The sequence below is a fragment of the Salvelinus namaycush genome, unplaced genomic scaffold (genome assembly GCF_016432855.1).
Source record: "Salvelinus namaycush isolate Seneca unplaced genomic scaffold, SaNama_1.0 Scaffold526, whole genome shotgun sequence".
NCBI lineage: Eukaryota > Metazoa > Chordata > Actinopteri > Salmoniformes > Salmonidae > Salvelinus > Salvelinus namaycush.
This window is the reverse complement of record NW_024061227.1, coordinates 105,187-168,712: the sequence shown is the minus strand read 5'-3', so window position 1 is coordinate 168,712 and position 63,526 is coordinate 105,187. Positions and strand designations below refer to the sequence as shown.

At 43.9% G+C, this 63,526-nt stretch overlaps 1 protein-coding gene across 1 annotated transcript; it reads left to right on the top strand.

Annotated features, from left to right (window-relative positions):
* Positions 1-13,243: 13,243 nt before the first annotated feature.
* On the top strand, positions 13,244-15,869 carry LOC120041751 (endonuclease domain-containing 1 protein-like). Its single transcript, XM_038986614.1, has 2 exons — positions 13,244-13,763; positions 14,473-15,869. Exons 1-2 carry the CDS (start codon positions 13,428-13,430, stop codon positions 15,190-15,192), a joined length of 1,056 nt encoding a protein of 351 aa, XP_038842542.1. The 5' UTR covers positions 13,244-13,427; the 3' UTR covers positions 15,193-15,869.
* The last annotated feature ends 47,657 nt before the right edge of the window (positions 15,870-63,526 follow it).

The following is a 63,526-nucleotide window of genomic DNA, read 5'->3' as shown; positions in this document are numbered from 1 at the left end:
TCTCCCCCGCGCACGGCCCGACGCCGTCCGCGAATTTTAGAAACGTTGCAGGACGTCTAGTAAGGGACCTTACATTTGCAATGTGGCGTTTCTCACTAACCTAATGGCGAGTGCTAAAATGTTCCCTTAAGGTATGGAAAGGCCTTGGAAAGGCCATAAGTGTAAGCCAACATAATTCATTATTTTACATTAACATGTAATACATGCATTATGAAGAAAATGGTGTAATTTAGGCTCCACGAAATATGAAATGGGTTATGAAGAAAATCGTGTATGGTTGCCTACATGACAAAAAGGCGTTCTGATAACAAGTGCACCAGTATCCAAAGTATTAAGCGAAATCAAGCACAGAAAACAGCATTGGCATTAATAAAACAATATTTCCCATGAATTAAGTCGCAGGTAAATGTGCGTCTTTTCTCAAATTCTGTTCAGCAAGTCTAAAACAGTACATATAGGCATACGACACATTTTAAAACATGGTTAAACAAAGACAACATTTCTGTATATTCATGACGTTGAATTAGCCATTAAGAAGAACAAAAATGAAATATAAATTATCGCGTCTATATGGTTGTTGCAAAGGCTTGTGTCGCCTACTGGTTAAATTCGTGTCTTTTCGCACGAATTAAGTAGCACAGAAATTCGTGTATTTTCAAACGAATTTAACCAGTCCAAACCAGCCCAAAAATGCGCAAAAACGCACGAAATCTGCTGAAATACATTTTGTACATATATGCGCGAATTGAATGTGAGACTGTGTTGCCCTGTCTCATCCTGTTCTACTCTCTCTGTTCCTCCCTGTCTTATCCTGTTCTACTCTCTCTGTTCCTCCCTGTCTCATCCTGTTCTACTCTCTCTGTTCCTCCCTGTCTCATCCTGTTCTACTCTCTCTCTGTTCCTCCCTGTCTCATCCTGTTCTATTCTCTCTCTGTTCCTCCCTGTCTCATCCTGTTCTACTCTCTCTCTGTTCCTCCCTGTCTCATCCTGTTCTACTCTCTCTCTCTGTTCCTCCCTGTCTCATCCTGTTCTACTCTCTCTGTTCCTCCCTGTCTCATCCTGTTCTACTCTCTCTGTTCCTCCCTGTCTCATCCTGTTCTACTCTCTCTGTTCCTCCCTGTCTCATCCTGTTCTACTCTCTCTCTGTTCCTCCCTGTCTCATCCTGTTCTACTCTCTCTCTGTTCCTCCCTGTCTCATCCTGTTCTTGTCATGTTTTGTCTTTGATCTTCATGTCTTGTCCCTGTGCTTCCCTCTGCTGGTCTTATTAGGTTCTTTCCCTCTTTCTCTCTCTCTCTCCTCCTCCCTCTCTCCCTCTCCCGCTCTCTCTCTCTATCGTTCCGTTCCTGCTCCCAGCTGTTTCTCATTCTCCTAACGACCTCATTTACTCTTTCACACCTGTCCCCTATTTTGCCCTCTGATTAGAGTCCCTATTTCTCCCTCTGTTTTCCGCTTCTGTCCTGGTCGGATTCTTGTTTGATGTTTGCTGTTCCTGTGTCCTTGTTCCGCCCTGTCGTGTTCTTTGCCTTCTTCAGATGCTGCGTGTGAGCAGGTGTCTATGTCAGCTACGGCCAGTGCCTTCCTGAAGCGACCTGCAGTCTGTGGTCGCGTCTCCAGTCGTTCCTCTCTATTGACGAGAGGATTTCAGTTCCTGTTTTGGATTGACCATTGATAATATCCAGGAGAATCATTATTTGTTTAATACTGGAATAAAGACTCTGTTACTATTACGTCGCTTTTGGGTCCTCATTCACCAGCATAACAGAAGAATCCGACCAAGATGGACCCAGCGACTATGGATTCTCTCAACACTGCCGTCGGGTTCCAGGGAGCAATGCTCGGCAGACACGAGCAGGAATTGTTTGCTGCTCGTCATGCCGTTGAGACCCTGGCCGCTCAGGTCTCCGATCTCTCTGGACAGTTTCAGAGTCTTCGTCTTGTGCCACCAGCTACTTCCTGGTCTTCCGAGTCTCCGGAACCTAGGGTTAATAACCCACCATGTTACTCTGGGCAGCCCACTGAGTGTCGCTCTTTTCTCACCCAGTGTGATATTGTGTTCTCTCTCCAGCCCAACACGTACTCTAGTGAGAGAGCTCGGATCGCTTACGTCATATCACTCCTTACTGGTCGGGCTCGGGAGTGGGGCACAGCTATCTGGGAGGCAAGGGCTGAGTGTTCTAACGATTATCAGAACTTTAAAGAGGAGATGATACGGGTTTTTGATCGTTCAGTTTTTGGGAAGGAGGCTTCCAGGGCCCTGGCTTCCCTATGTCAAGGTGATCGATCCATAACGGATTACTCTATAGAGTTTCGCACTCTTGCTGCATCCAGTGACTGGAACGAGCCGGCGTTGCTCGCTCGTTTTCTGGAGGGACTCCACGCTGAGGTTAAGGATGAGATTCTCTCCCGGGAGGTTCCTTCCAGCGTGGACTCTTTGATTGCACTCGCCATCCGCATAGAACGACGGGTAGATCTTCGTCACCGAGCTCGTGGAAGAGAGCTCACGTTAACGGTGTTTCCCCTCTCCGCATCTCAACCATCTCCTCCCACCGGCTCAGAGACTGAGCCCATGCAGCTGGGAGGTATTCGCATCTCGACTAAGGAGAGGGAACGGAGAATCACCAACCGCCTTTGCCTCTATTGCGGTTCTGCTGGACATTTTGTCATGTCATGTCCAGTAAAAGCCAGAGCTCATCAGTAAGCGGAGGGCTACTGGTGAGCGCTACTACTCAGGTCTCTCCATCAAGATCCTGTACTACCTTGTCGGTCCATCTACGCTGGACCGGTTCGGCTGCTTCCTGCAGTGCCTTGATAGACTCTGGGGCTGAGGGTTGTTTTATGGACGAAGCATGGGCTCGGAAACATGACATTCCTCTCAGACAGTTAGGGAAGCCCACGCCCATGTTCGCCTTAGATGGTAGTCTTCTCCCCAGTATCAGATGTGAGACACTACCTTTAACCCTCACAGTATCTGGTAACCACAGTGAGACCATTTCCTTTTTGATTTTTCGTTCACCTTTTACACCTGTTGTTTTGGGTCATCCCTGGCTAGTATGTCATAATCCTTCTATTAATTGGTCTAGTAATTCTATCCTATCCTGGAACGTTTCTTGTCATGTGAAGTGTTTAATGTCTGCTATCCCTCCTGTGTCTTCTGTCCCCTCTACTCAGGAGGAACCTGGTGATTTGACAGGAGTGCCGGAGGAATATCATGATCTGCGCACGGTCTTCAGTCGGTCCAGAGCCAGCTCCCTTCCTCCTCACCGGTCGTATGATTGTTGTATCGATCTCCTTCCGGGGACCACTCCCCCTCGGGGTAGACTATACTCTCTGTCGGCTCCCGAACGTAAGGCTCTCGAGGATTATCTGTCTGTTTCTCTCGACGCCGGTACCGTGGTGCCTTCTTCCTCTCCCGCCGGAGCGGGATTTTTCTTTGTTAAGAAGAAGGACGGTACTCTGCGCCCCTGCGTGGATTATCGAGGGCTGAATGACATAACGGTTAAGAATCGTTATCCGCTTCCCCTTATGTCGTCAGCCTTCGAGATTTTGCAGGGAGCCAGGTGCTTTACTAAGTTGGACCTTCGTAACGCTTACCATCTCGTACGCATCAGAGAGGGGGACGAGTGGAAAACGGCGTTTAACACTCCGTTAGGGCATTTTGAATACCGGGTTCTGCCGTTCGGTCTCGCTAATGCTCCAGCTGTCTTTCAGGCATTAGTTAATGATGTACTGAGAGACATGCTGAACATTTTTGTTTTCGTTTACCTTGACGATATCCTGATTTTTTCACCGTCACTCGAGATTCATGTTCAGCACGTTCGACGTGTACTCCAGCGCCTTTTAGAGAATTGTCTCTACGTGAAGGCTGAGAAGTGCGCCTTTCATGTCTCCTCTGTCACATTTCTCGGTTCTGTTATTTCCGCTGAAGGCATTCAGATGGATCCCGCTAAGGTCCAGGCTGTCAGCGATTGGCCCGTCCCTAAGTCACGTGTCGAGTTGCAGCGCTTTCTCGGTTTCGCTAATTTCTATCGGCGTTTCATTCGTAATTTCGGTCAAGTGGCTGTCCCTCTCACAGCTCTGACTTCTGTCAAGACTTGCTTTAAGTGGTCCGGTTCCGCCCAGGGAGCTTTTGATCTCCTCAAGAAGCGTTTTACATCCGCCCCTATCCTTGTTACTCCTGACGTCACTAAACAATTCATTGTCGAGGTTGACGCTTCAGAGGTGGGCGTGGGAGCCATTCTGTCTCAGCGCTTCCACTCTGACGATAAGGTCCATCCTTGCGCTTACTTTTCTCATCGCCTGTCGCCATCGGAGCGCAACTATGATGTGGGTAACCGCGAACTGCTCGCCATCCGCTTAGCCATAGGCGAATGGCGACAGTGGTTGGAGGGGGCGACCGTCCCTTTTGTCGTTTGGACTGACCATAAGAACCTTGAGTACATCCGTTCGGCCAAACGACTTAATGCACGTCAAGCTCGTTGGGCGTTGTTTTTCGCTCGTTTCGAGTTCGTGATTTCCTATCGCCCGGGAAATAAGAACACCAAGCCTGATGCCTTATCCCGTCTCTTTAGTTCTTCTGTGGCTTCTACCGACCCCGAGGGGATTCTCCCTGAAGGGCGTGTTGTCGGGTTGACTGTCTGGGGAATTGAGAGACAGGTAAAGCAAGCACTCACTCACACTGCGTCGCCGCGCGCTTGTCCTAGTAACCTTCTGTTCGTTCCTGTCTCTACTCGTCTGGCTGTTCTTCAGTGGGCTCACTCTGCCAAGTTAGCTGGCCACCCCGGCGTTCGGGGTACGCTTGCTTCTATTCGCCAGCGGTTTTGGTGGCCTACTCAGGAGCGGGACACGCGTCGTTTCGTGGCTGCTTGTTCGGACTGCGCGCAGACTAAGTCAGGTAACTCTCCTCCTGCCGGTCGTCTCAGACCGCTTCCCATTCCTTCTCGACCATGGTCTCACATCGCCTTAGACTTTATTACCGGTCTGCCTTCGTCTGCGGGGAAGACTGTGATTCTTACGGTTATCGATAGGTTCTCTAAGGCGGCACATTTCATTCCCCTCGCTAAGCTTCCTTCCGCTAAAGAGACGGCACAAATCATCATTGAGAATGTGTTCAGAATTCATGGCCTCCCGTTAGACGCCGTTTCAGACAGAGGTCCGCAATTCACGTCACAGTTTTGGAGGGAGTTCTGTCGTTTGATTGGTGCTTCCGTCAGTCTCTCTTCCGGGTTTCATCCCCAGTCTAACGGTCAAGCAGAAAGGGCCAATCAGTCGATTGGTCGCATATTACGCAGCCTTTCGTTTCGAAACCCTGCGTCTTGGGCAGAACAGCTCCCCTGGGCTGAGTACGCTCACAACTCGCTTCCTTCGTCTGCTACCGGGCTATCTCCGTTTCAGAGTAGTCTTGGGTACCAGCCTCCTCTGTTCTCGTCCCAGCTCGCCGAGTCCAGCGTTCCCTCCGCTCAGGCTTTTGTCCAACGTTGTGAGCGCACCTGGAGGAGGGTCAGGTCTGCACTTTGCCGTTACAGGGCGCAGACTGTGAGAGCCGCCAATAAACGTAGGATTAGGAGTCCTAGGTATTGTCGCGGTCAGAAAGTGTGGCTTTCCACTCGTAACCTTCCCCTTACGACAGCTTCTCGCAAGTTGACTCCGCGGTTCATTGGTCCGTTCCGTGTCTCTCAGGTCGTCAATCCTGTCGCTGTGCGACTGCTTCTTCCGCGACATCTTCGTCGCGTCCACCCTGTCTTCCATGTCTCTTGTGTCAAGCCTTTTCTTCGCGCCCCCGTTCGTCTTCCCTCCCCCCCCCCCGTCCTTGTCGAGGGCGCTCCTATTTACAAGGTACGGAAGATCATGGACATGCGTTCTCGGGGACGTGGTCACCAGTACTTAGTGGATTGGGAGGGTTACGGTCCTGAGGAGAGGAGTTGGGTTCCATCTCGGGACGTGCTGGACCGTTCGTTGATTGATGATTTCCTTCGTTGCCGCCAGGGTTCCTCCTCGAGTGCGCCAGGAGGCGCTCGGTGAGTGGGGGGGTACTGTCATGTTTTGTCTTTGATCTTCATGTCTTGTCCCTGTGCTTCCCTCTGCTGGTCTTATTAGGTTCTTTCCCTCTTTCTCTCTCTCTCTCCTCCTCCCTCTCTCCCTCTCCCGCTCTCTCTCTCTATCGTTCCGTTCCTGCTCCCAGCTGTTTCTCATTCTCCTAACGACCTCATTTACTCTTTCACACCTGTCCCCTATTTTGCCCTCTGATTAGAGTCCCTATTTCTCCCTCTGTTTTCCGCTTCTGTCCTGGTCGGATTCTTGTTTGATGTTTGCTGTTCCTGTGTCCTTGTTCCGCCCTGTCGTGTTCTTTGCCTTCTTCAGATGCTGCGTGTGAGCAGGTGTCTATGTCAGCTACGGCCAGTGCCTTCCTGAAGCGACCTGCAGTCTGTGGTCGCGTCTCCAGTCGTTCCTCTCTATTGACGAGAGGATTTCAGTTCCTGTTTTGGATTGACCATTGATAATATCCAGGAGAATCATTATTTGTTTAATACTGGAATAAAGACTCTGTTACTATTACGTCGCTTTTGGGTCCTCATTCACCAGCATAACAGTTCTACTCTCTCTCTCTGTTCCTCCCTGTCTCATCCTGTTCTACTCTCTCTCTCTGTTCCTCCCTGTCTCATCCTGTTCTACTCTCTCTCTCTCTCTGTTCCTCCCTGTCTCATCCTGTTCTACTCTCTCTCTCTGTTCCTCCCTGTCTCATCCTGTTCTACTCTCTCTCTGTTCCTCCCTGTCTCATCCTGTTCTACTCTCTCTCTGTTCCTCCCTGTCTCATCCTGTTCTACTCTCTCTCTGTTCCTCCCTGTCTCATCCTGTTCTACTCTCTCTCTCTGTTCCTCCCTGTCTCATCCTGTTCTACTCTCTCTCTCTGTTCCTCCCTGTCTCATCCTGTTCTACTCTCTCTGTTCCTCCCTGTCTCATCCTGTTCTACTCTCTCTCTGTTCTTCCCTGTCTCATCCTGTTCTACTCTCTCTCTCTGTTCCTCCCTGTCTCATCCTGTTCTACTCTCTCTCTCTGTTCCTCCCTGTCTCATCCTGTTCTACTCTCTCTGTTCCTCCCTGTCTCATCCTGTTCTACTCTCTCTCTCTGTTCCTCCCTGTCTCATCCTGTTCTACTCTCTCTCTCTGTTCCTCCCTGTCTCATCCTGTTCTACTCTCTCTCTGTTCCTCCCTGTCTCATCCTGTTCTACTCTCTCTCTCTGTTCCTCTCTGTCTCATCCTGTTCTACTATCTCTCTGTTCCTCCCTGTCTCATCCTGTTCTACTCTCTCTCTGTTCCTCCCTGTCTCATCCTGTTCTACTCTCTCTGTTCCTCCCTGTCTAATCCTGTTCTACTCTCTCTGTTCCTCCCTGTCTCATCCTGTTCTACTCTCTCTCTCTGTTCCTCCCTGTCTCATCCTGTTCTACTCTCTCTGTTCCTCCATGTCTCATCCTGTTCTACTCTCTCTGTTCCTTCCTGTCTCATCCTGTTCTACTCTCTCTGTTCCTCCATGTCTCATCCTGTTCTACTCTCTCTCTCTGTTCCTCCCTGTCTCATCCTGTTCTACTCTCTCTCTGTTCCTCCCTGTCTCATCCTGTTCTACTCTCTCTCTGTTCCTCCCTGTCTCATCCTGTTCTACTCTCTCTCTCTGTTCCTCCCTGTCTCATCCTGTTCTACTCTCTCTCTGTTCCTCCCTGTCTCATCCTGTTCTACTCTCTCTCTGTTCCTCCCTGTCTCATCCTGTTCTACTCTCTCTCTCTGTTCCTCCCTGTCTCATCCTGTTCTACTCTCTCTCTCTGTTCCTCCCTGTCTCATCCTGTTCTACTCTCTCTCTCTGTTCCTCCCTGTCTCATCCTGTTCTACTATCTCTCTCTGTTCCTCCCTGTCTCATCCTGTTCTACTCTCTCTCTCTGTTCCTCCCTGTCTCATCCTGTTCTACTCTCTCTCTCTGTTCCTCCCTGTCTCATCCTGTTCTACTCTCTCTCTCTGTTCCTCCCTGTCTCATCCTGTTCTACTCTCTCTCTCTGTTCCTCCCTGTCTAATCCTGTTCTAGTCTCTCTATGTTCCTCCCTGTCTCATCCTGTTCTACTCTCTCTGTTCCTCCCTGTCTTATCCTGTTCTACTCTCTCTCTCTGTTCCTCCCTGTCTCATCCTGTTCTACTCTCTCTCTCTGTTCCTCCCTGTCTCATCCTGTTCTACTCTCTCTCTGTTCCTCCCTGTCTCATCCTGTTCTACTCTCTCTGTTCCTCCCTGTCTTATCCTGTTCTACTCTCTCTCTCTGTTCCTCCCTGTCTCATCCTGTTGTACTCTCTCTCTCTGTTCCTCCCTGTCTCATCCTGTTCTACTCTCTCTCTCTGTTCCTCCCTGTCTCATCCTGTTCTACTCTCTCTCTCTGTTCCTCCATGTCTCATCCTGTTCTACTCTCTCTCTGTTCCTCCCTGTCTCATCCTGTTCTACTCTCTCTCTCTGTTCCTCCCTGTCTCATCCTGTTCTACTCTCTCTCTCTGTTCATCCATGTCTCATCCTGTTCTACTCTCTCTCTGTTCCTCCCTGTCTCATCCTGTTCTACTCTCTCTCTCTGTTCCTCCCTGTCTAATCCTGTTCTAGTCTCTCTCTGTTCCTCCCTGTCTCATCCTGTTCTACTCTCTCTGTTCCTCCCTGTCTTATCCTGTTCTACTCTCTCTCTCTGTTCCTCCCTGTCTCATCCTGTTCTACTCTCTCTCTGTTCCTCCCTGTCTCATCCTGTTCTACTCTCTCTGTTCCTCCCTGTCTTATCCTGTTCTACTCTCTCTCTCTGTTCCTCCCTGTCTCATCCTGTTGTACTCTCTCTCTCTGTTCCTCCCTGTCTCATCCTGTTCTACTCTCTCTCTCTGTTCCTCCATGTCTCATCCTGTTCTACTCTCTCTCTGTTCCTCCCTGTCTCATCCTGTTCTACTCTCTCTCTCTGTTCCTCCATGTCTCATCCTGTTCTACTCTCTCTCTGTTCCTCCCTGTCTCATCCTGTTCTACTCTCTCTCTCTGTTCCTCCCTGTCTCATCCTGTTCTACTCTCTCTCTCTGTTCCTCCATGTCTCATCCTGTTCTACTCTCTCTCTGTTCCTCCCTGTCTCATCCTGTTCTACTCTCTCTCTCTGTTCCTCCCTGTCTCATCCTGTTCTACTCTCTCTCTCTGTTCCTCCATGTCTCATCCTGTTCTACTCTCTCTCTCTGTTCCTCCCTGTCTCATCCTGTTCTACTCTCTCTCTCTGTTCCTCCATGTCTCATCCTGTTCTACTCTCTCTCTGTTCCTCCCTGTCTCATCCTGTTCTACTCTCTCTCTCTGTTCCTCCCTGTCTCATCCTGTTCTACTCTCTCTCTCTGTTCCTCCCTGTCTCATCCTGTTCTACTCTCTCTGTTCCTCCCTGTCTAATCCTGTTCTACTCTCTCTGTTCCTCCCTGTCTCATCCTGTTCTACTCTCTCTCTCTGTTCCTCCCTGTCTCATCCTGTTCTACTCTCTCTGTTCCTCCATGTCTCATCCTGTTCTACTCTCTCTGTTCCTTCCTGTCTCATCCTGTTCTACTCTCTCTGTTCCTCCATGTCTCATCCTGTTCTACTCTCTCTCTCTGTTCCTCCCTGTCTCATCCTGTTCTACTCTCTCTCTGTTCCTCCCTGTCTCATCCTGTTCTACTCTCTCTCTCTGTTCCTCCCTGTCTCATCCTGTTCTACTCTCTCTCTGTTCCTCCCTGTCTCATCCTGTTCTACTCTCTCTCTGTTCCTCCCTGTCTCATCCTGTTCTACTCTCTCTCTCTGTTCCTCCCTGTCTCATCCTGTTCTACTCTCTCTCTCTGTTCCTCCCTGTCTCATCCTGTTCTACTCTCTCTCTCTGTTCCTCCCTGTCTCATCCTGTTCTACTATCTCTCTCTGTTCCTCCCTGTCTCATCCTGTTCTACTCTCTCTCTCTGTTCCTCCCTGTCTCATCCTGTTCTACTCTCTCTCTCTGTTCCTCCCTGTCTCATCCTGTTCTACTCTCTCTCTCTGTTCCTCCCTGTCTCATCCTGTTCTACTCTCTCTCTCTGTTCCTCCCTGTCTAATCCTGTTCTAGTCTCTCTATGTTCCTCCCTGTCTCATCCTGTTCTACTCTCTCTGTTCCTCCCTGTCTTATCCTGTTCTACTCTCTCTCTCTGTTCCTCCCTGTCTCATCCTGTTCTACTCTCTCTCTCTGTTCCTCCCTGTCTCATCCTGTTCTACTCTCTCTCTGTTCCTCCCTGTCTCATCCTGTTCTACTCTCTCTGTTCCTCCCTGTCTTATCCTGTTCTACTCTCTCTCTCTGTTCCTCCCTGTCTCATCCTGTTGTACTCTCTCTCTCTGTTCCTCCCTGTCTCATCCTGTTCTACTCTCTCTCTCTGTTCCTCCCTGTCTCATCCTGTTCTACTCTCTCTCTCTGTTCCTCCATGTCTCATCCTGTTCTACTCTCTCTCTGTTCCTCCCTGTCTCATCCTGTTCTACTCTCTCTCTCTGTTCCTCCCTGTCTCATCCTGTTCTACTCTCTCTCTCTGTTCATCCATGTCTCATCCTGTTCTACTCTCTCTCTGTTCCTCCCTGTCTCATCCTGTTCTACTCTCTCTCTCTGTTCCTCCCTGTCTAATCCTGTTCTAGTCTCTCTCTGTTCCTCCCTGTCTCATCCTGTTCTACTCTCTCTGTTCCTCCCTGTCTTATCCTGTTCTACTCTCTCTCTCTGTTCCTCCCTGTCTCATCCTGTTCTACTCTCTCTCTGTTCCTCCCTGTCTCATCCTGTTCTACTCTCTCTGTTCCTCCCTGTCTTATCCTGTTCTACTCTCTCTCTCTGTTCCTCCCTGTCTCATCCTGTTGTACTCTCTCTCTCTGTTCCTCCCTGTCTCATCCTGTTCTACTCTCTCTCTCTGTTCCTCCATGTCTCATCCTGTTCTACTCTCTCTCTGTTCCTCCCTGTCTCATCCTGTTCTACTCTCTCTCTCTGTTCCTCCATGTCTCATCCTGTTCTACTCTCTCTCTGTTCCTCCCTGTCTCATCCTGTTCTACTCTCTCTCTCTGTTCCTCCCTGTCTCATCCTGTTCTACTCTCTCTCTCTGTTCCTCCATGTCTCATCCTGTTCTACTCTCTCTCTGTTCCTCCCTGTCTCATCCTGTTCTACTCTCTCTCTCTGTTCCTCCCTGTCTCATCCTGTTCTACTCTCTCTCTCTGTTCCTCCATGTCTCATCCTGTTCTACTCTCTCTCTCTGTTCCTCCCTGTCTCATCCTGTTCTACTCTCTCTCTCTGTTCCTCCATGTCTCATCCTGTTCTACTCTCTCTCTGTTCCTCCCTGTCTCATCCTGTTCTACTCTCTCTCTCTGTTCCTCCCTGTCTCATCCTGTTCTACTCTCTCTCTCTGTTCCTCCCTGTCTCATCCTGTTCTACTCTCTCTCTCTGTTCCTCCCTGTCTCATCCTGTTCTACTCTCTCTCTCTGTTCCTCCCTGTCTCATCCTGTTCTACTCTCTCTCTCTGTTCCTCCCTGTCTCATCCTGTTCTACTCTCTCTCTGTTCCTCCCTGTCTCATCCTGTTCTACTCTCTCTCTCTGTTCCTCCCTGTCTCATCCTGTTCTACTCTCTCTCTCTGTTCCTCCCTGTCTCTTCCTGTTCTACTCTCTCTCTCTGTTCCTCCCTGTCTCATCCTGTTCTACTCTCTCTCTCTGTTCCTCCCTGTCTCTTCCTGTTCTACTCTCTCTCTCTGTTCCTCCCTGTCTCATCCTGTTCTACTCTCTCTCTGTTCCTCCCTGTCTCATCCTGTTCTACTCTCTCTCTCTGTTCCTCCCTGTCTCATCCTGTTCTACTCTCTCTCTCTGTTCCTCCCTGTCTCATCCTGTTCTACTCTCTCTCTCTGTTCCTCCCTGTCTCATCCTGTTCTACTCTCTCTGTTCCTCCCTGTCTCATCCTGTTCTACTCTCTCTGTTCCTCCCTGTCTCATCCTGTTCTACTCTCTCTGTTCCTCCCTGTCTCATCCTGTTCTACTCTCTCTGTTCCTCCCTGTCTCATCCTGTTCTACTCTCTCTGTTCCTCCCTGTCTAATCCTGTTCTACTCTCTCTCTGTTCCTCCCTGTCTCATCCTGTTCTACTCTCTCTGTTCCTCCCTGTCTCATCCTGTTCTACTCTCTCTCTGTTCCTCCCTGTCTCATCCTGTTCTACTCTCTCTCTGTTCCTCCCTGTCTCATCCTGTTCTACTCTCTCTGTTCCTCCCTGTCTCATCCTGTTCTACTCTCTCTGTTCCTCCCTGTCTCATCCTGTTCTACTCTCTCTGTTCCTCCCTGTCTAATCCTGTTCTACTCTCTCTCTGTTCCTCCCTGTCTAATCCTGTTCTACTCTCTCTCTGTTCCTCCCTGTCTCATCCTGTTCTACTCTCTCTCTGTTCCTCCCTGTCTCATCCTGTTCTACTCTCTCTGTTCCTCCCTGTCTAATCCTGTTCTACTCTCTCTCTGTTCCTCCCTGTCTAATCCTGTTCTACTCTCTCTCTGTTCCTCCCTGTCTCATCCTGTTCTACTCTCTCTGTTCCTCCCTGTCTCATCCTGTTCTACTCTCTCTGTTCCTCCCTGTCTCATCCTGTTCTACTCTCTCTCTCTGTTCCTCCCTGTCTCATCCTGTTCTACTCTCTCTCTCTGTTCCTCCCTGTCTCATCCTGTTCTACTCTCTCTCTCTGTTCCTCCCTGTCTCATCCTGTTCTACTCTCTCTCTCTGTTCCTCCCTGTCTCATCCTGTTCTACTCTCTCTCTCTGTTCCTCCCTGTCTCATCCTGTTCTACTCTCTCTCTGTTCCTCCCTGTCTCATCCTGTTCTACTCTCTCTGTTCCTCCCTGTCTCATCCTGTTCTACTCTCTCTCTCTGTTCCTCCCTGTCTCATCCTTTTCTACTCTCTCTCTCTCTGTTCCTCCCTGTCTCATCCTGTTCTACTCTCTCTCTGTTCCTCCCTGTCTCATCCTGTTCTACTCTCTCTCTGTTCCTCCCTGTCTCATCCTGTTCTACTCTCTCTCTCTCTCTGTTCCTCCCTGTCTCATCCTGTTCTACTCTCTATCTGTCTCATCAGTTTATATGGAATAGGCCTACAGTTCCACCAGCTCCATGGAATCAGAGAGGATTTTATGCAAATCAACCCTTTCTGTCTTGACATCTGAAGGAGGAGTCTCTGAAAACCTATTTAAATCAGTCTGTCCTGACTCAGATCAGCAGTCTCCAGTCTACCAACTGGTCTCTGTTATAACTATTTAAATCAGTCTGTCCTGACTCAGATCAACAGTCTCCAGTCTACCAACTGGTCTCTGAAATAACTATTTAAAGCAGTCTGTCCTGACTCAGCTCAACAGTCTCCAGTCTACCAACTGATCTCTGTAACTTCATCTTTGTCTCTGTGGTGTACAGTCTTCAGGTGATGATGGGGGTATTGAATCATCTCTCTACTCTCCTCCTCCTCTCTCTCCTTCCTCCTGCTCTCTCTCATGTAGTGAAGAGGTTTGATCCAGAGTGCAAGAAGTTCTTCATGGAGGAGACAACTCCAAATCTCCCAGGTATTTTGGTTGATGGGCCAGTCCAGAACCAGGGCCAGAACCAGAACCGCTACAAGCCGATCTGCCAGTTGTTCAACAACATCTACAGGTTTGCAACTCTCTACGATACGACCAACAGGATCCCTGTGTTCTCAGCCTACACCTTCACTGGTCCTCCTACAGACCCCAGACCAAATCAACGCTGGATGATAGAGCCCCAGGTAGGACTCATGTTTGTCATATAACATAACATGTGTATTTGTTTACTGGTATATATCACAGACAGTTATGTTACCTAGTCAGTCCTGGATGATAGAGCCCCAGGTAGGACTAATGTTTGTCATATAACATAACATGTGTATTTGTTTACTGGTATATATCACAGACAGTTATGTTACCTAGTCAGTCCTGGATGATAGAGCCCCAGGTAGGACTAATGTTTGTCATATAACATAACATGTGTATTTGTTTACTGCTATATATCACAGACAGTTATGTTACCTAGTCAGTCCTGGATGATAGAGCCCCAGGTATCACTCATGTTTGTCATATAACATAACATGTGTATTTGTTTACTGGTATATATCACAGACAGTTATGTTACCTAGTCAGTCCTGGATGATAGAGCCCCAGGTAGGACTAATGTTTGTCATATAACATAACATGTGTATTTGTTTACTGGTATATATCACAGACAGTTATGTTACCTAGTCAGTCCTGGATGATGGAGCCCCAGGTAGTTCTAATCTCTATTCATTAAACATGTGTATTTGTTTACTGGTATAGACATACAGTATCTTTGATACAATAAGGCACCTTTGGTTAATCCACACTTTCAGTTTAAGTCTGGATTGGGAAATTGTGACTTTTTTTATGAGTTATTGTCTGAACTTGATAAAGAGTTGTAATGTCTGACTGATGTTTCTGCAGCTTGAAGATATAAATAACCAACGTGACATGAAGGTGGATAATAAAGCTGTCACACACCAGGCTGTGGACACAGACTACAAACTAAACAAGATGAAAATGGACAGAGGTCACCTTTTCCCATGTTCGTACGCACCTGATGATGATACCAAGAGGTCCACTTTCACCCTGACAAACGCCGTTCCCCAGGCAAGATCTTTCAACAGGGGCAGCTGGAAGACAATGGAGTGCAGAGTCAGAAAAGCTCTTCTGAAGGACTGTATTAATAACAACGGGATAAAGGCCTATGTGGTGACTGGAGCAGTTCCCAGCAACAACAACAACAACAACAACAACAAACTGAACGACAGAGTGAACATCCCGTCTCACCTGTGGACAACCTACTGCTGTAAAAACAACCTGGGACAGTTGGTGGCCGGAGCACACTGGGCTGAGAATGTAGCAGAGGAAAAGAACGAGATGAAAACAGTAACACCAATAACCTTGAATCAACTCGAACTGAAGTTGAAGAGCGTCTACGAATTGTCTGAAGTCAAGTTGTTCCCAAAGGGATGTTCAACAAATGTAGAACAGGCAGGGGGAAAGAGGACGGGAGAGCCGATTGGGGAGTTGACAAATAAAAAGCAAAAGAGTGGAGAGGGGAGCATAAAGATGAAGAGAGCAGGGGAGTTAAAGGAATGTGATGAGGAGGATGAGTGTGATTGTGACTGTGATGAAAAGTGATGAGTTTTGTCAAGTGGTAATTCACCCAACTATTGAGTACACATTCCCTAAGTTACAAGGGTTATAAGGGTTTAATGGTTATAAGGGTTAAGTTATAATGGTTATAAGGGTTAAATAATTAGGGTTATTATCCAGCATTATAAGGGTTATAATTGTTATAAGGGTTAAGTAATAAGTGTTATAAGCCATGGTTATAATTAAACAAGTTTAAGGGTTGTGAAGGTTAAAGACAAGCTCTGTTACTTTGGCGACTAAGAAAGTATATTTCAAACCTCCCACTTTGTGCTTGATGTATCAATGTGTCGTTCATACATATAGAAAATCTATGAGCAGAATTACTGTTTCCCTACATTTCACCCCCCCTAGCAATTTGAGTCTTAGCCAATGAGCATCAGCCCCTCACATGTGAGTGAAAACTAGTGTGGTGGCAGAATTAGTGTTGAACTGTTGTAACTTCTCAAGGGACATGTTCTGTGTTGGACTGTCATGCCTTTCATAGAGTCCTGGTGTGTCTGTACCTTAAACACAAGGCCATTGTGTTCTGGAACTGTTGCTGGTATAGATAACTGAAACAGTCTGATGGTATTATCACCTCCCACTATATAAGGGACATGGAACCATTTACTCAGGGGGTTCTTCCCTGTGAAATCACAATCATCTCCTCTGCAGCTGCTTGATTAAAGATTTTTCTATTCAATTAAAAAGTCTCTGCCTTCATCTTTGGATCTAATTTCCTACAACATTTGGTGCCGTGACCCAGATGGACTCAGACATCCCTCTGGCCACAACTTAAAGAAGGTAAGAGACCTTATTAAAACATCTCTGTGAAGGACTGTCTGTTGTCCAGCCGAGCATTAATAGTGAAAGACCTCTTGTCCTCCTCAGCCACAAAATGTTGGTGTTCAATTTGGCAGAACTATTTATTCCCTATAACAAAGAATCTAAACGGTTAACATTAATCAATGGGAGCACAGTGGTGTCTCCAATAGTAGGGATTGGTTTACCTATAATCACCTGAAATATACTGTTGGACCAGTATATTAGGAGGGATTGGTTTACCTATAATCACCTGAAATATACTGTTGGACCAGAATATTAGGAGGGATTGGTTTACCTATAATCACCTGAAATATACTGTTGTACCAGAATATTAGGAGGGATTGGTTTACCTATAATCACCTGAAATATACTGTTGGACCAGTGTATTAGGAGGGATTGGTTTACCTATAATCACCTGAAATATACTGTTGGACCAGTATATTAGGAGGGATTGGTTTACCTATAATCACCTGAAATATACTGTTGGACCAGAATATTAGGAGGGATTGGTTTACCTATAATCACCTGAAATATACTGTTGGACCAGTATATTAGTAGGGATTGGTTTACCTATAATCACCTGAAATATACTGTTGTACCAGAATATTAGGAGGGATTGGTTTACCTATAATCACCTGAAATATACTGTTGGACCAGTATATTAGGAGGGATTGGTTTACCTATAATCACCTGAAATATACTGCTGGACCAGTATATTAGGAGGGATTGGATCGCCTGCAAGTAAGAGTTGGTTAGCTGGTCATTTGAAAGCTGCAGCAACATGAATTGAATAGCCTACAGCAGGATTTAGATAGAATGGAATTGAATAGACTACAGTAGGAATTGGATAGACTACAGCAGGAATTGAATAGCCTACAGCAGGAATTGGATAGCCTACAGCAGGAATTGAATAGCCTACAGCAGGAATTGGATATCCTACAGTAGGAATTGGATAGAATGCAAGTAGGAATTGAAAAGCCTACGTCAGGAATTGTATAGAATGCAAGTAGGAATTGAAAAGCCTACGGCAGGAATTGTATAGAATGCAAGTAGGAATTGAATAGCCTACAGTAGGATTTGTATAGACTACAGTAGGAATTGGATAGAATGCAAGTAGGAATTGAATAGCCTACAGCAGGAATTGTATAGAATGCAAGTAGGAATTGAATAGACTACAGTAGGATTTGTATAGCCTACAGCAGGAATTGGATCTAATTTAAGTAGGAATTGAATAGACTACAGCAGGAATTGGATAGCCTACAGCAGGAATTGAATAGCCTACAGTAGGAATTGGATAGCCTACAGCAGGAATTGGATCTAATGCAAGTAGGAATTGAATAGCCTACAGCAGGAATTGAATAGCCTACAGCAGGAATTGGATAGCCTACAGCAGGAATTGGATAGCCTACAGCAGGAATTGAATAGCCTACAGCAGGAATTGAATAGCCTACAGCAGGAATTGAATAGCCTACAGCAGGAATTGGATAGCCTACAGCAGGAATTGGATAGCCTACAACAGGAATTGAGTAGCCTACAGCAGGAATTGGATAGCCTACAGCAGGAATTGGATAGCCTACAGCAGGAATTGAATAGCCTACAGCAGGAATTGAATAGCCTACAGCAGGAATTGGATAGCCTACAGCAGGAATTGGATAGCCTACAGCAGGAATTGGATAGCCTACAGCAGGAATTGAATAGACTACAGCAGGAATTGGATAGCCTACTGCAGGAATTGAATAGCCTACAGCAGGAATTGAATAGCCTACAGCAGGAATTGAATAGCCTGCAACATGAATTGAATAGCCTACAGCAGGAATTGAATAGCATACAGCAGGAATTGACTAGCCTACAGCAGGAATTGAATAGCCTACTGCAGGAATTCTCAAATGTACCCCCAGGGGTACGCTGAATGCCGTCAGGGGAACGCCAAGTAAAAATGTGATTCACTTTTTTTCCCTTCACATTTTTAAACAGTCCATTTATATTTTCCAACAGGGATATACATTTGGGTGAGTTTTTTTCCCCGCCTGAGTAGCCTGGTTTCACTGCCAAATATAAAATGAAACCATCTCGTGTTCAGCGAAATAACAACACAATGTCCAATTATTATTATTTTATTTATTGAACTGGGCAAGTCGGTTAAGAACAAATTGTTATTTTCAATGACGGCCTACCGGGGAACAGTGGGTTAACTGCCTTGTTCAGGGGCAGAACGACAGAGTTTTTCCTTGTCAGCTCAGGTATTCGATCTAGCAGCCTTTCCTCAGCCACAGTGTATTATATGTGCAAAAGTACCATCTCACAACCTGACGAAACATTTAGAAACAAAACATGCCCCTTCTAAAATAAGCCACAGCAGTATTTTGAGTGAGAATTACGAACAACTTTCAAGTAGCAAGACATTTATGAAAGCAACAGATACCATTCATAAGAAGGGGCTAGAAGCGTCTTATATGGTGAGCTACCGAGTGGCTAGGACAGGCAAGCCCCATACTATTGTGGAGGACTTCATTCTTCCTGTTGCTGTGGATATGACTGGGACAATGCTGGGGAAAAGTCAAAAAATACTAAACAGACAATGCCTTCATCAAACAACACGACGCATCAGTGACATGTCAGAAGATGTTCTGAAACAATGGCTGCTTTGCATACAAGCCAGTGAATGATATGAGTGACAGCTGGATGAGTCAACAGACGTGGCTGGTCTGGCACAGCTCTTGGTATACAGTTGAAGTCGGAAGTTTACATACACTTGGGTTGTTGTCATTAAAACTCGTTTTTCAACCACCTCACAAATGTCTTGTTCACAAACTATAGTTTTGGCAAGTCTGTTAGGACATCTACTTTGGGCATGACACTAGTCATTTTTCCAACAATTGTTTACAGACAGATTATTTCACTTATAACTCACTGTATCACGATTCCAGTGGGTCAGTAGTTTACATACACTAGGTTGACTGTGCCTTTAAACAGCTTGGAGAATTCCAGAAAATGATGTCATGGCTTTAGAAGCTTCTGACAGGCTAATTGACATCATTGAGTCAATTGGAGGTCTACCTGTGGATGTATTTCAAGGCCTACCTTCAAACTCAGTGCCTCTTTGCTTGACATCATGGGAAAATCAAAAGAAATCAGCCAAGACCTCAGAAAAAAATGTAGACCTCGACAAGTCTGGTTCATCCTTGGGAGCAATTTTCAAACGCCTGAAGGTACCACGTTCATCTGTACAAACAATAGTACGCAAGTATGAACACCATGGGACCACGCAGCCGTCATACCGCTCAGGAAAGAGACACGTTCTGTCTCCTAGAGATGAACATACTTTGGTGCGAAAAGTGCAAATCAATCCCAGAACAACAGCAAAGGACCTTGTGAAGATGCTGGAGGAGACAGGTACAAAAGTATCTATATCCACAGTAAAACGAGTCCTATATCGGCATAACCTGAAAGGCCGCTCGGCAAGGAAGAAGCCACTGCTCCTAAACTGCCATAAGAGCCGGGTTGTGACAAAAACTCACACTCATTCTTATGTTTAATAAATGTATTGTATAGTGTGTGTGTGGCAGGCTGACAACGATGGCAAAAAACAACCGTTGAGAGTGCTCTGACCCTGGTGCTAGAGGGGGTACACAGATGACCCTGGTGCTAGAGGGGGTACACAGATGACCCTGGTGCTAGAGGGGGTACACAGATGACTCTGGTGCTAGAGGGGGTACACAGATGACCCTGGTGCTAGAGGGGGTACACAGATGACCCTGGTGCTAGAGGGGGTACACAGATGACCCTGGTGCTAGAGGGGGTACACAGATGACCCTGGTGCTAGAGGGGGTACACAGATGACCCTGGTGCTAGAGGGGGTACACAGATGGAGGTTGAATGTTTGAAGGGGTACGGGACAATAAAAAGTTTGGGAACCACTGCATAGGTCATACAAGCCAACATTCAAGGAGAATTTGATGTAAACAATTGACAAATAAATGTCCACACCTTTTAAATCACAATTACAAAGGTAATTTGTAGTGGATGAATCAGAATTAGTTGGGTAACATAAGTAATTAAGATGTCATATCTGCATAATATTCTTATGTGATATACTTGTTATTAGAATGTATTTCTAATAGACTCTAGTGTTGGCAGTTGCATTTCTTCCCTCAGCTGGGGCTCAGTCATTTGGGGCCCAGAGAGGGGAGAGGTCAGGCTTGTCTTTTACATGTCTCTGGTGCTATGCAGAATATCAGAAAGGGAAGAGGACAGAATGGAACATTGTCTTCATATGTGAATGTATCTGTTAAACCATATGTGAAGGGATGGCGTGATTAAGGGGGAACCAATTACTTGTCTTCACAATGTCTGTGCGCAAGTCACTCCCCTCAGTGAGCTTGTCCAATAGTGGGGTCAAGAGGGGGTTTACTTGAGATGGGAGTATCTAGAGTTGACAATTGAGTTATGCCATTGGATGAGGTAATGGTTCTGTGCTATGAAGTACCAAGAATGAGATTAGAACCTCGTCTTAGGGACCAAACTGAACGATAGTTTATAGCGAATGCTATCTGGCTATGGGATACTCCTCTCTCTTAACCTCTCTAGGGTATGTGAGACGGTAGCGTCTCACCTCATCAACAGCCAGTGAAACTGCAGGGCGCCAAATTCAAAACAACAGAAATCTCATAATTAAAATTCCTCAAACATACATGTATTTTACACCATTTTAAAGATACACTTGTTGTAAATCCAGCCACAGTGTCCGATTTCAAAAAGGCTTTACGACGAAAGCAAACCAAACGATTATGTTAGGTCAGAGCCAAGTCACAAAAAAACACAGCCATTTTTCCAGCCAAAGAGAGGAGTCACAAAAAGCAAAAATAGAGATAAAATGAATCACTAACCTTTGATGATCTTCATCAGATGACACTCAAAGGACTTCATGTTACACAATACATGTATGTTTTGCTCGGTAAAGTTCATATTTATATCCAGAAATCTGAGTTCACATTGGCGCCTTACGTTCAGAAGTCATAAAACATCCAGTGGTTTTGCAGAGAGCCTCATCAATTTACAGGAATACTCATAATAAACATTGCTAAAAGATACAACTGTTATGCATGGAATTTTAGATCCACTTCTCCTTAATGCAACCGCTGTGTCAGATTTCAAAAAAGCTTTATGGAAAAAGCACACCCTGCAATAATCTGAGTACAGCGCTCAGAGACCAACACAACCCAAACAGATATCCGCCATGTGGTGTAGTCAACAGAAGTCAGAAATAACATTATAAATATTCACTTACCTTTGATGATCTTCATCGGAATGCACTCCCAGGAATCCCAGTTCCACAATAAATGTTTGTTTTGTTCGATGAAGTCCATCATTTATGTCCAAATACCTCCTTTTTGTTTGCGCGTTTAGCCCAGTAATCCAAATTGATGACGCGCGATCACTAGGTAAAGACGAAAAGTCAAAAATGTCCGTTACAGTCCGTAGAAACATGTCAAACGATGTATAGAATCAATCTTTAGGATGTTTTTAACATAAATCTTCAACAATGTTCCAACCGGAGAATTCCTTTGTCTTCAGAAATGCAATGGAAAGCAAGCTAACTATCACGTGAACACGCATGGTCAGCTCGTGGCTCTCTGGCAGACCTCTGACTATATCACCTCTCATTTACCCCCACTTCACAGTAGAAGGCTCAAACAAGGTTCTAAAGACTGTTGACATCTAGTGGAAGCCTTAGGAAGTGCAATATGACCCCATTTCCACTGTATCTTGGATAAGCAAAGAGTTGAAAAACTACAAACCTCAGATTTCCCACTTCCTGGTTGGATTTTGTCTCAGGTTTATGCCTGCCATATGAGTTCTGTTATACTGACAGACATCATTCAAAAAGTTTTAGAAACTTCAGAGTGTTTTAGAAACTATCAGAATCTACTAATAATATGCATATCCTAGCATCTGGGCCTGAGTAGCAGGCAGTTTACTATGGGCACGCTTTTCATCCGGACGTGAAAATACTGCCTCCTACCCTAGAGAAGTTAAGTAAAAGTCTTTCTTTGTGAACTGTTCCTAAGATCTGTGGTTCGTCATGTAGGTTGAGAGGGGTGTATCTTGGCTATAAAAGATCTTTGTAATTTTCTGTAGTCACTTTCAATGGTTCATTAGAGATAGCGCATCATTGAAAGTCAAAAGACTATTGCAAAGCTCTTATTATTAAAGATGTAGTTTAAGTATAACTCTGACTGGTGTGTGAAGTTTGTAACTCTCCTCAATTGGTAAAGCAGAAATAAGCCACCACAAATTTTACATGAAGTATAATTATGTGACCTGCTTCAGCTGGTAATTGAAGAAGTAAAAAATGTTTTACTTAAGCGAAGCAGTTACTTTAAATATTATACATGAAGGTAGGGTAGACTGGGGAACAAAGTAACACAGGGTCAGTTGTAACATAAATTAGTCCAATTAGAAACCAGGTAGAAAGCTCTTATTCAATGTGATAATGATTGGTTAGTGTCTCTACATGACCAAGAGGTTTTGTTTAAATCCATTGATGATTTTTAGTTTTATTGAAGAAGAAAAAGGGTTTTGAGTCCCTGAAGTAAATATACTTGCTGCTTCTCTTTTTGTTAAATTATTGACCTGTGGAACATTCACCTACTGGGTCAATTGTAACATTTAATTCCCACCACCTTTGGTTGAATTGTAAATTACTGGTACTTCCTAGGAACATACTTAGTGTGTAATGGTAGGTGAGATACAGTATGTATGTTATTTACATAAAAATATGATTAATCTAACTTAAATAATATTTCCATAATAAACTAAAGTCTAAAAGTGTTAGTTTGTTCCACAGTCTCCTCTACTCTTACTGAGAAAAGGCCTCAACTGAAGAATCTACAGCTGCTGAGTCTGAGGTGTTAAACAGTCCAGTGCTGCTCTGACCACAGTGTTGTTAGGAACCACATTTTCTAACTCTACATACACAGCTTTGTGTCAACTCTTACTGTGACCTACTTCAGTTACTGGAAATAAACTCAGTGTTCAGACCACAGAATACATCAAGTTGTACACATCTTCCTCCATTTCATTCAGTTGGACACATCTTCCTCCGTTTCATTCAGTTGGACACATCTTCCTCCGTTTCATTCAGTTGGACACATCTTCCTCCGTTTCATTCAGTTGGACACATCTTCCTCCGTTTCATTCAGTTGGACACATCTTCCTCCATTTCATTTAGTTGGACACATCTTCCTCTGTTTCATTCAGTTGGACACATCTTCCTCCGTTTCATTCAGTTGGACACATCTTCCTCTGTTTCATTCAGTTGGACACATCTTCCTCCGTTTCATTCAGTTGGACACATCTTCCTCCGTTTCATTCAGTTGGACACATCTTCCTCCGTTTCATTCAGTTGGACACATCTTCCTCTGTTTCATTCAGTTGGACACATCTTCCTCCATTTCATTTAGTTGGACACATCTTCCTCTGTTTCATTCAGTTGGACACATCTTCCTCCGTTTCATTCAGTTGGACACATCTTCCTCCGTTTCATTCAGTTGGACACATCTTCCTTCATGTCATTCAGTTGGACACATCTTCCTCCATTTCATTTAGTTGGACACATCTTCCTCCGTTTCATTCAGTTGGACACATCTTCCTTCATGTCATTCAGTTGGACACATCTTCCTCCGTTTCATTCAGTTGGACACATCTTCCTCCGTTTCATTCAGTTGGACACATCTTCCTCCATTTCATTTAGTTGGACACATCTTCCTCTGTTTCATTCAGTTGGACACATCTTCCTCCGTTTCATTCAGTTGGACACATCTTCCTCCGTTTCATTCAGTTGGACACATCTTCCTCCATTTCATTCAGTTGGACACATCTTCCTCCGTTTCATTCAGTTGGACACATCTTCCTTCATGTCATTCAGTTGGACACATCTTCCTCCGTTTCATTCAGTTGGACACATCTTCCTCCGTTTCATTCAGTTGGACACATCTTCCTCCATTTCATTTAGTTGGACACATCTTCCTCCGTTCCAGTCAGTTGGACACATCTTCCTCCGTTTCATTCAGTTGGACACATCTTCCTCCGTTTCATTCAGTTGTACACATCTTCCTCCGTTTCATTCAGTTGGACACATCTTCCTCCATTTCATTTAGTTGGACACATCTTCCTCTGTTTCATTCAGGTGGACACATCTTCCTCCGTTTCATTCAGTTGGACACATCTTCCTCCGTTTCATTCAGTTGGACACATCTTCCTTCATGTCATTCAGTTGGACACATCTTCCTCCGTTTCATTCAGTTGGACACATCTTCCTCCATTTCATTCAGTTGGACACATCTTCCTCCGTTTCATTCAGTTGGACACATCTTCCTTCATGTCATTCAGTTGGACACATCTTCCTCCGTTTCATTCAGTTGGACACATCTTCCTCCATTTCATTTAGTTGGACACATCTTCCTCCATTTCATTCAGTTGGACACATCTTCCTCCGTTTCATTCAGTTGGACACATCTTCCTCCGTTTCATTCAGTTGGACACATCTTCCTCCATTTCATTTAGTTGGACACATCTTCCTCCATTTCATTCAGTTGGACACATCTTCCTCCGTTTCATTCAGTTGGACACATCTTCCTCCATTTCATTTAGTTGGACACATCTTCCTCCATTTCATTCAGTTGGACACATCTTCCTCCGTTTCATTCAGTTGGACACATCTTCCTCCATTTCATTCAGTTGGACACATCTTCCTCCGTTTCATTCAGTTGGACACATCTTCCTCCATTTCATTCAGTTGGACACATCTTCCTCCATTTCATTTAGTTGGACACATCTTCCTCCGTTTCATTCAGTTGGACACATCTTCCTCCGTTTCATTCAGTTGGACACATCTTCCTCCATTTCATTCAGTTGGACACATCTTCCTCCATTTCATTCAGTTGGACACATCTTCCTCCATTTCATTCAGTTGTACATATATCTGTAATGTAGGTGAGGCCTTTATGAGACATCATACTAAATATTTGGACTTCTTTGAGTTTTTGTGTCAGAGGTGTTAAGCCTCGTGGAATATGAATGAATGTGAACTCAGCATCCGTAACCTTGGTGCTGCTATTACCTGGAAAGTGCAGACAACATTTCACAACATTTTCAACCCTGTGGAAGCACCTGAATTGTGTCTTTGTATTTTGTGTCTCTTTTTTCTTTCTTCTGAAAGACAATCCTCAATGGACCATTTAACTTATTTAATTTTAATTTTATTTCAGTTCATTCATCAAATTCACAAGATCAACCTTTAACTGTTTCTTTGGAAACAAAATGAGTGAAATAACGTTTTAATTGTCAACTGACTACTTCAGTAAGTCTTGTCTGAAACCAGAACGGCCCAAAGGGCAAGAGCCGCTTGTTTCTGTAGCATGAAGCAGCTTGATGTACAAGTACTGGACAGGAAGCTAGTCTGTTAGAAGGCCTTGTACCCCATCATCTCCTTAATGCTGAGTGCCAAGCAGAGACGCATCTGGTCCCATTTTTTACAGTCTTTGGTATGACTCAACCAGGGATCAAACCCCAATCCCCTATCAGGGTGGACATTCTACCCACAAGCCACTAAGTCGGCAAATGACTGCTTGCATGTCAGATAATTATGCCAGACAGGACTCATTTAAACAACCAAGTACATGTTGATCTGGTCAATGTAATAAACAAACTGAAAAGGAAGTTGACTGCTTGCAGGCCAGGTACTCTGTTATCTTCAGACACACCTTCTCCCAGATATCATGACAGAAGAGTTCCTCATTCAGTAAGATAATATTTACTCAGTGACATCCTGAGGCATTGATAGATCATGAGAGAGGAAGAAAAACTCTGTGTACATAGTCACTACATCCGGGTTCAGCATCTAGGAGAACAGAGAGGGTACATTCATTCTGCATTAAACTAACAAGTCAAGGTTCATCTGGGGAATTTGATCATCAGTTGGCCAGACAACCGTCAGGAGAAGGAAGGGCAGGGGGTTAAAAACATTCAAAATGATTTGTCCTCCTAAGATTTAGTTTATGAAATCATGGTCAAACAATGTTTTAAACAAAGTGTTTAAGGTTGACTTTGGGCAAGAACGCAAAAATAACACCTTGAAACTGTACAACTGATCAATGTACCATCATACCCGGTCATTTAATGGATGAATTAGAAGTTCAATTCCTGACTGATCTCTACAGCTTCGATCCAAAAACAAATACCCAAGTCTCCCCATTTCTTTAAAACACTTATTCTAGGAAAAGTCAAAACATGACATTCTCAATGGCAGATTTAGGGCAAATGTTTAATTCAGATGAAGTAAATTAAAATGTCTGTGGTGGTTCTTGTGAAAAGGCCCAGATGTCTGATTTATTTATTTTATTTTACCGTTATTTTACCAGGTAAGTTGACTGAGAACACGTTCTCATTTGCAGCAACGACCTGGGGAATAGTTACAGGGGAGAGGAGGGGGATGAATGAGCCAATTGTAAATTGGGGATTATTAGGTGACCGTGATGGTAGAGGGCCAGATTGGGAATTTAGCCAGGACACCGGGGTTAACACCCCTACTCTTACGATAAGTGCCATGGGATCTTTAATGACCTCAGAGAGTCAGGACACCCGTTTAACGTCCCATCCGAAAGACGGCACCCTACACAGAGCAGTGTCCCCAATCACTGCCCTGGGGCATTGGGATCTTTGTTTAGACCAGAGGAAAGAGTGCCTCCTACTGGCCCTCCAACACCACTTCCAGCAGCACCTGGTCTCCCATCCAGGGACTGACCAGGACCAACCCTGCTTAGCTTCAGAAGCAAGCCAGCAGTGGTATGCAGGGTGGTATGATCTGTATGATCTGATCACCATACAGTCTGATCTGATCACCATACAGTCCCATGGAATAGACCTACAGGAGGGGAGTCAGTCCCATGGAATAGACCTACAGGAGGTGAGTCAGTCCCATGGAATAGACCTACAGGAGGTGAGTCAGTCCCATGGAATAGACCTACAGGAGGTGAGTCAGTCCCATGGAATAGTCCAACAGGAGGTGAGTCAGTCCCATGGAATAGACCTACAGGAGGTGAGTCAGTCCCATGGAATAGACCTACAGGAGGTGAGTCAGTCCCATGGAATAGACCTACAGGAGGTGAGTCAGTCCCATGGAATAGACCTACAGGAGGTGAGTCAGTCCCATGGAATAGACCTACAGGAGGTGAGTCAGTCCCATGGAATAGACCTACAGGAGATGAGTCAGTCCCATGGAATAGGCCTACAGGAGGGGAGTCAGTCCCATAGAATGGAAACTTAAATCCGTTTTACCTAATTTACATCAACATGTTAAATGTGCAACCAGAGGGAAAATAACTCTGGACCACCTTTACTCCACACACAGAGACGCGTACAAAGCTCTCCCTCACCCTCCATTTGGCAAATCTGACCATAATTCTATCCTCCTGATTCCTGTATACAAGCAACAATGAAAGCAGGAAGCACCAGTGACTAGATCAATAAAAAAGTGGTCAGATGAAGCAAATACTAAACTACAGGACTGTTTTGCCATCACACACTGAAATATGTTCCAGGATTCTTCCGATGGCATTGAGGAGAACACCACATCTGTTATTGGCTTCATCAATAAGTGCATCGACGACGTCGTTCCCACAGTGACTGTACGTACGTACATACCCCAACCAGAAACCATGAATTACAGTCAACATCCGCACTGAGCTAAAGGCTAGAGATGCCGCTTTCAAGGAGCGGGACTCTAACCCAGAAGCTTATGAGATATTCCTCCAGTCCCTCCAGCGAACCATCAAACAGGCAAAGCGTCAATACAGGACTAAGATGGAGTCGTACTACACCGGCTCTGACACTTTTCGGATGTGGCAGGGCCTGCAAACCATTACAGACTACAAAGGGAAGCACAGCCGAGAGCTGCCCAGTGACACGAGCCTTCCAGATGAACTAAACTACTATGCTCACTTCGAGGCAAACATGCATGTGAGCATCAGCTGTTCCGGCAGACTGTGTGATCACGCTCTCCGCGGCCGACGTGAGTAAGACCTTTAAACAGGTCAACATTCACAAGGCCGCAGAGACGGATGGATTACCAGGACGTGTACTGCGAGCATGCACTGACCAACTGGCTTCACTGTCATTTTCAATCTCTCCCTGTTTGAGTCTGTAATACCAACATGTTTTAAGCAGACCTCCATAGTCCCTGTGCCCAAGAACACTAAGGTAACCTACCTAAATGACTACCGACCCGTAGCACTCACGTCTGTAGCCATGAAGTGGTTTGACAGGCTGTTTGACAGGCTGGTCATGGCTCACATCAACACCATCAACACCATCATCCCAGAAACCCTAGACCCACTCCAATTTGCATACCGCCCCAACAGATCCACAGATGATTCAGTCTCTATTGCACTCCTCACTGCCCTTTCCCACCTGGACAATAGAAAAACCTACAGTGGCAAGAAAAAATATGTGAACCCTTTGGAATTACCTGGATTTCTGCATAAATTGGTGATAAAATTTGATCTGATCTTCATCTTAGTCACAACAACAGATAAACATAGCGCCCTATGTTTATCTGTTGTTGTGACTACTACTACTGACCTGCTTTAGTAGGCCACTACTGACCTGCTTTAGTAGACTACTGACCTGCTTTAGTAGGCCACTACTGACCTGCTTTAGTAGACTACTGACCTGACCATATTATTCTCCGTCTTAAATTGTATTGTTTATTTACATATTAGGGTACCTGAGGATTGATTAGAAATGTTGATTGACTTGTTGAGATGAAGTTTATTGTTATTATTATCACTTTTGGGATTCCTTTGTATTATTTTGAACGAGGGGAACAGGTGGATTACTGAATCAAGCGCGCCAACTAAACTGACTTTTTTGGGATATAAAGAAGCACTTTATCGAACAAAATGACCATTTGTTAAGTAGCTGGGACCCTTGGGATTGCAAAATCTTCAAAGGTAAGTGTTTTATTTTATCGCTATTTCTGACTTTTGTGACGCCTCTGCTGGTTTGGAAAATGCTTTTAATTGTTTCGTACGTGGGGTGCTGTCCTCAGATAATCGCATGGTATGCTTTCGCCGTAAAGCTTTTTTGAAATCTGACAAAGCGGCTGGATTAACAAGAAGTTAAGCTTTTAAATGATGTAGGACACTTGTATTTTCATGAATGTTTAATATTACAATTTTTGAATTTTGAATTTCGCGCTCTGCAATTTCACCGGATGTTGTCGAGGTGTTCTCAAAGAGGTTTTAACAAGAAATTTGTGGAGTGTTTGAAAAACTAGTTTAATGACTCCAACCTATGTAAACCTCCGACTTCAAATGTATATCGTACTGTACTGACCTGCTTTAGTAGACTACTGATCTGACCTGCTTTAGTAGACTACTGACCTGCTTTAGTAGACTACTGACCTGACCTGCTTTAGTAGACTACTGTACTGACCTGCTTTAGTAGACTACTGTACTGACCTGCTTTAATAGACTACTGACCTGACCTGCTTTAGTAGACTACTGACCTGACCTGCTTTAGTAGACTACTGACCTGACCTGCTTTAGTAGACTACTGACCTGACCTGCTTTAGTAGACTACTGTACTGACCTGCTTTAGTAGACTACTGTCCTGACCTGCTTTAGTAGACTACTGACCTGACCTGCTTTAGTAGACTACTGACCTGACCTGCTTTAGTAGACTACTGACCTGACCTGCTTTAGTAGACTACTGACCTGACCTGCTTTAGTAGACTACTGACCTGCTTTAGTAGACTACTGTACTGACCTGCTTTAGTAGACAGCTGTATTAGTTGTGAACAAACATTGTATACCCTCAAACCATGGTTGAAACTATAATTTCGATATCATGGATTGTAAGTCATTGCATCAGAAGCTCTGTCTATGAATTTGAGAGTGTTTACATTTCCTGCTATAGTTTTACAAATAACACTGATCTCCAATCCAAAGTCAAATCTAGAATTGGCTTCCAATTTCGCAACAAAGCATCCTTCACTCATGCTGCCAAACACCCTCGTAAAACTGACTATTCTACTGATCCTTGACTTCGGCGATGTCATTTATAAAATAGCCTCCAACACTACTCAACAAATTGGATGCAGTCTATCACAGTGCCATCCGTTTTGTCACCAAAGCCCCATACACTACCCACCACTGTGACCTGTACGCTCTTGTTGGCTGGCCCTCGATTCATACTCGTCGCCTTACCAACTGGCTCCAGGTCATCTACAAGTCTCTGCTCGGTAAAGCCCCGCCCTATCTCAGCTCACTGGTCACCATAGCAGCACCCACTCGTAGCACGCGCTCCAGCAGGTATATCTCACTGGTCACCCCCAAAGCCAATTCCTACTTTGGCCGCCTTTCCTTCCAGTTCTCTGCTGCCAATGACTGGAACGAACTGCAAAAATCACTGAAGCTGGAGACTCATATCTCCCTCACTAGCTTTAAGCACCAGCTGTCAGAGCAGCTCACAGATCACTGCACCTGTACATAGCCCATCTGTAAACAGCCCATCTATCTACCTCATCCCCATACTGTATTTATTTATCTTGCTGTTTTTCACCCCAGTATCTCTACTTGCACATTCATCTTCTGCACATCTACCATTCCAGTGTTTAATTGCGATATTGTAATTACTTTTCCACCATGGCCTATTTACTGCCTTACCTCCCTTATCTTACCTCATTTGCACTCACTGTATATAGACTTTTTGTTTTCTTTAATCTACTGTATAATTGACTGTATGTTTTGTTATTTCCATGTGTAACTCTGTTGTATGTGTCGAACTGCTATGCTTTATCTTGGCCAGGTCGCAGTTGTAAATGACAACTTGTTCTCAACTAGCTTACCTGGTTAAATAAAGGTGAAATGAAAAATAATAATAATTTAAAAAATAACACAAAACGAAAGAAGAAACGTATCTGATATAGCCTATAGCCTAGACCTACTCTAAGAAAACTATCTGATATAGAATATAGCCTAGACCTGCTCTAAGAAACGTATCTGATATAGACTATAGCCTAGACCTACTCTAAGAAACGTATCTGATATAGAATATAGCCTAGACCTACTCTAAGAAACGTATCTGATATAGACTATAGCCTAGACCTACTCTAAGAAACGTATCTGATATAGAATATAGCCTAGACCTACTCTAAGAAACGTATCTGATATAGACTATAGCCTAGACCTACTCTAAGAAACGTATCTGATATAGAATATAGCCTAGACCTACTCTAAGAAACGTATCTGATATAGACTATAGCCTAGACCTCCTCTAAGAAACGTATCTGATATAGACTATAGCCTAGACCTACTCTAAGAAACGTATCTGATATAGAATATAGCCTAGACCTACTCTAAGAAACGTATCTGATATAGACTATAGCCTAGACCTACTCTAAGAAACGTATCTGATATAGAATATAGCCTAGACCTACTCTAAGAAACGTATCTGATATAGACTATAGCCTAGACCTCCTCTAAGAAACGTATCTGATATAGACTATAGCCTAGACCTACTCTAAGAAACGTATCTGATATAGACTATAGCCTAGACCTACTCTAAGAAACGTATCTGATATAGACTATAGCCTAGACCTCCTCTAAGAAACGTATCTGATATAGACTATAGCCTAGACCTCCTCTAAGAAACGTATCTCATATAGCCTTTAGCCTGGACCTACTCTAAGAAACGTATCTGATATAGCCTTTAGCCTGGACCTCCTCTAAGAAACGTATCTGATATAGACTATAGCCTAGACCTCCTCTAAGAAACGTATCTGATATAGACTATAGCCTAGACCTCCTCTAAGAAACGTATCTCATATAGCCTTTAGCCTGGACCTACTCTAAGAAACGTATCTGATATAGAATATAGCCTCGACCTCCTCTAAGAAACGTATCTGATATAGACTATAGCCTAGGCCTACTCTAAGAAAAGTATCTGATATAGACTATAGCCTAGACCTCCTCTAAGAAACGTATCTGATATAGAATATAGCCGAGACCTTCTCTAAGAAACGTATCTGATATAGACTATAGCCTAGACCTACTCTAAGAAACGTATCTGATATAGACTATAGCCTAGACCTACTCTAAGAAACGTATCTGATATAGCCTATAGCCTAGACCTACTCTAAGAAACGTATCTGATATAGCCTTTAGCCTAGACCTACTCTAAGAAAAGTATCTGATATAGACTATAGCCTAGACCTACTCTAAGAAACGTATCTGATATAGACGATAGCCTAGACCTACTCTAAGAAACTTATCTGATATAGCCTATAGCCTAGACCTGCTCTAAGAAACGTATCTGATATAGACTATAGCCTAGACCTTCTCTAAGAAACGTATCTGATATAGATAAAGTCTAGACCTCCTCTAAGAAATGTATCTGATATAGACTATAGCCTAGACTTACTCTAAGAAAAGTATCTGATATAGACTATAGCCTAGACCTACTCTAAGAAACGTATCTGATATAGACAATAGCCTAGACCTACTCTAAGAAACTTATCTGATATAGCCTATAGCCTAGACCTGCTCTAAGAAACGTATCTGATATAGACTATAGCCTAGACCTTCTCTAAGAAACGTATCTGATATAGACTATAGCCTAGACCTACTCTAAGAAACGTATCTGATATAGAATATAGCCTAGACCTACTCTAAGAAACGTATCTGATATAGAATATAGCCTTGGCCTACTCTATACCACTATACGCTCAACCATGCATTGAAAACTGCAATCTGTTTTGCCAACAGTGTTTGAGTTGTTATTATTCTAAATTATGGTAATCTACTACTGAATAATTTAGTATTTATCTACATCACTTTAGGAATATTGTGCTATCTTATTTAAATAAGTATGTGCTATCTTATTTAAATAAGTCTGTGCTATCTTATTTAAACAAGTCTGTGCTATCTAATTTAAATAAGTCTGTGCTATCTTATTTAAACAAGTCTGTGCTATCTAATTTAAATAAGTCTGTGCTATCTTATTTAAACAAGTCTGTGCTATCTTATTTAAATAAGTCTGTGCTATCTTATTTAAACAAGTCTGTGCTATCTAATTTAAATAAGTCTGTGCTATCTTATTTAAACAAGTCTGTGCTATCTAATTTAAATAAGTCTGTGCTATCTTATTTAAACAAGTCTGTGCTATCTTATTTAAACAAGTCTGTGCTATCTTATTTAAATAAGTCTGTGCTATCTTATTTAAATAAGTCTGAAAATATGATGATTGATGCATTTATTATAAAGGTGCATTTTTACTGTGAAAATGAGCTTCATCAAACTCACAAGACGCCTATGGGAAGAGAGGGACAGAGAGGGACAGAGAGGGAGAGAGAGGGAGAGAGAGGGACAGAGAGGGAGAGAGAGGGAGAGAGAGGGACAGAGAGGGACAGAGAGGGACAGAGAGGGACAGAGAGGGAGAGAGAGTGACAGAGAGGGACAGAGAGGGAGAGAGAGGGAGAGAGAGGGACAGAGAGGGACAGAGAGGGACAGAGAGGGAGAGAGAGGGAGAGAGAGGGACAGAGAGGGAGAGAGAGGGACAGAGAGGGACAGAGATGGACAGAGAGGGAGAGAGAGGGAGAGAGAGGGACAGAGAGGGACAGAGAGGGAGAGAGAGGGACAGAGAGGGGCAGAGAGGGAGGAGAGGGACAGAGAGGGACAGAGAGGGAGACAGAGAGGGACAGAGAGAGATAGAGAGGGAGGAGATGGACAGAGAGAGACAGAGAGGGGAGACGGACAGAGAGAGAGACAGAGAAGGGAGACGGACAGAGAGAGATAGAGAGGGGAGATGGACAGAGAGAGACAGAGAGGGACAGAGAGGGACAGAGAGGGAGAGAGAGGGACAGAGAGGGAGACAGAGGGACAGAGAGGGACAGAGAGGGACAGAGAGGGACAGAGAGGGAGAGAGAGGGACAGAGAGGGACAGAGAGAGATAGAGAGGGACAGAGAGGGACAGAGAGGGACAGAGAGGGAGAGAGAGGGACAGAGAGGGAGAGAGAGGGACAGAGAGGGACAGAGAGAGACAGAGAGGGACAGAGAGGGACAGAGAGGGAGAGAGAGGGACAGAGAGGGACAGAGAGGGACAGAGAGGGACAGAGAGGGACAGAGAGGGACAGAGAGGGAGAGAGAGGGACAGAGAGGGACAGAGAGGGAGAGAGAGGGACAGAGAGGGAGAGAGAGGGACAGAGAGGGAGAGAGAGGGAGACAGAGAGGGAGACAGAGAGGGAGACAGAGAGGGAGACAGAGAGGGACAGAGAGGGACAGAGAGGGAGAGAGAGGGACAGAGAGGGACAGAGAGGGAGAGAGAGGGACAGAGAGGGACAGAGAGGGACAGAGAGGGAGAGAGAGGGAGACAGAGAGGGAGACAGAGAGGGAGAGAGAGGGACAGAGAGGGAGAGAGAGGGAGAGAGAGGGAGAGAGAGGGACAGAGAGGGACAGAGAGGGACAGAGAGGGACAGAGAGGGACAGAGAGGGAGACAGAGAGGGAGACAGAGAGGGAGAGAGAGGGACAGAGAGGGACAGAGAGGGACAGAGAGGGACAGAGAGGGACAGAGAGGGAGACAGAGAGGGAGAGAGAGGGACAGAGAGGGACAGAGAGGGAGAGAGAGGGACAGAGAGGGACAGAGAGGGAGAGAGAGGGACAGAGAGGGAGAGAGAGGGACAGAGAGGGACAGAGAGGGACAGAGAGGGACAGAGAGGGAGAGACCTGTCTTAACTCAAACTGTCTTTCGTACAGCAAAGCGCGTGTCCAACTACAAACCCCACTACTGAATAGATACATATCACGAGAGCACAGTTGACAGAATCATGCTGACTGGCCCATATATAAATATCCAATGTTTTCTCTCCCTTAATCTCTCCCCTTCCACTGTAAAGTCCACACCTGTTGTATTCGGTGCATGTGACAAATAACATTTGGTTTGATTAGGGGAGAGAAAACAACAGCTGGTGCACGATATCTAAGGAAGTCTCGAGTCATTGCTCGACTGAGGTAGAGTTTCTCATGATAAGCTGTAGACCACATTACCTACTGAGAGAGATTTTATCTATATTCTTTGCAGCTGTTTACATACCACCACAGTCAGAGACTGGAACCAAGATAGGGTTGAATGAGCTGTATTCCGCCATAAGCAAACAAGAACAGGCTCACCCAGAGGCGGCGCTCCTACAGGGAAACTTAAATCCGTTTTACCTAATTTACATCAACATGTTAAATGTGCAACCAGAGGGAAAATAACTCTGGACCACCTTTACTCCACACACAGACGCATACAAAGCTCTCCCTCACCCTCCATTTGACAAATCTGACCATCATTCTATCCTCCTGATTCCTGTCTACAAGCAAAAATGAAAGCAGGAAGCACCAGTGACTAGATCAATAAAAAAGTGGTCAGATGAAGCAAATACTAAACTACAGGACTGTTTTGCCATCACACACTGAAATATGTTCCAGGATTCTTCCGATGGCATTGAGGAGTACACCACATCTGTTATTGGCTTCATCAATAAGTGCATCGACGACGTCGTTCCCACAGTGACTGTACGTACGTACATACCCCAACCAGAAACCATGAATTACAGTCAACATCCGCACTGAGCTAAAGGCTAGAGATGCCGCTTTCAAGGAGCGGGACTCTAACCCAGAAGCTTATGAGATATTCCTCCAGTCCCTCCAGCGAACCATCAAACAGGCAAAGCGTCAATACAGGACTAAGATTGAGTCGTACTACACCGGCTCTGACACTCGTCAGATGTTCAACGGTTGTGGCAGGGCTTGCAAACCATTACAGACTACAAAGGGAAGCACAGCCAAGAGCTGCCCAGTGAAACGAGTCTACCGGACGAGCTAAACTACTTCTATGCTCGCTACGAGGCAAATAACACTGAAACATGCATGAGTGCACCAGCTGTACCAGAAGACTGTGTGATCACGCTCTCCACAGCCGATGTGAGTAAGACCTTTAGACAGGTCAACATTCACAAGGCTGCAGGGCCAGACGGATTACTAGGATGTGTACTGCGAGCATGCAATGACCAACTGGCAAGTGTCTTCACTGACATTTTCAATCTCTCCCTGTTTGAGTCTGTAATACCAACATGTTTTAAGCAGACCACCATAGTGCCTGTGCCCAAGAACACTAAGGTAACCTGCCTAAATGTCTACCGACCAGTAGCACTCACATCTGTAGCCATGAAGTGATTTGAAAGTCTGGTCATGGCTCACATCAACACCATCATCCCAGAAACCCTAGACCCACTCCAATTTGCATACTGCCCCAACAGATCCACAGATGATGCAATCTCTATTGCACTCCACACTGCCCTTTCCCACCTGGACAAAAGGAACACCTATGTGAGAATGCTGTTCATTGACTACAGCTTAGCGTTCAACACCATAGTGCCCTCAAAGCTCATCTATAAGCTAAGGACCCTGGGACTAAACACCTCCCTCTGCAACTGGATCCTGGACTTCCTGATGGGCCGCCCCCAAGTGGTAAGGGTAGGTAACAACACATCCACCATGCTGATCCTCAACACAGGGGCCCCTCAGGGGTGTGTGCTCAGTCCCCTCCTTTACTCCCTGTTCAGGCACGACTCCAACACCATCATTAAATTTGCCGATGACACAACAGTGGAAGGCTTGATCACCGACAACAATGAGACAGCCTATAGGGAGGAGGTCAGAGACCTGACCGTGTGGTGCAACAGAGGGATGTGTGTACGGTCCAGGTTTCCTGCCATCCAGGACCTCTATGCCAGACAGTGTCAGAGGAAGGCCCTACAAATTGTCAGACTCCAGCCACCCCAGTCATAGACTGTTCGTTCTGCTACCGCACGGCAAGCGGTACCGGAGTGCCAAGTCTAGGTCCAAGAGGCTTCTAAACAGCTTCTACCCCCAAGCCATAAGACTTCTGAACATCTAGTCAAATGGCTACCCAGACTATTCCCATTGCGGGGGGCAATGTGGCACCTCCCCTCTCCACACCACTGCCACTCTCTGTTGTCATTTACATGTATGCAGAGTCACTTTAATTAACTCTACCTACAATGTACATACTACCTCACCTAACTGGTGCCCCCGCACATTGACTCTGTACCGGTACCTCGCTGTATATATTCTTATTTTTTACTGCTCCTCTTTTATTACTTGTGACTTTTATCTCTTATTCGTATCCATATTTTTTGAAACTGCATTGTTGGTTAGGGGCTCGTAAGTAAACATTTCACTGTAAGGTGAAACATGTTGTTTTCGGGAGCATGTGACAAAAACATTTTGATTTGATTTGATCATTTATATCAATCATGCAACTGGTTTTAAAAATACATATATGTATAATTTATATATATATAAAACACCACAAATGATTATACCATCTCACCACCAGAGGGTGTTGCAGCAACTCCAGCACCCCTACTTCCCACGGCTGTAGTATCTTCCATAAGAGACATGTAATTTTCTACACTGTGTTGGTGAATCGTTGGTAGGTAGGCTGCTGGCAGGCTTCAGCTGCAGCACAGCAAAGCCAAGTCAGCCCGTACTCATTGTTCTCACAAGGGAAGGGAACTGATAGGCTACAATGACTCTGCTCATGATGTACGTCACAGATGACGTAACAACGTGTACATCGGACACGAATCACCAATACAAAATGTAACAACAGCACAACAAAATCGATAAACAAGTTCCTTCAATATTATTATGCTGGTGTGTGTAGTGAAGCAAGACATTAGAGGAATGGGGTTCTCAGAGTGAAGGAGTGAGAGAGGAATGGGGTTCTCAGAGTGAAGGAGTAGTAGAGAAATGGGGTTCTCAGAGTGAAGGAGTGGTAGAGGAATGGGGTTCTCAGAGTGAAGGAGTGGTAGAGGAATCGGGTTCTCAGAGTGAAGGAGTAGTAGAGGAATGGGGTTCTCAGAGTGAAGGAGTGGTAGAGGAATGGGGTTCTCAGAGTGAAGGAGTGGTAGAGGAATGGGGTTCTCAGAGTGAAGGAATGGTAGAGGAATGGGGTTCTCAGAGTGAAGGAGTGGTAGAGGAATGGGGTTCTCAGAGTGAAGGAGTAGTAGAGGAATGGGGGTCTCAGAGTGAAGGAGTGGTAGAGGAATGGGGTTCTCAGAGTGAAGGAGTAGTAGAGAAATGGGGTTCTCAGAGTGAAGGAGTGGTAGAGGCATGGGGTTCTCAGAGTGAAGGAGTGGTAGAAGAATCGGGTTCTCAGAGTGAAGGAGTAGTAGAGGAATGGGGTTCTCAGAGTGAAGGAGTAGTAGAGGAATGGGGTTCTCAAAGTGAAGGAGTGGTAGAGGAATGGGGTTCTCAGAGTGAAGGAGTGAGAGAGGAATGGGGTTCTCAGAGTGAAGGAGTAGTAGAGAAATGGGGTTCTCAGAGTGAAGGAGTGGTAGAGGAATGGGGTTCTCAGAGTGAAGGAGTGGTAGAGGAATGGGGTTCTCAGAGTGAAGGAGTAGTAGAGGAATGGGGTTCTCAGAGTGAAGGAGTGGTAGAGGAATGGGGTTCTCAGAGTGAAGGAGTAGTAGAGGAATGGGGGTCTCAGAGTGAAGGAGTGGTAGAAGAATGGGGTTCTCAGAGTGAAGGAGTGGTAGAGGAATGGGGTTCTCAGAGTGAAGGAGTAGTAGAGGAATGGGGTTCTCAGAGTGAAGGAGTGGTAGAGGAATGGGGTTCTCAGAGTGAAGGAGTGAGAGAGGAATGGGGTTCTCAGAGTGAAAGAGTGGTAGAGGAATGGGGTTCTCAGAGTGAAGGAGTGGTAGAGGAATGGGGTTCTCAGAGTGAAGGAGTAGTAGAGGAATGGGGTTCTCAGAGTGAAGGAGTGGTAGAGGAATGGGGTTCTCAGAGTGAAGGAGTAGTAGAGGAATGGGGTTCTCAGAGTGAAGGAGTGGTAGAAGAATGGGGTTCTCAGAGTGAAGGAGTGGTAGAGGAATGGGGTTCTCAGAGTGAAGGAGTAGTAGAGGAATGGGGTTCTCAGAGTGAAGGAGTGGTAGAGGAATGGGGTTCTCAGAGTGAAGGAGTGGTAGAGGAATGGGGTTCTCAGAGTGAAGGAGTGGTAGAGGAATGGGGTTCTCAGAGTGAAGGAGTGAGAGAGGAATGGGGTTCTCAGAGTGAAGGAGTAGTAGAGGAAAGGGGGTTCTCAGAGTGAAGGAGTAGTAGAGGAAAGGGGGTTCTCAGAGTGAAGGAGTGGTAGAGGAATGGGGTTCTCAGAGTGAAGGAATGGTAGAGGAATGGGGTTCTCAGAGTGAAGGAGTGGTAGAGGAATGGGGTTCTCAGAGTGAAGGAGTGGTAGAGGAATGGGGTTCTCAGAGTGAAGGAGTAGTAGAGGAATGGGGGTCTCAGAGTGAAGGAGTGGTAGAGGAATGGGGTTCTCAGAGTGAAGGAGTAGTAGAGAAATGGGGTTCTCAGAGTGAAGGAGTGGTAGAAGAATCGGGTTCTCAGAGTGAAGGAGTAGTAGAAGAATCGGGTTCTCAGAGTGAAGGAGTAGTAGAGGAATGGGGTTCTCAGAGTGAAGGAGTAGTAGAGGAATGGGGTTCTCAAAGTGAAGGAGTGGTAGAGGAATGGGGTTCTCAGAGTGAAGGAGTGAGAGAGGAATGGGGTTCTCAGAGTGAAGGAGTAGTAGAGAAATGGGGTTCTCAGAGTGAAGGAGTGGTAGAGGAATGGGGTTCTCAGAGTGAAGGAGTGGTAGAGGAATGGGGTTCTCAGAGTGAAGGAGTAGTAGAGGAATGGGGTTCTCAGAGTGAAGGAGTGGTAGAGGAATGGGGTTCTCAGAGTGAAGGAGTGGTAGAGGAATGGGGTTCTCAGAGTGAAGGAGTAGTAGAGGAATGGGGTTCTCAGAGTGAAGGAGTGGTAGAGGAATGGGGTTCTCAGAGTGAAGGAGTGAGAGAGGAATGGGGTTCTCAGAGTGAAGGAGTGGTAGAGGAATGGGGTTCTCAGAGTGAAGGAGTGGTAGAGGAATGGGGTTCTCAGAGTGAAGGAGTAGTAGAGGAATGGGGTTCTCAGAGTGAAGGAGTGGTAGAGGAATGGGGTTCTCAGAGTGAAGGAGTAGTAGAGGAATGGGGTTCTCAGAGTGAAGGAGTGGTAGAAGAATGGGGTTCTCAGAGTGAAGGAGTGGTAGAGGAATGGGGTTCTCAGAGTGAAGGAGTAGTAGAGGAATGGGGTTCTCAGAGTGAAGGAGTGGTAGAGGAATGGGGTTCTCAGAGTGAAGGAGTGGTAGAGGAATGGGGTTCTCAGAGTGAAGGAGTGGTAGAGGAATGGGGTTCTCAGAGTGAAGGAGTGAGAGAGGAATGGGGTTCTCAGAGTGAAGGAGTAGTAGAGGAAAGGGGGTTCTCAGAGTGAAGGAGTAGTAGAGGAAAGGGGGTTCTCAGAGTGAAGGAGTGGTAGAGGAATGGGGTTCTCAGAGTGAAGGAGTGGTAGAGGAATGGGGTTCTCAGAGTGAAGGAGTGGTAGAGGAATGGGGTTCTCAAAGTGAAGGAGTGGTAGAGGAATGGGGTTCTCAGAGTGAAGGAGTGGTAGAGGAATGGGGTTCTCAGAGTGAAGGAGTGGTAGAGGAATGGGGTTCTCAGAGTGAAGGAGTGGTAGAGGAATGGGGTTCTCAGAGTGAAGGAGTGGTAGAGGAATGGGGTTCTCAGAGTGAAGGAGTGGTAGAGGAATGGGGTTCTCAGAGTGAAGGAGTGAGAGAGGAATGGGGTTCTCAGAGTGAAGGAGTGGTAGAGGAATGGGGTTCTCAGAGTGAAGGAGTGGTAGAGGAATGGGGTTCTCAGAGTGAAGGAGTGGTAGAGGAATGGGGTTCTCAGAGTGAAGGAGTGGTAGAGGAATGGGGTTCTCAGAGTGAAGGAGTGGTAGAGGAATGGGGTTCTCAGAGTGAAGGAGTGGTAGAGGAATGGGGTTCTCAGAGTGAAGGAGTGAGAGAGGAATGGGGTTCTCAGAGTGAAGGAGTGGTAGAGGAATGGGGTTCTCAGAGTGAAGGAGTGGTAGAGGAATGGGGTTCTCAGAGTGAAGGAGTGGTAGAGGAATGGGGTTCTCAGAGGAATGGGGTTCTCAGAGTGAAGGAGTAGTAGAGGAATGGGGTTCTCAGAGTGAAGGAGTGGTAGAGGAATGGGGTTCTCAGAGTGAAGGAGTGGTAGAGGAATGGGGTTCTCAGATTGAAGTAGTGAGAGAGTGATGGAAGTAGGGAGGAGCGTTTCTCTGTCTGGAATAAGTAACCATTCTTAGTGTCTATGTCCTTAATGGCTCCCTATTCCCTATGTAGTGCAGGTATGGCCTAAAGTAGTGTCCTAAGTAGGGTTCAAATAGGCCCTGGTCTAAAGTAGTGCACTACATAGTGTAACTGCCAGTTAGACTTACAGGTTATGTCGTTGTTTTGTGTTTGAATTGTTTACGTGTCTGCTTTCCGGGAAATGATAAGAGAAGCGGAACTACGTAGCTAATAACCGTTGTAACGGGGATCCTTATTGTAGCAACACACTTTTGGAGGGAAGGCAATCCCGCGCTGTGTTAGCTAAGTTTTCATGTCATCGGGTGTAGTTCATAAAGTTTGAAGCGTATATTTTAGGATGGTAACGTTATAATAATTAAGGATGAAGCGTGAATTCATGCCAGGAATAATAAGTGTGAAGCTTGATTTCCTCCCTTCTGTAATAAGCAGCCAATGAGGTATTTTTCCTTTATTCATGTGTTTAATCTAATACTGTTATAGCGCCAGCTAAACTGTTTATGTATGTAAGCACTTCAGAGTTATACCAAGCTAATAAGTCACTCGTAAGATAAGGTTGTAAGAGTGTGCTTAACTGTATTTTCATTTACTTTATAGTTCTCAAGGAAGGTGATAATTCTGACTAAATCTACAGAATAAAGCCGCCAGTTAAAATCAAGGAACGGTTGTGCTCGTGGTTACTGGAGGGAGCTACACATCAGCTGTCAGAGCAGCTTACCGATCACTGTACCTACAGTGGGAATAGAGTTCAAATAGCTCCTGGTCTAAAGTAGTGCACTACATAGGGAATAGAGTTCAAATAGGGCCTGGTCTAAAGTAGTGCACTACATAGGGAATAATGGTCAAATAGGTCCTGGTCTAAAGTAGTGCACTACATAGGGAATAGGGTTCAAATAGGTCCTGGTCTAAAGTAGTGCACTACATAGGGAATAGGGTTCAAACAGGCCCTGGTCTAAAGTAGTGCACTACATAGGGAATAATGGTCAAATAGGTCCTGGTCTAAAGTAGTGCACTACATAGGGAATAGTGGTCAAATAGGACCTGGTCTAAAGTAGTGGACTACATAGGGAATAATGGTCAAATAGGCCCTGGTCTAAAGTAGTGCACTACATAGGGAATAATGGTCAAATAGGCCCTGGTCTAAAGTAGTGCACTACATAGGGAATAATGGTCAAATAGGTCCTGGTCTAAAGTAGTGCACTACATAGGGAATAATGGTCAAATAGGTCCTGGTCTAAAGTAGTGCACTACATAGGGAATAGGGTTTAAATAGGCCCTGGTCTAAAGTAGTGGACTACATAGGGAATAGGGTTCAAATAGGTCCTGGTCTAAAGTAGTGCACTACATAGGGAATAATGGTCAAATAGGCCCTGGTCTAAAGTAGTGCACTACATAGGGAATAATGGTCAAATAGGTCCTGGTCTAAAGTAGTGCACTACATAGGGAATAATGGTCAAATAGGCCCTGGTCTAAAGTAGAGCACTACATAGGGAATAATGGTCAAATAGGTCCTGGTCTAAAGTAGTGCACTACATAGGGAATAGGGTTTAAATAGGCCCTGGTCTAAAGTAGTGGACTACATAGGGAATAGTGTTCAAATAGGACCTGGTCTAAAGTAGTGCACTACATAGGGAATAGGGTTCCATTTGGGATGAAGCAATACATCACTGACCTGGGAGAAAACATGGAGAACCCTGTACTCACCATGTTACCAATCTGTCACCAATCACTTTGCTGATCCATCAGAAACCAATAAATATCTCCAGGTTTGTTGAACAAAGTGATTTTCATTGTAACTGGGGTCATACTCACAGACAGACACACACACATACACACACACACACACACACACACACACACACACACACACACACACTTTCTGCAGTGATTGTCATTATAATGTAATTTATTTATGTATTTATTTTCTGTTGTACAGAGTTGTCTACTGTTGTCTGTCGCCCCCCAGTGGTTCTTTGTTGTAAGAACGAACTTATAGCCGTCCCAAATGGTACCCTATTGTAGTGCACTATAAAGGGAATAGGGGGCCATTAGGGACGTTTCTAACTGTAATTGTTGTTGCACTACGTCCTAATGAATAGCTCTGGTCCAGGGTGTGACGTGCATCTTGATGGTGCTGAACCGTCTTGATGGATATAACACCCTGGACCAGAGCTACCTAACAATACACAGCTGGATAATAAGTCCTGTTATCTGATATTCTGAATAATGTTGTATTTTATACGTTGTTAAACTGATAAAAAAGGAGAAACCCGCACACTGCTCTTGCTAGTATCACTGCTCTTTATTCAGCTTTCCGTATCGGCCTCAAGGCCTTCGTCAGAGCTTTGTGAGTGTTAGTCGTTTGCACCCTTATCTAGACATTGCATCGAATGGAGTTGGAGTCGAAGGGATATAAACATGTGTTACCAAATATAACAATGTGCATTTCATAAGAATTCTAATAAAGTGTGTACATAAAATGTATTAAACACGTCCAGGACCGGACCTGGACGTTCTGCCCCGGACCTGGACGTTCTGCCCCGGAGGTATTTAATCAGAACCAAACACACCAAGCCCTTCCCAGACACAGAGGTATTTAATCAGAACCAAACACACCAAGCCCTTCCCAGACACGGAGGTATTTAATCAGAACCAAACACACCAAGCCCTTCCCAGACACGGAGGTATTTAATCAGAACCAAACACACCAAGCCCTTCCCAGACACGGAGGTATTTAATCAGTACATGCGACAGTATTGTAGTATTTGTCTATACCGACATCTATGGAGGATAATTGTGTCCGTCAAACAGGAAGTCTTACCACTTATTTTTTGGAGGATGAAGAAATAAGCTCCAATTATCTGTGTAATTGTGTGTTTCTGACCGTTAACATGTTGGGTGGACGCGTGTACATATAGGAGGTTCCTGACCAGGCAGAAGGGAGTTTCACTTTAACCGCTGCATCGGAGAGTTACAATGTTGCTGTCACTATGTAACCTACTACCTACAGTAGGAAAACGAGTTTCTGATTAATAACATCACACCTGTTATCACACATGGTACGACCCCATAATTGTTAGAATTACAATAGAAATAACACTTTTATATTACATATTTAACATATATTTTTATATTCCTGTAGAACTGTAAAACACAGTAAGATAAATTGAGCTTTGGAAACAAGCGCCTTTCATAAATTAATCGTTATAAATGCATGGTGGGCCTGGTTATAAATGCATGGTGGGCCTCGTTATAAATGCATGGTGGGCCTCGTTATAAATGCATGGTGGGCCTCGTTATAAATGGGTGGGCCTCGTTATAAATGCATGGTGGGCCTCGTTATAAATGCATGGTGGGCCTCGTTATAAATGCATGGTGGGCCTCGTTATAAATGGGTGGTGGGCCTCGTTATAAATGCATGGTGGGCCTCGTTATAAATGCATGGTGGGCCTCGTTATAAATGCATGGTGGGCCTTGTTATAAATGGGTGGTGGGCCTCGTTATAAATGGGTGGTGGGCCTCGTTATAAATGCATGGTGGGCCTGGGTATAAATGCATAGTGGGCCTCGTTATAAATGCATGGTGGGCCTTGTCATGTATTTATTTCGTAGTGGTCTCTTTCCTCTGCTGTGGTGCTGCATTGCAGTCAGCGATGTTTTCTCTCGGTAGCTGTCCAGGGTCCTGAAATCTCTTTCTTCTTTCCTTGGAATAGACAAGTCTTGGTCTCTCCACTCTCTCCCCGTTCGCCATCCTCCTATTGCAGTTGGCCCCCGAAAACTTTCGTTGCCCCTCATCTCTTGGGAAATTCCCCTCCTTAGGTTAGTCTTAATCACTAACGTTAACAGGTTAGTTAGGCTACTGTCTTAATCACCAACGTTAACAGGTTAGGCTACTGTCTTAATCACTAACGTTAACAGGTTAGGCTACTGTCTTAATCACTAACGTTAACAGGTCAGGTTAGGCTACTGTCTTAATCACTAACGTTAACAGGTTAGTTAGGCTACTGTCTTAATCACTAACGTTAACAGGTCAGGTTAGGCTACTGCCTTAATCACTAACGTTAACAGGTTAGGTTAGGCTACTGTCTTAATCACTAACGTTAACAGGTTAGGTTAGGCTACTGCCTTAATCACTAACGTTAACAGGTTAGGTTAGGCTACTGTCTTAATCACTAACGTTAACAGGTTAGGTTAGGCTACTGCCTTAATCACTAACGTTAACAGGTTAGGTTAGGCTACTGCCTTAATCACTAACGTTAACAGGTTAGGTTAGGCTACTGCCTTAATCACTAACGTTAACAGGTTAGGTTAGGCTACTGCCTTAATCACTAACGTTAACAGGTTAGGTTAGGCTACTGCCTTAATCACTAACGTTAACAGGTTAGGTTAGGCTACTGCCTTAATCACTAACGTTAACAGGTTAGGTTAGGCTACTGTCTTAATCACTAACGTTAACAGGTTAGTTAGGTTACTGTCTTAATCACTAACGTTAACAGGTTAGGTTAGGCTACTGTCTTAATCACTAACGTTAACAGGTTAGGTTAGGCTACTGTCTTAATCACTAACGATAACAGGTTAGGTTAGGCTACTGTCTTAATCACTAACTTAACAGGTTAGGTTAGGCTACTGTCTTAATCACTAACGTTAACAGGTCAGGTTAGGCTACTGTCTTAATCACTAACGTTAACAGGTTAGGCTACTGCCTTAATCACTAACGTTAACAGGTTAGTTAGGCTACTGTCTTAATCACTAACTTAACAGGTTAGTTAGGCTACTGTCTTAATCACTAACGTTAACAGGTTAGGTTAGGCTACTGTCTTAATCACTAACTTAACAGGTTAGGTTAGGCTACTGTCTTAATCACTAACGTTAACAGGTCAGGTTAGGCTACTGTCTTAATCACTAACGTTAACAGGTTAGGCTACTGCCTTAATCACTAACGTTAACAGGTTAGTTAGGCTACTGTCTTAATCACTAACGATAACAGGTTAGGTTAGGCTACTGTCTTAATCACTAACTTAACAGGTTAGGTTAGGCTACTGTCTTAATCACTAACGTTAACAGGTCAGGTTAGGCTACTGTCTTAATCACTAACGTTAACAGGTTAGGCTACTGCCTTAATCACTAACGTTAACAGGTTAGTTAGGCTACTGTCTTAATCACTAACTTAACAGGTTAGTTAGGCTACTGTCTTAATCACTAACGTTAACAGGTTAGGCTACTGTCTTAATCACTAACGTTAACAGGTCAGGTTAGGCTACTGTCTTAATCACTAACGTTAACAGGTTAGGTTAGGCTACTGCCTTGATCACTAACGTTAACAGGTTAGGTTAGGCTACTGTCTTAATCACTAACGTTAACAGGTTAGGTTAGGCTACTGCCTTAATCACTAACGTTAACAGGTTAGGTTAGGCTACTGCCTTAATCACTAACGTTAACAGGTTAGGTTAGGCTACTGCCTTAATCACTAACGTTAACAGGTTAGGTTAGGCTACTGCCTTGATCACTAACGTTAACAGGTTAGGTTAGGCTACTGTCTTAATCACTAACGTTAACAGGTTAGGTTAGGCTACTGCCTTAATCACTAACGTTAACAGGTTAGGTTAGGCTACTGCCTTAATCACTAACGTTAACAGGTTAGGTTAGGCTACTGTCTTAATCACTAACGTTAACAGGTTAGGTTAGGTTACTGTCTTAATCACTAACGTTAACAGGTTAGGTTAGGCTACTGCCTTAATCACTAATCGTCTTCCTCACAAACACTTAAACAAAATACAATAATTTATTTGGCTGATTTATTTATTCATGTTTCACAATTGACCAACCAAGGATAGTGTGAGTGAACTTCGGGAGAAGGGGGAATGGGGTGGGGGAGGGAACTGTAGGAGCACTATGAGCTGGTGGCTGGGGCGCCGCGGGCGGTGTAGTGACCGAACAGGGGCGACGGAGGGCGACAGACAATTGTCAAAATATTGCCTCAAATTCAAGTGCTGCCATAGGCGACGGCCTAATGGGAGGGCTGGCCCTGAACACGTCTGTAAACCCACAATGAGGACATCAAGTAAGTTTTCATAAATCATTGGGTTCCGTTCAAGAAGAAACGTCAGAGTAGTCTGAAGTGGAGGCATTAATTCATGTTGACATTTACAACATAACATGCATGGACATTTCATCATTAAGACCTTTAGGGAATCATGTCTGGAGGGTGAAAATCCCCAAACATTCTCATTAGCTCAGTGTTATATCACCTCCCCTGTCTGATATCTTGACTTTCTCTCTGTCACACAACCTAAAGGTATTAATGTCATGTTGTAGGTCATTACAATGTACTGCGACTGGATAATCCCTGTCGTTACTCCTGATTGCACTTTTATGTTCACTAATTCTCTGAGATAACGAGAGGTTTTACCTCCATAACACAGCCCACATGGACATGTAATCATGTAGATAACATGGGTGGTGTTTACCTACATAACACAACCCACATGGACATTTAATCATGTAGATAACATGGGTGGTGTTTACCTACATAACACAACCCACATGGACATTTAATCATGTAGTAACATGGGTGGTGTTTACCTACATAACACAGCCCACATGGACATTTAATCATGTAGATAACATGGGTGGTGTTTACCTACATAACACAGCCCACATGGACATTTAATCATGTAGATAACATGGGTGGTGTTTACCTACATAACACAGCCCACATGGACATTTAATCATGTAGATAACATGGGTGGTGTTTACCTACATAACACAACCCACATGGACATTTAATCATGTAGATAACATGGGTGGTGTTTACCTACATAACACAACCCACATGGACATTTAATCATGTAGATAACATGGGTGGTGTTTACCTACATAACACAACCCACATGGACATTTAATCATGTAGATAACATGGGTGGTGTTTACCTACATAACACAGCCCACATGGACATTTAATCATGTAGATAACATGGGTGGTGTTTACCTACATAACACAACCCACATGGACATTTAATCATGTAGATAACATGGGTGGTGTTTACCTACATAACACAGCCCACATGGACATTTAATCATGTAGATAACATGGGTGGTGTTTACCTACATAACACAGCCCACATGGACATTTAATCATGTAGATAACATGGGTGGTGTTTACCTACATAACACAGCCCACATGGACATTTAATCATGTAGATAACATGGGTGGTGTTTACCTACATAACACAACCCACATGGACATTTAATCATGTAGATAACATGGGTGGTGTTTACCTACATAACACAGCCCACATGGACATTTAATCATGTAGATAACATGGGTGGTGTTTACCTACATAACACAACCCACATGGACATTTAATCATGTAGATAACATGGGTGGTGTTTACCTCCATAACACAACCCACATGGACATTTAATCATGTAGATAACATGGGTGGTGTTTACCTACATAACACAACCCACATGGACATTTAATCATGTAGATAACATGGGTGGTGTTTACCTACATAACACAGCCCACATGGACATTTAATCATCTAGATAACATGGGTGGTGTTTACCTACATAACACAGCCCACATGGACATTTAATCATGTAGATAACATGGGTGGTGTTTACCTACATAACACAACCCACATGGACATTTAATCATGTAGATAACATGGGTGGTGTTTACCTACATAACACAGCCCACATGGACATTTAATCATGTAGATAACATGGGTGGTGTTTACCTACATAACACAACCCACATGGACATTTAATCATGTAGATAACATGGGTGGTGTTTACCTACATAACACAGCCCACATGGACATTTAATCATGTAGATAACATGGGTGGTGGAGCACGTAATAATGTCATTTATTTGGAACCGTTCTCCTGTATGTGGGTGGCAGAAACATTCACACTTCATCATATTGTTGCACTGGGCTCAGCATCTGCATTTATAGCTACCAATCAGAAGAGGGCGTAAAAGAGCCTGGCTCGTTTTCTTTTGTGGCTGGAAGTTTGGCATGGACCAATTTGTTTCGTAAATTGCGACCTCTCCTATATACAATACGGGGTGGGTTCTTCAATTTACCCGACCTCTCCTATATACAATACGGGGTGGGTTCTTCAATTTACCCGACCTCTCCTATATACAATACGGGGTGGGTTCTTCAATTTACCCGACCTCTCCTATATACAATACGGGTGGGTTCTTCAATTTAAGCTGGCAAAAAAAAAATGGGTCCGATGATATAACATGACAATGGTTCTTGACAGCATCTCCCTCTTTGTGCGAGTTCAAAGTCTATGTGGTGGTGAACATTACAGAGTTCTTTACCTCCAGTGGCTCTTTGTTGTAGCAGTTCATCTGGTGTTTCCCCTAATGCCACATTAAGAGCTTCATCCACACATTGTGGAGAGGAGCCTCTTAGAAACACATTGTGGAGAGGAGCCTCTTAGAAACACATTGTGGAGAGGAGCCTCTTAGAAACACATTGTGGAGAGGAGCCTCTTAGAAACACATTGTGGAGAGGAGCCTCTTAGAAACACATTGTGGAGAGGAGCCTCTTAGAAACACATTGTGGAGAGGAGCCTCTTAGAAACACATTGTGGAGAGGAGCCTCTTAGAAACACATTGTGGAGAGGAGCCTCTTAGAAACACATTGTGGAGAGGAGCCTCTTAGAAACACATTGCACATCTCAGCTGCTGTTTCTACAGAGTCCTCTGTGGAGTGACATATACCACGCAGTCTGAAACACTGGCTTCTTGGAAGTTCTCTGTTTAATGTCTCAGGGTGGAATCTGTCTCCCTGTAATATAGTAATGTCTCAGGGTGGAATCTGTCTCCCTGTAATATAGTATTGTCTCAGGGTGGAATCTGTCTCCCTGTAATAGAGTATTGTCTCAGGGTGGAATCTGTCTCCCTGTAATATAGTATTGTCTCAGGGTGGAATCTGTCTCCCTGTAATAGAGTATTGTCTCAGGGTGGAATCTGTCTCCCTGTAATATAGTATTGTCTCAGGGTGGAATCTGTCTCCCTGTAATAGAGTATTGTCTCAGGGTGGAATCTGTCTCCCTGTAATATAGTATTGTTTCAGGGTGGAATCTGTCTCCCTGTAATACAGTAATGTCTCAGGGTGGAATCTGTCTCCCTGTAATAGAGTATTGTCTCAGTGTGGAATCTGTCTCCCTGTAATATAGTATTGTCTCAGGGTGGAATCTGTCTCCCTGTAATAGAGTATTGTCTCAGGGTGGAATCTGTCTCCATGTAATATAGTATTGTCTCAGGGTGGAATCTGTCTCCCTGTAATAGAGTATTGTCTCAGGGTGGAATCTGTCTCCATGTAATATAGTATTGTCTCAGGGTGGAATCTGTCTCCCTGTAATAGAGTAATGTCTCAGGGTGGAATCTGTCTCCCTGTAATATAGTATTGTCTCAGGGTGGAATCTGTCTCCCTGAAATAGAGTATTGTCTCAGGGTGGAATCTGTCTCCCTGTAATATAGTATTGTCTCAGGGTGGAATCTGTCTCCCTGTAATAGAGTATTGTCTCAGGGTGGAATCTGTCTCCCTGTAATATAGTATTGTCTCAGGGTGGAATCTGTCTCCCTGTAATAGAGTATTGTCTCAGGGTGGAATCTGTCTCCCTGTAACATAGTATTGTCTCTGGGTGGAATCTGTCTCCCTGTAACATAGTATTTCTGTCCGTTTGTTTTCTATACAGAGTTGTAAACAGGGTTCCATGTGATTTCTCAATCCACATATCGAGGTAATGAACACGTCAAGTGGCACATTCAATAGTGAATTTAAGATTGGGGTCAATGTCATTGTGAAATGCCATGAAGTCTGACAGATATTCTCCGTTCCCTCCCCATGTGCAAAAAATGTCCTCAATATATCGATACAACTTCCGGGTTTAATTCTAGAATGGATATTCAGTTTAATTATTAACTAGTGGAACCAAAAGAGATGCTGGTTTTCATTAACTAGTGGAACCAAAAGAGATGCTGGTTTTATTAATTAGTGGAACCAAAAGAGATGTTGGTTTCATTAACTAGTGGAACCAAAAGAGATGCTGGTTTTATTAACTAGTGGAACCAAAAGAGATGCTGGTTTTATTAACTAGTGGAACCAAAAGAGATGCTGGTTTTATTAATTAGTGGAACCAAAAGAGATGCTGGTTTCATTAACTAGTGGAACCAAATGAGATGCTGGTTTTATTAACTAGTGGTATCAAAAGAGATGCTGGTTTTCATTAATCAGTGGAAACAAAATAGATGCTGGTTATATTAACTATTGGAACCAAAAGAGATGCTGGTTTTATTAACTAGTGGAACCAAAAGAGATGCTGGTTTTCATTAACTAGTGGAACCAAAGGAGATGCTGGTTTTCATTAACTAGTGGAACCAAAAGAGATGCTGGTTTTATTAACTAGTGGAACCAAAAGAGATGCTGGTTTTCATTAACTAGTGGAACCAAAAGAGATGCTGGTTTTATTAACTAGTGGAACCAAAAGAGATGCTGGTTTTCATTAACTAGTGGAACCAAAAGAGATGCTGGTTTTATTAACTAGTGGAACCAAACGAGATGCTGGTTTTATTAACTAGTGGAACCAAAAGAGATGCTGGTTTTATTAACTAGTGGAACCAAAAGAGATGCTGGTTTTATTAACTAGTGGAACCAAAAGAGATGCTGGTTTTATTAACTAGTGGAACCAAAATAGAAGTGTTACTGGGTTTCATTGGCCTTCACTGACTCGTAGTATACCGTGTCACAAACTACCCTTGAAGTGTTAACAGTATGAAGGAGTGAGCTAACCTCTGTGGCAAGCAGAGAGACCAGAAGATGTTGACCCGGGTTGCTCCTACAGACAGTGAGTCACGTGTCCGTGACTTGCCATATAAAGCAGGCAGACAGGCATCGAGGCATTCAGTTACTGTTCAGTTGAACATTAGAAGGATCAAAACGAGTTGCCTAAGTGACGTAGAGCGTGGTGTGATTGTCGGTGGCAGGTGCACCGGTTCCAGTATCTCAGAAACGGACGGCTTTTCATGCACGCCAGTGTCTCGGGTTTACCGAGAACGGTGCTACAAACAGAAAACATCAGGTCAGCAGCAGTCCTGTGCTGGAGAACAGCTTGATGAGAGAGGTCCAAGGAGAATGCCAAGAATCGTGCAAGCTAACAGGCGAGCCACAAACAGGCAAATAACCCTGCAGTACAACAGTGGTGTGTAGAACGACATCTTGGAACACACAACTCGTCGGTCTTCGTCACAGATGGGTTTGTAGCAGACGACCAAACCGAGTTCCTATCAGCTTAAAACAAGAAGAAGCTGCTCCAGTGGGACACGATCACCAACACTGGACATTTGAGGAGTGGAAAAACATTGCCTGGTCCGACAAATCCTGGTTCATGTTGCGTCATGCTGATGGCAGAGTCAGGGTTTGGCGTGAGTCCATGGCCCCATCCTGCCTGGTGTCAACTGTACAGGGAATGTCAGGTCCCTTGATACTAATTGAGCAACATTTGAACCCCACACCTTGTAGAATCCAAGTCCCAAATAATTCAGGCTGTTCTGGAGACAAAGGGGGGTCTGGCCCAGTACTAGATGGGTGTACCTAAAAAACTGGCCACTGAGTGTTATTATACAGCAGTAAACAAATACAAATAGGTGTGGTCTCTTTCCCCATCACCACTGAAGGTGTAGGCTGAGAACACAGGGATCCTGTTGGTCGTGTCGTAGAGAGTTGCAAACCTGTAGATGTTGTTGAACAACTGGCAAATCGGCTTGTAGCGTTTCTGGTTCTGGACTTTCCCACCAACCAAAATACCCAGAATATTAAGAGGTAACTTATCCATAAAGAACTTCTCACAATCTGCAACGTCACTGAACTTCACCACTACATGTCTGTGCATCTGTCTGTCTGTCATTCTGTCTGTGTGATTCGGTCTAGATTTAGGTTCCCAAGGAAGGTACTCCTGATAGCGCTCAAACCCGTCTGGATCTTGACACTCTGAACATACGTTCTGCATCATATCTCTTACACCATATATGATATTTTTTGTACTTTGTAAAAGGGTATTTTCTTTTTGTTTGTTGCAAAAACTGCAATACCTGCTTGGAACGAAATACTGCTGTGAAACCTACAGGAGCCGTATCTTAATTTGATCATCCTGTTGTTGTAGGAATTTTCCTGCACAGAATGAAATGCTAATTTGTAATGTATTCCAGGTTAAAAAGGCTTCTAAAGTTTGTATTTTCTTCTTTAAAATGTCATACTTTTTTTGACCAAACTATTTTTTAACAACCCCTACAAAAAATGTCCATTAATTAAAAACAACATAACAATTTCCTGTTGCTGCAGGATAATTTCTGTTGTGTGAAACTGTCTCAAATGAATATATGGCATATCTCTCTCTCTCTGCCTCCCTCTCTCTCTCTCTCTCTCTCTGTCTCTCTCTCTGCCTGCCTCTCTCTCTCTCTCTCTGCCTCCCTCTCTCTCTCTGCCTCCCTCTCTCTCTCTCTCTGCATCCCTCTCTCTCTCTCTCTCTCTCTCTCTGCATCCCTCTCTCTCTCTCTCTCTCTCTGTCTCTCTCTCTGCCTGCCTCTCTCTCTCTCTCTCTCTCTGTCTCCCTCTCTCTCTCTGCCTCCCTCTCTCTCTCTCTGCATCCCTCTCTCTCTCTCTCTCTCTCTCTCTCTCTGCATCCCTCTCTCTCTCTCTCTCTCTCTGTCTCTCTCTCTGCCTGCCTCTCTCTCTCTCTCCCTCTCTCTCTGTCTCCCTCTCTCTCTCTGCCGCCATCTCTCTCTCTCTCTCTCTCTCTCTCTCTCTCCTACTCATCCAATGTCTTTTTTTCTATACACTACTAAAGTGACACATCGTTTTCCTTGTAGTTTTTGTTGTCTTTCTGAATAGTCTTCAATGGGTAAAAACGCATCGCAATGGTCTTCAAGCCAAATAATCCATTAAAGGAATCTAGGCAGAGGTAAATTCATCCAAAAACAAAATATGTATTATATATATATAGATATATCAATCAATCAATCAATTGAAACCTGTCCTGTTCAGAGGACATGGATTGGAGGTTTGATAACTGGAACAAGGCTGCCACAGTAAAGAACAAATTCTTATTTACAATGACGGCCTACCCCGGCCAAACCTGGACGATGCTGGGCCAATTGTGCGCCACCCTATGGGACTCCCAATCATGGCAGGATGTGATGCAGCCTGGATTTTGACCAGCTCCGGGTATGTTTTGAGACATGGTAGCTTCTTGACCAGCTCCAGGTATGTTTAGAGACATGGTAGCTTCTTGACCAGCTACAGGTATGTTTAGAGACATGGTAGCTTCTTGACCAGCTACAGGTATGTTTAGAGACATGGTAGCTTCTTGACCAGCTCCAGGTATGTTTAGAGACATGGTAGCTTCTTGACCAGCTCCAGGTATGTTTGAGACATGGTAGCTTCTTGACCAGCTCCAGGTATGTTTAGAGACATGGTAGCTTCTTGACCAGCTCCCGGTATGTTTAGAGACATGGTAGCTTCTTGACCAGCTCCAGGTATGTTTAGAGACATGGTAGCTTCTTGACCAGCTCCAGGTATGTTTTGAGACATGGTAGCTTCTTGACCAGCTCCAGGTATGTTTAGACATGGTAGCTTCTTGACCAGCTCCAGGTATGTTTAGAGACATGGTAGCTTCTTGACCAGCTCCAGGTATGTTTAGAGACATGGTAGCTTCTTGACCAGCTCCAGGTATGTTTAGAGACATGGTAGCTTCTTGGCCAGCTCCAGGTATGTTTAGAGACATGGTAGCTTCTTGACCAGCTCCAGGTATGTTTAGAGACATGGTAGCTTCTTGACCAGCTCCAGGTATGTTTAGAGACATGGTAGCTTCTTGATCAGCTCCAGGTATGTTTAGAGACATGGTAGCTTCTTGACCAGCTCCAGGTATGTTTAGAGACATGGTAGCTTCTTGACCAGCTCCAGGTATGTTTAGAGACATGGTAGCTTCTTGACCAGCTCCAGGTATGTTTAGAGACATGGTAGCTTCTTGACCAGCTCCAGGTATGTTTAGAGACATGGTAGCTTCTTGACCAGCTCCAGGTATGTTTAGAGACATGGTAGCTTCTTGACCAGCTACAGGTATGTTTAGAGACATGGTCGTTTCTTGACCAGCTCCAGGTATGTTTAGAGACATGGTAGCTTCTTGACCAGCTCCAGGTATGTTTAGAGACATGGTAGCTAGCTGGTATGCTGGACTGGTTGGACACATAGTTAAGGCAAAGTTTGAATGAATAACTGACAACTAAAATAGTACTTTCAATAATTTATATTTTTAGCTCAAATAATGTGGTTTAATGTTGAATTGGAACATTTTGGAGTCACTTGGTTACATTTAAACAGCATGAGAACAAAACACCAGACTCTCACAGGCTTCATTCATTATAGATGTTTATTCCTTCAGATGGGAAGAAGATGGATACATACAGTGATAGAATTACATTCAGAACATATAATAGTATCTCTATGGTAACAGGGATAGAATTACATTCAGAACATATAATAGTATCTCTATGGTAACAGTGATAGAATTACATTCAGAACATATAATAGTATCTCTATGGTAACAGTGATAGAATTACATTCAGAACATATAATAGTATCTCTATGGTAACAGTGATAGAATTACATTCAGAACATATAATAGTATCTCCATGGTAACAGTGATAGAATTACATTCAGAACATATAATAGTATCTCTATGGTAACAGTGATAGAATTACATTCAGAACATATAATAGTATCTCTATGGTAACAGTGATAGAATTACATTCAGAACATATAATAGTATCTCTATGGTAACAGTGATAGAATTACATTCAGAACATATAATAGTATCTCTATGGTAACAGTGATAGAATTACATTCAGAACATATAATAGTATCTCCATGGTAACAGTGATAGAATTACATTCAGAACATATAATAGTATCACTATGGTAACAGTCATAAGGAAGTCACAACCTGACAAACTGTAGGCCAGGGTTGGGGTTAATTCCATTTCAATTCCAAATGTTCCTCATTGAAAAGCATTGCAGAGAAATGGATTTCCAGTGTACTTCTAGAACTGACTGGAATTGAAATAGAATTGATCTCAACCCTGCTGGAAGCCTAATTATTAACATTAACAAGAGTAATGGCAGCACATCATCAAGGAATTAAACTGTATTTTATTTATGAAAACAGAATTCTGTTCCCTTACATAGTTTTTATATTTGATATAAACAGAGAAGAGTATAGACTATAGATATATATAGACATATAAGAGATGGGTAGAGAGGGAAGAGAAGAGTATAGAATATAGATATATATAGACATAGAAGAGATGGACAGAGGGAAGAGAAGAGACTATAGATATATATAGACATAGAAGAGATGGGTAGAGAGGGAAGAGAAGAGTATAGAATATAGATATATATAGACATAGAAGAGATGGACAGAGGGAAGAGAAGAGACTATAGATATATATAGACATAGAAGAGATGGACAGAGAGGGGAGAGAAGAGTAGAGACTATAGATATATATAGACATAGAAGAGATGGACAGAGAGGGGAGAGAAGAGTAGAGACTATAGATATATATAGACATAGAAGAGATGGACAGAGAGGGAAGAGAAGAGTATAGAATATAGATACAGTGGGGAGAACAAGTATTTGATACACTGCCGATTTTGCAGGTTTTCCTACTTACAAAGCATGTAGAGGTCTGTAATTTTTTATCATAGGTACACTTCAACTGTGAGAGACGGAATCTAAAACAAAAATCCAGAAAATCACATTGTATGATTTTAAAATAATTAATTTGCATTTTATTGCATGACATAAGTATTTGATCACCTACCAACCAGTAAGAATTCCGGCTCTCACAGACCTGTTAGTTTTTCTTTAAGAAGCCCTCCTGTTCTCCACTCATTACCTGTATTAACTGCACCTGTTTGAACTCGTTACCTGTATAAAAGACACCTGTCCACACACTCAATCAAACAGATTCCAACCTCTCCACAATGGCCAAGACCAGAGAGCTGTGTAAGGACATCAGGGATAAAATTGTAGACCTGCACAAGGCTGGGATGGGCTACAGGACAATAGGCAAGCAGCTTGGTGAGAAGGAAACAACTGTTGGCGCAATTATTAGAAAATGGAAGAAGTTCAAGATGACGGTCAATCACCCTCGGTCTGGGGCTCCATGCAAGATTTCACCTCGTGGGGCATCAATGATCATGAGGAAGGTGAGGGATCAGCCCAGAACTACACGGCAGGACCTGGTCAATGACCTGAAGAGAGCTGGGACCACAGTCTCAAAGAAAACCATTAGTAACACACTACGCCGTCATGGATTAAAATCCTGCAGCGCACGCAAGGTCCCCCTGCTTAAGCCAGTGCATGTCCAGGCCTGTCTGAAGTTTGCCAATGACCATCTGGATGATCCAGAGGAGGAATGGGAGAAGGTCATGTGGTCTGATGATGACAAAAATAGAGCTTTTTGGTCTAACTCCACTCGCCGTGTTTGGAGGAAGAAGAAGTATGAGTACAACCCCAAGAACACCATCCCAACCGTGAAGCATGGAGGTGGAAACATCATTCTTTGGGGATGCTTTTCTGCAAAGGGGACAGGACGACTGCACCGTATTGAGGGGAGGATGGATGGGGCCATGTATCGCGAGATCTTGGCCAACAACCTCCTTCCCTCAGTAAGAGCATTGAAGATGGGTCGTGGCTGGGTCTTCCAGCATGACAACGACACGAAACACACAGCCATGGCAACTAAGGAGTGGCTCCGTAAGAAGCATCTCAAGGTCCTGGAGTGGCCTAGCCAGTCTCCAGACCTGAACCCAATAGAAAATCTTTGGAGGGAGCTGAAAGTCCGTATTGCCCAGCGACAGCCCCGAAACCTGAAGGATCTGGAGAAGATCTGTAGGGAGGAGTGGGCCAAAATCCCTGCTGCAGTGTGTGCAAACCTAGTCAAGAACTACAGGAAACGTATGATCTCTGTAATTGCAAACAAAGGTTTCTGTACCAAATATTAAGTTCTGCTTTTCTGATGTATCAAATACTTATGTCATGCAATAAAATGCAAATTAATTACTTAAAAATCATACAATGTGATTTTCTGGATTTTTGTTTTAGATTCCGTCTCTCATAGTTGAAGTGTACCTATGATAAAAATTACAGACCTCTACATGCTTTGTAAGTAGGAAAACCTGCAAAATCGGCAGTGTATCAAATACTTGTTCTCCCCACTGTATATATAGACATAGAAGAGATGGACAGAGAGGGGAGAGAAGAGTAGAGACTATAGATATATATAGACATAGAAGAGATGGACAGAGAGGGGAGAGAAGAGTAGAGACTATAGATATATATAGACATAGAAGAGATGGACAGAGAGGGAAGAGAAGAGTATAGAATATAGATATATATAGACATAGAAGAGATGGGTAGAGAGGGGAGAGAAGAGTATAGAATATAGATATATATAGACATAGAAGAGATGGGTAGAGAGGGGAGAGAAGAGTATAGACTATAGATATATATAGACATAGAAGAGATGGGTAGAGAGGGGAGAGAAGAGTATAGACTATAGATATATATAGACATAGAAGAGATGGGTAGAGAGGGGAGAGAAGAGTATAGACTATAGATATATATATAGACATAGAAGAGAAAAGTATTACAATTGAGAGTGTACATATGTTGACATGTAACCCTCATTACCATTACAACCCTCATTACCATTACAACCCTCATTACCATTATAACCCTCATTACCATTATAACCCTCATTACCATTACAACCCTCATTACCATTATAACCCTCATTACCATTATAACCCTCATTATCATTACATCCCCCATTACCATTACAACCCCCATTACCATTGTAACCCTCATTACCATTATAACCCTCATTACCATTATAACCCTGATAATAATTAGTCTAACAGTAATGATAGTTTGTTGATATGGTGTGAGCATCTGTACCCAGATCATCCAAAGATCCTTCCAGAACTATTTCTCATGGAATTGTAAAGATTCCTCACTACGGAAGGAATTCTTCCAACTGGGTTAGGGGGAAGTGGTAGGTTTAGGACCTCTTGGACAATCTTCTGGGAACACCTTGACAGGACCATCTTTACCTTTGTAATATCTGTTCAACATGATTTTGAGTGCTCCCAAGGTTTGTTGATCCAATGCCCCTGTCCCCTTCTTGTTCTCCCCCCAGTATGCTCCGGCCATCCACTTCTTGTTCTTCTTGTACTTCTTGTTTTCACAGCAGTAGGCTGTCCACATGAGATACGGGATGTTCACTCGGTTGTTCAGTTTGGTTTTGTTGTTGTTGGGAACTGCTCCAGTCACCACATAGGCTTTTATCTGGTCGTTAGCATCCTTACAGTTAAGCTTCAGAGTTCCTCTGACATTTCCCTCCATTGTCTTCCAGCTGCCATCGTTGAAGGACACCACCTGGGGAACGATGTTGGTCAGGGTAAAGGTGGACTTCTGAGTATCAAGGTCATGAGCATGTGAACTTGGGAAGAGGTGACCTCTGTTCACCCCTCTATATTTTGAGTTTTTATAGTCCTTTTGCTCAGCCTGGTGTTTGTAACTGCCTCCCTCTTGTATCTGCATTTCAGTGCGGTTTACCCCTTCGAGCTGCAGGAAACAATCATTCATTCACAAGTTTTCTGTACAATAAACCCCCTTTTCTGTACAATAAAGCCTCTCTTTTTTTGGGGGGTTTCACAATCAAGACAATCAAGTCTCTATACCCTCCATAGTGGTAGTTCTATATTCTGTAACATAACTGTCTGTGATATATACCAGTAAACAAATACACATGTTATGTTATATGACAAAACATTAGTCCTACCCCAGGCTCGATCATCCAGCGATCTATTGGTCGACCCGTTGTATTACCAGTGAAGGTGTAGGCTGAGAACACAGGGATCCGGTTGAATGTGTCGTAGAGAGTTGCAAACCTGTAGAAGTTTTTGTACTTCTGGCAGATCGGCTTGTAGGGGCCATCGTCCTTGAATATCCCACCAACCAAAATACCTGGGAGATTTGGAGTTGTCCCCTTCAGGAAGAAACTCTTGCACTGTGGAACATCACTGAACTTCTTCACTACATGAGAGAGAGCAGGAGGAAGGAGAGAGAGAAGGAGGAGAGTAGAGAGATGAATCAATATCCCCATCATCACCTGAAGACTGTACACCACAGAGACAAAGATGAAGTTACAGAGACCAGTTGGTAGACTGGAGACTGTTGATCTGAGTCAGGACAGACTGATTTAAATAGTTATAACAGAGACCAGTTGGTAGACTGGAGACTGTTGATCTGAGTCAGGACAGACTGCTTTAAATAGTTATTTCAGAGACCAGTTGGTAGACTGGAGACTGTTGATCTGAGTCAGGACAGACTGCTTTAAATAGTTATTACAGAGACCAGTTGGTAGACTGGAGACTGTTGAGCTGAGTCAGGACAGGCTGATTTAAATAGTTATTACAGAGACCAGTTGGTAGACTGGAGACTGTTGAGCTGAGTCAGGACAGACTGCTTTAAATAGTTATAACAGAGACCAGTTGGTAGACTGAAGACTGTTGATCTGAGTCAGGACAGACTGCTTTAAATAGGTTTTCAGAGACTCCTCCTTCATGTGTCAAGACAGAAAGGGTTGATTTGCATAAACTCCTCTGTATGTTTCCATGGAAACTGCTGTAACAAACAACATGTGACTCACCTGTAGTTTCTAACATGTATGGACCCAGAACTTAATCACACAAGATTATAGTTCTGGGTGAATGAGATTAGACTGCTCTAAATAGTGACTGCATCCACACTTTGGTTCTGGTAGAACAACGTTTTAGGATAAAAACATGACTTTACTCAGCATAGAGTCTGTCAGAAGATACACATCACACTATTACAACAGTGGGACTGTTCTGGAATTACGGTTGCTGAGTTCACATTCATTAATATCCCACAAGGCTTAGCGACTCAGCAACTCAAAGAAGTAAACTTGCATTTCCCTTGACCAACAAGTCAACATATTTACTATGATGTCTCAAAGGCCTCACATACATTACAGATATGATTACAACTGAATGAAACGGAGGAAGATGTGTCCAACTGAATGAAACGGAGGAAGATGTGTCCAACTGAATGAAATGGAGGAAGATGTGTCCAACTGAATGAAACGGAGGAAGATGTGTACAACTGAATGAAACGGAGGAAGATGTGTCCAACTGAATGAAACGGAGGAAGACGTGTCCAACTGAATGAAACGGAGGAAGACGTGTCCAACTGAATGAAACGGAGGAAGACGTGTCCAACTGAATGAAACGGAGGAAGACGTGTCCAACTGAATGAAACGGAGGAAGAGGTGTCCAACTGAATGAAACGGAGGAAGAGGTGTCCAACTGAATGAAACGGAGGAAGACGTGTCCAACTGAATGAAACGGAGGAAGACGTGTCCAACTGAATGAAACGGAGGAAGATGTGTCCAACTGAATGAAACGGAGGAAGATGTGTCCAACTGAATGAAACGGAGGAAGATGTGTCCAACTGAATGAAACGGAGGAAGATGTGTCCAACTGAATGAAACGGAGGATGTTTCATTAATTAATTAATAAAGTAATGGATGTTTCATTTACTGGTGTTGTTGGAGTACCTTGTGTACAACTTGGTGTATTCTGTGGTCTGAACACTGAGTTTATTTCCAGTAACTAAAGTAGGTCACAGTAAGAGTTGACACAAGGCTGTGTATGTAGAGTTAGAAAATGTGGTTCCTAACAACACTGTGGTCAGAGCAGCACTGGACTGTTTAACACCTCAGACTCAGCAGCTGTAGATTCTTCAGTTGAGGCCTTTTCTCAGTAAGAGTAGAGGAGACTGGGGAACAAACTAACACTTTTAGACTTTAGTTTATTATGAAAATATTATTTAAGTTAGATTTATCATACTTTTATACAAACAACATATCTCAGCTACCATTACACAGTAAGTATGTTCCTAGGACATACCAGTCATTTACAATTCAACCAAGTGGTGGGAATTAAATGTTACAATTGACCCAGTAGGTGAATGTTCCACAGGTCAATAATTTAACAAAAAGAGAGGAGGCAAGTATATTTACTCAAGTGTCTCAAAAACCTTTTTTTATTGAAGAAAAAACTTCAATAAAACTAAAAGTAATCAATGGATTTAAACAAAACCTCTTGGTCATGTAGCGACTAGAGCTGGGCGATATGGCCAAAAGATCATATTATATTTTTCACATTTTTGACGGTATTTAATGTTTTTGATTAATAAAAGTTGTCCAAGAGAGCGGAGAGGGATGGCTCAAGTAGCAGAGTAAACTATAAAAATGGACGTTACACACAGCGTATCACATTTAACAAACCAAACATTCAAATACCGTTCTAGAAAGTAAAGTAAAAACTCAAACCGGTCCTTGTATCAACACCGGTATATAGTAAAATACAGTATACCGCCCAGCCCTAGTAGAGACACTAACCAACCATTATCACATTGAATAAGAGCTTTCTACCTGGTTTCTAATTGGACTTATTTATCTGTTACAACTGACCCTGTGTTACTTTGTTCCCCAGTCTACCCTACCTTCATGTATAATATTTAAAGTGACTGCTTCACTTAAGTAAAACATGTTTAACTTCTTCACCTACATACAAATGTTAAACAGCTGAAGCAGGTCACACAGTTTTACTTCCTGTAAAGGTGTGGACGTTTATTTGCTAAGTGTTCACATCAAATGTTGCCTTAAATGTTGGTCTTGTATGAAATACTATTGTTGGGGGTTACCCTGGGGGTCGGAGGTGGGGCTACACCAATGCCATGATTAATAAAATGCTAATTAATTACTTAAAAATCATACAATGTGATTTTCTGGATTTTTCTTTTAGATTCAACTCTCACAGTTGAAGTGTACCTATGATAAAAAATTACAGACCTCTACATGCTTTGTAAGTAGGAAAACCTGCAAAATCGGCAGTGTATCAAATACTTGTTCTCCCCACTGTATGTGATAACCTTTGTGTGCTTGCAATGTACAACGATGTAAAAGTACTGGGTGATGGAGATGTACTACGTTAGTTCTCAGGCTGAGAACTGTCTGCTCCTGCTGATAGTCACTCAGCCGCAAGGCCAAGATGTTC

What these genes read in the sequence shown, in the direction of transcription:
- LOC120041751 (XM_038986614.1), top strand. Translation starts at nt 13,428, where the DNA reads ATGATGGGGGTATTGAATCATCTCTCTACTCTCCTCCTCCTCTCTCTC. An exon ending in GCTGGATGATAGAGCCCCAG is followed by an intron (nt 13,764 to 14,472) that starts GTAGGACTCATG and finishes ATGTTTCTGCAG; the next exon opens with CTTGAAGATATAAATAACCA.